The sequence below is a fragment of the Lepisma saccharinum genome, chromosome 25 (genome assembly GCF_977018435.1).
Source record: "Lepisma saccharinum chromosome 25, izLepSacc3.1, whole genome shotgun sequence".
NCBI lineage: Eukaryota > Metazoa > Arthropoda > Insecta > Zygentoma > Lepismatidae > Lepisma > Lepisma saccharinum.
The window spans coordinates 17,701,435-17,773,523 of NC_139253.1; the positions used below are offsets into that span (position 1 = coordinate 17,701,435).

The 72,089-nt window shown below is 38.1% G+C and overlaps 1 protein-coding gene across 4 annotated transcripts; it reads left to right on the forward strand.

Annotated features, from left to right (window-relative positions):
* Positions 1-15,479: 15,479 nt before the first annotated feature.
* On the forward strand, positions 15,480-47,987 carry LOC145978707 (uncharacterized). 4 transcript variants are annotated; one of them, XM_083111511.1, is made up of 4 exons: positions 15,480-15,641; positions 20,697-20,840; positions 39,321-39,811; positions 47,788-47,987. In XM_083111511.1, the coding sequence occupies exons 3-4, from the start codon at positions 39,381-39,383 to the stop codon at positions 47,822-47,824; spliced, it is 468 nt and encodes a 155-aa protein (XP_082967637.1). In that variant the 5' UTR covers positions 15,480-15,641; positions 20,697-20,840; positions 39,321-39,380; the 3' UTR covers positions 47,825-47,987. The 4 variants fall into 4 exon arrangements, with proteins under 4 accessions (XP_082967637.1, XP_082967635.1, XP_082967634.1 ...); XM_083111509.1 differs by lacking the exons at positions 39,321-39,811; positions 47,788-47,987 and adding an exon at positions 26,130-27,455; XM_083111508.1 differs by lacking the exons at positions 39,321-39,811; positions 47,788-47,987 and adding an exon at positions 26,130-27,455 and having other exon boundaries at positions 20,697-20,827.
* Positions 47,988-72,089: the final 24,102 nt, after the last annotated feature.

The window sequence follows — 72,089 nt, forward strand, 5'->3', positions numbered from 1 at the left end:
CAAAGTGGAAATGTCCATTTGCAAGGTAATACTCATGGATCCCACTGTACACGTCATTTTTACCTTAAGTCATTGTTTTTGCATTTCTGGAATAAAAACTAACAATTTCCGATAATTTTCACACTTCATTTTAAAACGACCATTCTGTATTTCTCGACTGATTAGGTTAACGAAAAGTCGGGAAATCATTTCCCGAATTCGGGATCGGGACGGGAGATTTTTTCCCCGATATCCGGGTCCGGGTCCCGGATCCCGCACACAGCATTTACATCATTTGAGGGATGTGTGGGATTCCGAAAAGTCGGGACTGGGATCGCGAAAAAAAATTCCCGTCCCGATCCAGACTTTTCTGGATCCCGAGCAGTCGAGAAATACCGAATGGTCATTTTAAATAGTCGTTCTTTGTGTACGAGAAATGAGAAAACAATCAACTAAGGTGAAAATGATGTGTAAATTTCAAGATTTTCAGATATTCGGGAAGTTTCAAACATTTCCCGTCCTGACCCAGAAAATTCGGTCCCGCACACCCCTAATTATTATATAAGGATTTTTTTAATTGGAATCCTAAAATTTATTGTCTTCCAATTTTGAACTTATAGCCTACATCTACATTTAAACAGCATTACATTATTATACAAACATTAAACAAATGTCACCTGCAGGGCGATTCACGAAAATGTCTACAAAATCGAGGCTACAACGATGTAGTAGTTTTTAGTAGTAAAAGTTGTAGTAAAGTGCGATTCACAAAACCGTCTACTAAGAATCGACTACATCTTTAATTGTCTACAGCGTACGGCTACAAGGAAAGTAGTAAACTTGGCGAAACTAAGCAATATCTTTGGAAAGAATCGATATTTTTATCGATTGTTGTGCTATTTCCTTGACATTATCGATGCATGTCGTCCTTCGAGATTCCGAGAGTTGTTTGTTTACGTAGAATGCATAGAAAACTAGTTTAGTTTGTTTAAACTGCGAAGTAATCGTAATGTACGCGTAACCGTGAAGTAATTTGTATAAAATGAAAGTACTCGTTGAATTAAAGCAACTGTGTGTAAATAAACTTAATTTAATAACAGGTGCTGTGTTTTACCTTACCTTCTACTGTATGTCACTGTTGAAACATATGCGGCAGAACTAGAAATACTATTTTTGTTATGTTGCAATTGAATGATGCAAAATGTAAAGGCAGCAGATTTTTCATGCTTTGCCATTATTATCTATAATGCAGGGAGTAAGAAATCATTAAATTATCCACCCACTGAATATCTCGTGAAAACTTTTTATTTATTATTTTTATTTTTACATATGTCCCATTTTTAGATGTTTGGCTTTACATTTTGTTAAGGTAGGCGTTCGTAGCAGGAACGTCTACGTTTTCTTAACCTGTTCAAACCCCTGAAGATAAGATTAACTTTGCGAGCTTCGTACAAACTGTTTCTCTTTACTCAACTTTATGCACAAATAGCCCTGTTGAAAATTCTGTCTACTGTTTTCAGCAGGTCGATAGGTGGTTTAAAACATCTAATGTGTTCATATTTTCAAACAGACGTAGCTAAATAAAATTTGTTAATAAGAAGGAATGAAATGTTAATACATATTTGCAGCCATCATCTTATGCTAAGCACACTACATACACATTAAATATAATAATAAAGAAATGATTTACACTTTTAGTGTGTCTTCTGTACTGTTTTGAGTACATCAACAGGCGTTTTGAAACATCTACTGTGTTTAGATTTTCAAGCAGATATGAAAACAAATCGTTTATCATGAGGAATGACAATTTATATTTACAACAATATGTTAAAGAAATGGTAGGCGAGTTGTCCATAACAGTTTTCATTTTGGGCCCGTTCCGAAAGTCGCACGAGTTTAACGCGTTAAACGAGTTATGGTAACTGGCCGTTCCATAAGTGCTTCCGTGCGTTTCGTGAGTTTCATTATGCTGTCCCAAAAGTCGCATTCCGTGCGTTTCGTGCAAGAACGAGATTCACCAAACGCACGGGACAGGATGCTGGTTTGTTCCGTGAAAATCGTCTGCTCCTTGCAGACAAAGCGCGTGCTGATGGATTCAAACTGCACTAGTTCGGAAAATGTATTATAATTTTAACAGATAGCGATATGAAGCAACATGCACAAGATAAGTATGATTTGACCGTTCCTTGAATGTGATTAAAATGAGTAACAGTGGCCATAATAGAGTTTATTTTTGCCATAAGGACATTCCTTCCGCTGACGCCATGCGGAAACTTTCTCTAAACAAAACGCTGCGCCTGCGCTTTCGCCTAGAGTGTCCCATAAGTCCGTAAAATAACGGGTTTCACCAGATTCACGAGCCCAGTTATTTTCGTTGAATGCGTTCGTTTCGTTAAGACTTTCGGAACGCACCCTTTGTCTGTTCTACAGAATGTGAAACTTAAATGAAAATGTAAAAAAGTGGAGGATAATATGTGCTTCACTTCAACAGAATTCCATTCTTTAAAGCAACATACGATGTGAAATGAAAAAATGAAAACAGCAATGAACTATTTGCTTACTATTATTTTTGCTCTTGGCTGTACATTATATCTACTGTAGGTGTTTGGTAGAAAACCATTCAGTTTCAGTAATTTCCAAGAAAACAGTAGAGTACAATTGATAACAGTTGTAAAGAGAAATTCCAAGCTAATCGGGCCACTATGTACCTCCACTGAGTATCGAACCTAGCAAAGTAGAATCTGAACCATTGAAATCACTAGCGAAAATTAAATTCAAGGTTCAAGGATTTCAAATGTCAATAATTACTAGAACACACTTTTGTGCTTGAACTTGGCCCAACTTCTAATTAATGAATAAAATTATGTCATGTTACATGCTACATTTGTACATACTGCGGAAACATAAAAGATAGGCCTACATGTTACTTCTTTTTTCTTTAAGGACGATTTTCATGTTGCATGTTATACTATATGGAATTCTCGGCAGACAGTCATGCATTGTCTGTTGCCAAGAAGATGGACTAGTACTGCCACCACCTGGCAAAAAAAAACAACAACATACATTTGCATTATCTATGAGCAGCTAGTTACATCAACTTGCTAAAAGCACCAAACCCTGATGTACCTAACCTACTCATACCTGCATCTGAGAGCAGAAATAAATCAAACTTAACCAGCCTAACCTTTTCAAATGATTATTTTTGCTATCAGATGCATATGTGAGTAGGTTTGGTGTTTTTAGCATGTAACACCAAGCTGATATAGCTGTTGTTAACTGCTCATGTATTATCTATGTATAACCACTCACATCACATTTGCTTACACCTCCAATTTACAGAAATTTCATTCATTCTTAGAAGTTACACACATCACAATTTGATCCTCTCCAGAATATACCTTGCATTCCTGTAGATAACTAAAAAGAAATGTTGACATTTGTAACCAATTTGGATTCGAAATCACAATAATGAAAGAACCAACCATATGGGATTATAGATTTAAAATAAAAATGTTCACATATTTCTTTAACCTATTTATTGATTTATTTATTGCATTGCTCTTCTGCCACTTTTGGCTAATCATGAAGATGGGGATGAGAAATGACATGTTTAAATTGACGAAAGGACACTCACAATAACATCCATGTCCTGGCAAGGATTTGAACCCTTAACTCCTGGCATCATAGCATAGTTTGCTAACCTCGGTAACAGTTTGTTATATCGGAGAGACATTTCTTCATTTTTACAGAAGAAACTAATTACGGAAATGAGTTTCTCTAAGGTTTCCAACGTTCGTCGAGGTATTTTCTTTCATCGTGGAATCTATATGACCGGGAAATCATGTATTTTTCAAGAGAAATATCTCATCGATGCACAAGTGCCATTGCTTTCGCTACGTGAACCGGATGCTGCATACGTTTGATGTGGTAACCCCCTGTCAGTGTTTCCAACCCCCTTTTTTTTAAATATGCTTGCCTAACCTATCCAAACCTAACCTTATTGGAAATGGTTCGTGGGGCTATCCATCAGCTACCCGTGCATAATGTACAATTTGCACACGTGACGAACATGATAGTAGGTATTTTTCGGTGAAGAAGGTTGGAAACACTGCATACCTACAATGGTAGTCAACCTCTGCCTGCTATATTGTTTGATACGGAAGCGAAAAAAGGAATAACAAAAATTACTCTCTATGTGAAAAATTGTGTTTGTTTTCATGTAAAAAGCATAATGGCACCTTGAACTATGTTCCGCAATACACAATTGGTAAGTACGAACCATGCGAAACACAAAATATCCGATTTTAATGTGTCTCCGATATAACGAACTGTTACCCTAACCTCTTTACCTATTTACACTACAATGCTTTGGTGAAACAAATTAATTTTAAAAAAAATCATGTTTTAATGCAATTTCCTCTCATGTATTAACTATTTTGAAAGTTATGTTGTTTTACAATAATTGCTACCACAAATTTTTAACCTTTAAAAAATAAGTAGTGTTACATAATTAAACATGAATATGCTGAGGGGTTGCCAATAGAGGAAATATAGTTCTTCTTGTTTATAATAGTGATATCCCTGATATTTTGCATGCATCGAAAGATGTTTTGTGCTGGCTGATACAGGATTTGAACTGAGAAGTTTTATGTACAATACACTTCCCAAGCACAAATCCCATACCGTGCCTTGCATTAGTTTAGTTTAGTTTAGTTTAGTTTATTTGCGTCCAAGGACTACCGGTGTGTACAAATTACAGTACATGGTAATATAGGACATGTCAATACTTACATTACAATACAGGTACATTAATAGATTTTACAAATACAAAATATATAGCCAAAAATTGTAAAAAATTGGGTCTTACTCTGCTATTATATCAAAATCACAAAAAAAATATAACATGAGAAGATATACTAATTACCCACTTTCATTTGACATTTAATTTTACAAGAATAATATGTGATTATACTACATTATGTACATTTGTCTTATGTAAAAGCCGCTTCCATGTATTCAGCTATAGAATAAAAAACATGCTTCAGAAGCATTGATTTTATCTTGTGCTTGAATATCATCAAGTTTGGTTCTTTCCTCACATCTTGTGGTAGTTTATTGTAGAGATCTATGGAAGAGTTTAAGGGACCTTTCTTACATAAGTTGAGGCGGCAGTGTTTCTTAGTCTGGATCCCAGGGAAGCCAGAATGAACTTGGAACCTGAGAAAAATAAAAAAATATATATATAGCTTGCACATGGTAATGACCAGATAATCGTCGCACAAACTCTAAATGTTTACATGTTTTGTGTCAGTACCGTGTACTGTTTTGTTCTAGCAGATAATACGTGCTCTATCTACACTATGCCCTAAGTATACAATGTGTAAATAAAACCTGCTGTAGAGTACAATTTTTACCCACATCTAATTTTATGTGACATATGTTTCAACAATTTGAATTAATGCATGATCATTATAAAAATTATTTCATAATAAATGCATAATTATTGTGCTGTAAATTTTCTTTATAAATTAAGTAAATGTTTAATAAATTTATGTAAAACTATATTTCACACAAATCTTGAGCACTGCACAAAGAAGAAAAATAGCTCTCATGGGACTTCATTGAAGCCCATGTTAACAATTGAGAAGGTTGATTTGATTTGATTTGATTTGCTTTATTTTACTTCGCTTTTGAGCCACTTTTGGCTAATTTGCGAAGATGGGAATGAGGGATGATATGATGAAATTGATGAATGGACACTCAGAAACATCCATGCCCAGGCCAGGATTTGGACCCGGGACCAAATGTGCTAACCACTTCGCCACAGGGGCTGGCAATTAAGAAGGTGAATGGAATGGCATAGATAAATAACAATAATTAAAAACTTTATCACAACGATTGTACATAACTGGCAAAAATATATAGGCTGCTATGATAAGTGGTGTGTGTACTGTGAACATTTTGGATGCAGGAGTTTGCATGATTTAGCAACCTTAAGTAGCCTATCACGAGTTTTCTTCTCATCAGTCTACCTGCAAGCACGTTCATACAAAACCAAACTGCGTACTGTTGGGGCTTGACTTCTGTATAATTGACGATTTTGGCATGGTTTATGGGATGTACAAGATTCAAAATGAATGTTGGTTATTGTTTATGGTTTGTAGAAGATGAAATTGCTGTTTTTAAATCGCAGGAAATCCTAGGTAACGGTTCTGAATGTTTCATGATTTTTCGCAAATTTTATAGGAGTAATAGCAAGTGTTGACAAAACTGGAAATGATTCTGGGAGTAGGTTCGAAACTTGGAGAAACTAATTAGCACAGTTAAAAGTTGCACAAAGTATTAATTACAAGATAAATTATGTTTTGAAATGTATTGTGCCCGAGCAGGAATGCCTGCAAGGAGGTGCTAACAAATTATGCCTAACTAACTTAATCTGCTCGTGGAAGTGTATTTTCATATAAATCAGTGCAAGATATGGGTAATTATTATTATTACTAACTTGGATTACAGGAGGTTGAGAGAAACAATCCTTTTGTCGGGAAAATGAGGTTCCACAATTTTCATCAATCCTTCGCACCTCATTATTCAGTGCCAAATTACTATGAAGATATTTTCGAAACAGAAAAAGGATTTCCGATATCTCTAAAATGTGTTTTATGTACACGCAAATGCCCACTGTCTTTTCCTTCTGCTTCTCGAAGACGTGAAAACACAGATTATGGGCCATTTTGGAAGCTCTATTTTATTTTTTGAAGTTGGATGTCATACACAAACACAGAATATGACGAATGCAGTTCGCTGTAGCCCGCTGTAGGAGGGTTAAAAAGGGTCCTACAAGAAGTGTCCACAACTGTAGCCCGATATGTAGTCGACTGTAGCCTGTAGACCGCTGTAGACAGTTTCAAGAATCGCAAATTCAGGAAATGACTACAAATTTGACCACAAGCCTGACGTGGCTACATATTAGACTACAAATCGGACTACTAACAGTTCGTGAATCGCGCCGCTGGAATCGTAAAATATATTGTCTTCCAATTTTCAGTTTCACGTTGCTTAATGTTTCTGCGAGGAGAAAATTTGCTTGCATAAATAGAATTTTTGAATAAATATGCATTTATTTTAAATACTAAAAAGAGATATAACAACTTTCCTATACTCGGATTTAGAGCTATTGTTCATGTAAGGAGATGTTTATTATATTTATTTTGTGATTACACGACAACATGTTACAGGTGGACCATTAGTTCCTCTAAGTAATATACGGAATTTTCCTTGCACTTGAATAGCCTACGTTGTGAAATGTAAAATGTGTTTGCACTTTCCCGAATGGAAAGAAATATTGAAACAACAGTGGCGCTTGTCCTCTCGGATGTAAATTTTGCACAAAACAAATAATATTTGAAGTAAAATATGTGTCATTTATATATCGAGAGGAGAGAAAGCTTTACCAACTAAAATGCAACGTGCTCGGTTCATAAAGCTTCGACATATTCACAGACTCACGTAGTGTGCTGAGAAAAAAAAGATAATCACAACAATAAGTTCATAAATTTATGTAAATATTTTCATCTCCTTAAAGAAGTTTCCAAGAACACAGGTCAATGAACTAAATCATAGCAAGCACAATGTAGTAAAATAAGTTTACAATGGTTTGAATTTCTGTGGTAAGGAAGATAATGGTTATAAGTTATAAACAATTTAAACTTCCTTTATTGAGCTAATTGAAAATAGGTTAATTTAACAGTAGCGCCTTGCGTCTTTCAAATTATCTAAGGGACGTACAGGGGGTACAATTAGATTTACGGATTTAGGGGGTACAGTATCCCCCTTGGAAAATTTAGGGGGGTACAATGTACCCATGTACCCCCCGTTCCTGCGCAGCAAGTCTGGACGTGCATAGAACAGAGACGTGTAACACTCATTCCGTGACAGTCAAAGAGAGACATGGAGTGGACCCAAGAACAGTGGCGCGACCACAGGGGGCATTGCTCCTCCCCCAACGTTGGACGGAAGTCAATTCTAGGGGGGCAAACATTTATGGTCAAAGACACCTGCAGAGGGCACAGGTGAGCAATTACCCCCCCCCCCTTCGATTTCAAATTTTATGCAAGTAAAGATAAATTTCGCAACATTTTTCTTGCTCGCTTCGCTCGCAATGTCGTTTCTCAGTTTCGTCAAGTTCAGATCCGTAGCTAAAGGGCGGCGACCATGAACGCCAAATGATCTAATGAAAAAAAATGTTTTTAAAGAGACAATGCCTTGGCGCCCCGTGATATTATGTGCGCCCTAATAAGGGCAAATAGGAAGGGGGCAAATATTGATCGTCAAGGGCACCTGCAGGGGGAGGCACAGAGAAGCAATTGTCCCCTTCGATTTCAAATTTTATGCAAATAAGAATACATTTCGTAAAATTTTCTTGCTCGCTTCGCTGGCAATACTTGTTTTTCTCAGTCTCGTCAAGTTCAGATCCATAGCTAGGGGGCTGCGGAAGTCGGCCAAGGATGCCGAACATAGGCGTGCGCTGACCCCTGATTGGGGGGTGGGGGCAAAAACCTTGAAGCTCCATATTTAGTTATACGTTTGTATAATTGTGTTCCCCACCAACATCTATGTTCTCCTTTCCTTTTCAATGCGTAATGCATGTAAATGTACGCTGCAGCGACTTCCATGTTCGTACACACTCAACTGGTGAAATGCGGAACGGTATTCTGTTACGCCTATGTGGACGCGGCTTAATATCTGCACATTTCAATGATACTGCGAGTAAACAATAAATAAGAAGCTATGCCTCTCTGCGGAGCTTTCGGATGCAACAACAGACGTTGCAAGAACTGTTTTTTTTTTGTTGTTGTTTTTTAAAAAAGAAGGAATTTAGAGGTCCAAGAAGATTACGTTTCCCAGATAAACATGCATACAAAACATATTTACGTTTATTATACACGCATTTCTGTTGTGATGTTTTTAGTGATATTATTATTAACGGTATGTATAAAATTATAAATTAAAAAATTACCACATATTGGAATACCAAAAATCATTCGCAAGTTTCCTAAAGATAACTATTGCGAATGTTTATACATGTTCCGAACTATGTGGAATGTAAATTCATAACCAACAAAGAGACTTCAGACATGAAAAAAGAGACACGTGTCGCTTGGAAACCAGACCTTCCGAACAGAAGTGACACGCCAAACTGCACGTGTTATTCGAACTGGGCCATTTTCTAAATAACCGTCCATCGTGTCGCCTTGGTCTGTTTGTGGCACACGCATGGTCATTTTTTTTATTCAGACCGAAGTGGTCTGTGACGCTTGTCGCCTCCAATAATGGTGTTTTAAGATCGAATGTAGACGCGACGTGGGGACGATCCAGGCAACGTTTACACCAGTGGCGAAGCCTCATAAGAGGCCCGGAGGCCGGGCCTACCCTAGTATAATTGGCTATTACGGATTATTTTATTACTTACAATTTCATTAAACGAATGCTCAAGGTCCCGGGTTCGATCCCCGGTCGGTTCAAATCCGGGAACTTTTCTAACGTAGGAAGCGGCCCCGGCGCCCACCCAGCGTCGAATGACATTGGTACCCTGGGGGGTAAAGGCGGTCAGGGGCGTGATGCTGATCACATCACCCCCACTCATGACCGGATCAAGAAAGTGTGAGGCATTACCCCCACACCCCTTATACGCCTTCATGGCGTATTTTATAAATTTCCATCCCTGTCAGAGACTATATCGTCGCATGTTGAGCCACTTCTCCGAGGGCCACAGCTGGTCCCATAACATTCTATGTGATCCATGAGGGAAAGCATAATTTCAGGGGCGCGTTCGCCCGAAATGGACACAGTGAGTCTGGCCTCACGCAGTGATACTAACCCTAGCATCTCTTCCGTTCATCCTTGCACAAAACGATCCGGAGGTAGTCACTGCCATTGTTTTCTACGGCCCTGTTCCAGCCATACTGGCGACAATCGTCATAAAATTTCTCGCCCAAACAGACCCTTCTTTCATTTGCGACCCTCTTCTTAAAATCCACAGCAGCCTCGAGTGCTGGTTGCAAACTTCAAAGATTTCGCACTAAAAACCTAGGTAAAGGTAAATTGCCAAGTGCATATAACACAGTGCCATGAAGGCACATTTACGGGATGTGGGGGAAAGGTAATTTTGGAGGCGAAGTGATCAGCATCACACTCCGGCCGCTTTTGCCCTCCCGGATTGCCCACATGCACCCACTGATATGAGGCTGTTGAGCCCCGGAGCTACTTTATGCGGGGACAATGCGGAATAATTCCGACCTTTATTCACCCACTCCGGGATTCGAACCCGGGTCTCCCGCCGGCAGTCAGATGCCCTAACAACTACACCACCGCGGCTCTAAAAAGCTAGTGCAATTAGATACTCTGCTTTGACGTAACGAACATAAAATTTGCATGAAGTCATTGGAGTAATAAGCGACATGCGACAGCAACAAGTATCTCTTGGAAATGAACCCTCAGTAATAAATGCAACCTTCCGAACGGAAGCGACTAGACCGGCAAGCGGCACCTGTTGCTTTGTCGCTTGCGTGTCGTTCGGACTGGGAAGTTTTTTAATTGCTTGCATTGTGTCGCCTCTGTCTGTTCGTAGTGAACTCACAGTGAAAGCTTGCTTATAGACTAAGGGAGATTTCACATGGAAGCGACACGCGACCCGTGACACGTATCGCTTCAGGATTTCACCAATCGAACGCAGGTTTGTGCTGGCTGCTATGCTCCTACGCTGTGAAACGTTGCTGTTGATTGGCTCGTTCCAAAGCAACTTGTGTCGCGTGTCGCTTGTCGCTCCGGTCTGAAATCTCCCTAAAGGAGCGTGTCGCTCGTTGCTTTGATGTGGAAACCCTGTGTCGCTTGTCGCCTGTCGCTTCAACCTGAAAGCTATCGTGTGGAAATTTCACACTGAAGCGACAAGCGACACGTATAATTCACACCCAAGCGACAACGGACCGAGGCTACAAGAGACACGTGCAGCTTTTCGTGTGTCTTCTGTTCGAAAGGTTGCATTGACTACTGAAAGTTTGCTTCCAAGCGACTCGTGTCGCTTGTCGCCTGTAACTTTGGTGTGAAGAAATCTTGCTCACAGCAAACTCTTCGAACCGAAGCTGCACGTCTCGCTTGTCGCTTGCTTGTTGTTCTGCTTAGGCCGTTTTCTGGATACCGTATAGACAGTATAGTCGCGAGGGTTGTTATCCGCGCATGCGCGATGAATGCTTGCTTATAAACTGAAGTGTCCCTGTCGTTCGTTGCTTCAGTGTGATACTTCCGTGTCGCTTGTTACATTGAACAAGTCACAGGAGAGAAGCGACAAGCAACACGTAATCTTCCGAACCGAAGCACCACGTGTCTCTTGTCGCTTGCGTGTCGCTCAAATTGGGTCGTTTTCTTAATATCGAGCGTAGAATCGCCCTTATCTGTTGGTACTTGCTCGTGCGATGAATACTTTTATCATAGACGGAACAGAAGGGGATCCTGTCGCTTGTAACTTCAGTGTAAACCCCCGTGTGGCTTGTCGTCTGTTCCTTCTGTCTGAAAGCTCCCTGCATGTACGATGGATAAAGAGTGGATGGAAGCAAGGCAGATTCTATACATTATCTAGCTATTGATAATCAACAAACTTTATTTGATATACTCATGTTCTTATGATTAAGGAATCATTTTTATTCTCACTATAGCTACAGTGAGCAAAGTGATTACAGGTTTAACCAATTTTCGAGAATAATATTTGTGATGCCTCCCAGTTATAACTTTTGTTGGCATAATATCCTGGATTACTTTCACGAGACGAGACAGCATTTTCACGAGACGAGACGGGACAGACCAAAGTCTCGTCTCGTCTCGTGGGCAACACTACATATCTGAGAGGAGTCGGTTGCCGACACATACGACACGTGTCGCCTGTCGCTTCGATCTGAATGGTCCCATTGACTGAACGGGTTCCCGTCTTTTGTCGCCTGTTGAGTGCCGTTTATCGCGTGATGTTTCGGTGTTGACATTCTCCTGAACGTAAGAATTAATATATTAAAGCGCAACGGCAAGGTAGCTGAGACGAACTAAATATAGTATGTTTATAAACAAAGAACACTAAATTTGATGTAATTGGGCCTTGCCTAGCAGCCATGAGTCGAAAATAAAAAAATTAGACTTTTTACACTACGCCTAATGTTTTCTTTTTCTGGTTGCGAATACTAATTCAACAGCGGAAGTAGGAATCTGATATAAACTTCTCAAAATTGAAAAGATAATGTATTAAGTGCGTAAGCGCATGATATTTTTTATTATTATACACTATGACACTGTACCCTATCCGATATTATAATATTAAAGCATGTTTTCTTTCCCTCCAATTTTCGTCCTTTATTTCTTCGGTTACAACAATTTTAAAATTATAGTTCCTGTAAATAAGAAAGCGGTAGAGATTGCAAGACATGAAACAGAGTATACAATATTTTTGGTAATAACTTTTCTCGATAAATGTGCATGTATAAAATAGAAAACCATATTTAGTAGCCATGAGGGAAAAGTATGATATCACGTTAAAAAAAGAGTTAGTTATGATATAACAACTATAAAAATAAAAATACAGTCGCGTGGAATTATTATGTATTATTATTTACCAGATTCACAAGAATGAAGCACTTAAATTGTGAAAAATTTAAGTTTTTTTTTTTTAGTTCCGATGTCTGTTCTGTTGACAATTGTCTCATTAAAATTCTTAGTGTCACAGCACTGATTAATCGTCTATCATGATCTGACATAATTTCTAAAGTTTAGATGAAATTAAACTTGCAATTTAATGTAATAAAAGCACGCTATTCCCTATGTATTTAAATGGGAGAACAATTGGCCATCAAAAGCGTAGGGATTAAACAGGGTGCTGTCAGCATATTTTCGTTTCACACTTACGTCTAGCCATTCACCAAGCTAATGCGTCATTTATGAGCAATTGCACATTCTAATATCTACCCGTTAGCATGCATGGTTGATTGATTAAAGTCCACATTATGCATGGGTGACCGCAGGGGGGGGGGGGCATTTGCCTCCCCTGAGATACAGCGCCTTGAATAACGTAGTGTGGAAAACGACCCAAGAAACTGGTTCCCCGAGACGATGACAACTAGATGGCAGTGCGATCGACTCAGGTGCCAATTTTGTTATGAAAGTAATGCGGCTTAGTTAGTTTATGGAATATATTGTGTAGATTTGTTTCTCTAGAAAGGCGGTAAGTGAATTGATGGAAACAGTTATATTTGTGGAGTGATTTGCAGTCACGAAATGGCATTAATTTGGAAAGAAAAGTAAAATATAATTATTAAATAAATAGCATGCGTAACACAAGAAGAAAAGTCGCAATGTGATTCCGGACGTCAGGCCTTGAACTGTGTATTAGAGTTTATTTTTCTATGTTATTAGAATATAAATAGTATCCTGAGAGATATTTCATACCGAGGCGACAAACCACAAATGTCGCTTGAAAGCGAGCAGTCGGAAATCAATGCAGCCTTTCGAACCGTAGGGACAAAAGCTCTGACTGAACCGTTTCCTCAAGGAGATTTTACACCAAAGCGACACGCGACAAACGATACGAGGATTTCACACAAAAGTGACACGGGTCATTCGGTCAAAGGCAACTTTCATACCGAAGTGTCACATGTTGCTTGGAAAGGAGCCAATCAAGAGCAACATTTCACATCGTAGCGGCATAAAGGGAAGCACAGGCCAGCGTTCGGTTGGTGAAATCCTCAAGCGATAAGTGCCGCGTGCCGCGTGTCGCTTTGGTGGACAATCTCACTAAAGCAAGACACTCATTGCATCGCGTATGCGCGAACAACAAACCACGGCAACATGTTGCAAGCTATTGATCTGTTGTTGTAATGTGCGGTTTATCGTGTCGCCTATCTGTTGTTCGCAAGCAACGCTTGCTAATAGACTGAAGACACTGAAGACACCATGTAGCTTGTCACTTAGTTGGGAACTCCCCCTGTAGCGCGTCGCTTCGGTCTCAGCACCCTTCCTTTAAGGAGCTTTCCTACCGAAGTAACAAGTAGCACGCAAATACGCCATATGAACGTGTCGTTTGCTGTTTGGACCCTCATGTGCAATGAATCTATTTTACAGTCTGGAAGAGTGTGTCACTAGTGTGACAGTGTGAACATCCCGTGTCGCTTGTCCCATTGGTTTGAAAGTTGCCTTACACTCATGTCGATGGCACTAAGAAAGTTTTGTGGGGTTCCCCTTGTCGTTTCATGCAATCATCATTAACATCATCGCCGCGATTAGTTTAAAGCGGAAGAAAAGAGACAGTAAATATCCAAAATACAAATGCTTCAGTGTGTATATCTTTAAAAGACATGATGATGATGAAAATAATAATGAACCTAATTCATACACAAAAATTTAGTTGCCAAGAACATCCCACGCGTATTTTTTCTCCCGTATTATTAACGAAAGTATGACGATAACAGGACGTGGTCGACTGTCTAGAATTTCGTTAATATCTTCGCGACCACTGTACCAAATATCATAGCAATTATCACATTCATAGAAATGCTTCATGTAAAAGAATCAGACGTTGCAACGGAAACTCCATTTACTTCCACTATAAGTAGTCGAACACCAAGCACCGGGGTCAACCCCAGCGCCTCTAGCGGATCATTTTCGAGTGGAACCACCCAGAGAGCGCAGAAGCATGCCGTTTTCCACACTACGTTACTCTAGGCGCTGTACCTGAGATATCTGGAAAGAATTAACGTAATTCGAATAGTGAAACTGTACAGATATTTTATTCGCGATTCCAGTCCCGACACATTCCTCAAATGATGTAAATGCTGTGTACGGGATCCAGAAAAGTTGTGACCCGAATATCGGGGAAAAAATTTCCCGTTCCGATCCCGAATTCGGGAAATGATTTCCCGGCTTTTCGTTATCCTAAGCAGTCGAGAAATGCCGAATGGTCGTTTTAAAATGATGTGTGTGAAAATTATCGGACATTGTTAGCTTTTATTCCAGAAATGCAAAAACAATGACTTAAGGTAAAAATGACGTGTACAATTTGAGATTTATAGAATTTCGGGAAATGTCTACCACTTCCTTTCCGGAAAATTTCCAGACTTGGTCCGGAAATGGCGAATTTTTCACATCCCGAATGCAGGGAATATCGGGATTTCAAAAATTCCCGTTCCGACCCAAAAAAATCTTACCCTCACACCCCTAATGACAGCGAAGATGCCAGAAAGAAGAGAACTGGCAACGTTGTAGATCTTCCACCTCGCAAAAGTCTGCAACAAGAAATACCCACGATACCGGTAGATATTGGAATGTGCAATTGCTCATTAATATGCGCACTGCCACCTACACACCCCTCATGCCAGCGTAAGACGCTGCAAAGAGAACTGGCAACGTTGTAGATCTTCTGCCTCGCGAAATGCATGGATCTCGCGCATGCGTATTAATACAACCCAATTGTACATGATTACAGACATTTTTATAAGCACACAGAAATAGGGGAGGATTACCATAATTTATGTCGGCTTTGCTTGACAAACACTAGTTCGAAACTGAACATCTGCCTAGATTAAGGACAAAGACGAGATATTCAAAGGAAAATATTAAATTGTCTATCCCTCATTGTGAGTATATTTTATTATTTGTAAGCATCACTTTTCATTTATTAGTTTACATGGTAACACTTTACTATACCTGAGACGGATTCCTTCAAATTTACAGGAGAAAGTACTTACGGAATTCATTTTCTGGAGTGTTGTTGATGTTCCGGAATGTAGTCTTGGTCCATTTTAATGCAAATCCATGTGGTTTTATACGAAAATATCTCTCCAACGTGCTATTTCTGCTCCCGCCATTTGCTTTTTATGAGAGCGCGATATTGCTGCTGCTACAAGCCAATGTTGTCCGTATATGCTAAATTGAACGAAAGGAGTGCTAATGGAACCTAACCTAACCTAGTAGGCATACCTCGTAAGTAAAAAAGTCAATTTAAAATTCCTAAAGTGTTTTTAATGTTAAAAAAATTATTTCCGACGCGCTATTGCGATCAACGGTAAGCTACCGCCATGTTGTGTGTGGAAATAAACAAGAACAGTAAGTACTCGTAAATGTAAGAAATATACATTATTTTCGTTACGAATTCCATTATTTCACCTAAATAAGTGTTCCGGAATGCAGAATAGTACGTTAGCAATGTAAAAAAGTGCGAAAGGAATAATTTCCAGGTGTCTCAGGTATAGTAAAGTAGTACCGTTTACATGAGTTTACAATACCGGACCACTCTCCAATTTCTATAAAATTTCGCCTACTTACTAATTTCGATGTCCTGATGACGTATCTGTAGTTCATATTTGGCGGTCACTTGTTAAAACTGTACATTTACGTGTACAACTTGTAAAATAAACTTGCGATTTACCACGGTGATTGTCCATACACAGCAATTCGGAACCATCTTTCTTTCGCAATTAATTACCTAATGGTCTTCCTTTACGCACAACAATCTTGTTGACGACAGACGAGGAATGCCTACGAGGTTAGGTTAGGCCTGTTAGGTTAGGTTCCATTAGCATAAATACAAAGAAAAATTAATATTTTAGCTAAGAGAACTATACCTTATCTTGCCTGTTGATTTCTTCATGTTGGGAAAATGGCGTCTTCCGTGGAGCTATTGTTCTTATGGTAGGGTTACGTTACGTTAAGAAAACATAGTTTATTTCATTTTTTTCTCAATTTCCATACTTGACCGCCAATTATTACATGCAGATTCGTGATTAGGAGTTTACAATTAGTGAGTAGGCGAAATTTCATAGAAATTGGAGAGTGGTCCGGTATTGTAAACTCGTTCCCTGCGCCCTGCCTTTGTGGCACGATGCTAAATGCACGGGGAACATTTCCTTGGTACTAGCTAGTTTACTATCCTTCGGACAGATTTCTTCATTTCTACAGAAGAAACTACTTACCGTAATAAGTTCCTGTAGTATTGTCTAACATCTGGAAGGTGTTTTGTGTGATGTGGGAATGTTTCATAGCGGAAATTCAACCATTGACGCATAGCCCGACGAACCATTTGCGGAAACGTACATTCTTCAGTTACAGAAACACTTTTTTTTTTAAAAAAAAAAAAATTGATCAAAAAAATGTGAATACACATTAAAAAATGATCCGCGAAGCAGATAGGTAAGTACAAATATCAAAAATTGACGAAACTCGGAGGTTATAGGTGTCCAAAGGATAGTAAAAATTTACCGGTTTTTGGGACTAACGTCAATGGTTTGTGAGGCTAACGTCAATGGTTTGTGACGTATTAGCATAATTTCAAATCCAGGCAGGTATTTTCTGGTGAACGAGGTTGCAACACTGCATAAATCGACAAAACACTTCCACAATGTGCCCTGAACCAGTACGCTATCACCCGCCATAATGTGTTACAGAATCGAAATAACAAGTAACAGTAAGTACTTGTAAATCTAAGAAATAGACATTGAGATGCATTATTTCACTTTAGGAAATGTTCCGCATTCCAAAATAGTATGTTAGCAATGTAAAAAAGTCCGAAATATATGTTTCATAGGTGTTTCCCCCATACTATAATGGTACCCTCATTACTTTAAGGAAGGTTCAAATTTCGTGTGACAATGATTTCCAAAATTCTACGATAATTAGTCTTTGTGCTAGGAGAAATCATGGTAAATATCCGATATCGCCCGAACGGATTTCTTCAAATTTACAGGAGAAACTATTTACTGAAATCAGTTTCCGTAGGATTGTCGAAGTTCTTGGAGGTATTTTCGGTAACAGTTTCATAGATCGGAGACATATTAAAATAGCATATTTTGTGTTTCACATGGTTCGTACTTACCAATTGTGTATTGTGGAACATAGTTCGAGGTGCCATTATGCTTTTTACATGAAAACAAACTCAATTTTTCACATTCCGAGTGCTTTTTTTTAAATTCCTTTCTTCGCTTCCGGAACACATAGTATGGTGGGCACATCTTGACTCACGTTGTGGTTATGCAGTGTTTTAACCTTCTTCACCGAAAAATACCTACTATCGTGTTCGTCACCGGTGGAAATTATACATTATGCACAGGTAGCTGACGGATAGCCCCACAAACCATTTCCAAAAAGGTTAGGTTTGGTTTGGTTGGGTTAGGCAAGCATAGTTAAAAAAAGGGGGTTGAAACACTGACAGGGGGTTACCAAATGTACGCAGCATCCGGTTGTTGTAGGGCAAGCAAATGAAAGCAATACCAATTTTGCGTCGCTGTGATATTTCTCTTGAAAAATGAATGATTTCCCGGTTAAATATATTCCAGATGAAAGAAAATACCTTGACGAACATTGTAAACCTTTGAAAACCTCATTTCCGTAAGTAGTTTCTTGTGTAAAATTGAAGAAATGTGTCTCCGATGTATGAAACTGTTACCGTATTTTCTTTCGCGGAAACTGAAAACTTTACCAATGCTGCAGAACAAGAAATAATCGCTTTTTAAGTAAGGAACTTGCATTTTCTGTATCATTATGCCGTTGTTTCCATTATGTGTGTGCAGATGGCATGAGCATCAAAAGTCACACGGTCTCGCCATTGTTTCCAAACGTGCCTTTTTTTACGAGATTTTTTTTAAACTATGCTTACCTAACCCAACCTAACCTAACCTTGCTGGGAATGGTTCGTGGGGCTATCGTGAATGGTTTGTGGGGCTATCGTGAATAATTTTTGGGGCTATCCGTCAATGGTTTGTGGGGCTATCGTGAATGTTTTTTTTTTGGGCTATCCGTCAATGGTTTGTGATTACATAATGAACATGAAAGTAGGTATTTTTTTGGTTAAGAAGGTTGAAACACTGCATACCCACTCTAAATCGACAAAACACAAGCAGATGCCCGATGATCCATGACGAGTGCATGCCATATTGTCTGTTACCCAAGCAGAACAAGGAAGACAAATAATGACTTGTAATATGAAAAGTTGACACTATTTTATAGAAAAAGGCATAACCTCACCTTAAAGAATCTTCCGCAATGCTGAATAGGTAAGTATCAATGCTAAAATTAATTAAATAAATGAGTGAGAGGTGCTCGGGTATTATCGGATAATTTCCGAAATTATAAAACAATCGGAACCGTTACCGGTGCAGACAACAAATACACTACTTGACTCCAAATCAATGAACTAGATGACTCGGTGTTGCACCGTGCAACCAACTAGACGCTAAGGTGCAAACAGAGTCAAATCTAGTCAAAAAGTGCAGCCAACTACATGGGGCTATAGAAATATATGGGTAAAAATTTGGTATTCCCCGGACACCTATAACTTCTTCTGTTGACATTCGTACTTACCTATCTGCTTCGCGGAACATTCTTTACGGTGTATTCAAGTTCTTTTAATAAAAGTAATTGCAATTTTTCACATTACGAGTACTTCTTTCTTGTAGTCTTTTCGCTTGCCTGAGACACAATATGGTGCGTACACCTTCCTAGATAATCGCACGTCGTGCTTGTGTTTTGCTGATTTTCATTCGTTATGCAATGTTTCAACCTTCAGAACCCAAGAAATACTCATGAAAAAAGCTCATCTGATCTAATTTTTTTAAAAAGTTTTTCACATTGTTTTACGAAGAAAATTGTAATGATTCGTGGGGCTATCCATGAATGATTTTTGGGGCTATCCGTCCCGGAATCGGTGGGAAATTTGAACAAAAAAAATTATTTTTGTTTGAAATTTTTGAGTCCAAATTTCCCACAGATTCCGGGCTCCACCCCTGGGGTAATTGACCTACCACTACCGTGGCCCTGCCTCAGCTCTGGCTACCTGACTTTCTCTATAGAGTCCCTGTTAAAAGCATGTTAGAAATTGGCCGGAGTCACCTGCCCCCAAATGGGCCCTAAACTTTTAAATTTGAAAAAATCTGTTTTCTGTTCAAATCTACACGGAACTCTTTTAAACTGTAACTTCTCACGTCCCTGGACTCTCTTTGAACACGCATATACCCACAGCCCATTCCTTCAAATGAGTAGCTTACATTCACTGCCACATTTTGGACATTCCTTTCCTTTCTTCAAGATCCCATGTTCAATTAAAAAATCCACAGGATGTTCCACACCCGGTACAAATTTCACCACAACACGCCATGTTTCTAACTTTTGTTGCTAACACAGACAGTTTGAAACACTGGATACCCAATGAACATGAACAAAACACAGTCACGATGCGTGATAATGTACGAAAGTGTATGCGCCAAAGGCTATTCTCTGTCAGAGAATTAATTTTCAACAAAGAACATGAATTTTCGCTATCACACAAAACACCTTCCAGATGTTAGACAATGCTACAGGAACTTATTACCATAAGTAGTTTCTTCTGTAAAAATGAAGAAATCTGTCCGGGGAATATCAGATTAGTACCCAAAAGGGTCACATTTTTCTTATAGTGAAACCAACATTTTTGACTTGGTGGTTTATTTTCTTATGTATTTTAAGATATCCATTTCCTATAACCCTATCTATAGCACAAGTAATTGGAGTATCGAAGTCTGACATTTAATATGCAATTTGTAATAAATATCTACTTTTGGGGTAGGCAAATAACATTTTCATAAATACCTATTATTTACCTACACAGTTTGTAAATACCCATGCTCCAACCCTACTTATGAATTCAATTTTCTCCATCTCAGGTTACAGAGGATGACAGTTTGCCAAAGTTTGTGTGCTATTCGTGTGTAGACAAGCTAGAAGATTTCCAGGATTTCCACAGACTTTCTCAAGGAATACCTGTCATCTGCAGAAAAGGGGTGCAAGTGTTAAGGTAAAGTGTTAAGGTAAAGATAATTTTATACTTGAACAAATGGTGGCATGTTTAAAAGTAAGTCATACTTCATTTGTTCATGGCGTGGTAATACATAGATGCATTTTTAAAAATTAAAATTTTTACACCTGCTATTACTGAGAATGGAATCATGTATTCTTTTGTGAAGACCCATAGTGAAAGTGGTATGTGGTTTTCTGGGCTCTTGTGTATAAAATTGTTTTTTATTACTCTATTCTCCTCAATGTTTTGAATAGCAATGCATTTTTTGGATGTAGGAGGTGACCCTTTCCAAAGACATCCAAATGACAACCTCGCTTACACATAGCAGACTCTGGTCTGCATTGTTGCAGAATAACGAGGCTCTAGCACTTGAACCTCTAGCCTGTAAGTAGATAGCAAAATGTGGCTTCGAGCACACCTAAATTTAAGGGGCAACTTTTCACCCAAAATCATAAAAAAACAAGAGAAAAATAAAAAAAATATTAAAATTTAATAACAAAACATTAAAAACATCATCCCTTAATTTATTTTTGAGCATTTTTTTCATGTTTTTGTCAAATCAATAATTAAAATTTAAGGGGCAGTTTTTTCTCAAAAACATAAAAAATTTAGAAATTTTAATAACAAAACATCAAAAAATCATCCCTTAATACATTTTTTCTAAAAATATAGCCCCTTAATAATAATTTTATGCATCCATATTTTCCAGCGCAAATCGATTAAGGGGCTACTTTTTACTCCGAAACTAACAAAAATCAATGTTTTAATCACAAATTTTAGCACATTTAACTAAAAATAATACCCCTTAAACTTATAAAAAACATGAGCGCAAATCGTTTAAGGGGTACTTTTTCCTAAAAAAAAAAAAAAACCTAACTACAATGTTTTAAACACAAAATGAAGCACAGTTTTTAGAGAAACACACCCCTTAATTCACCAATTTATTCCTGGCGCATCTGCAGTTAAGGACTAACAAAAATACAGAAGCTTCTTATGAGTCTTACACGAAGTGCGCGTACCATATCCACCAAAATTTAATATATTTTGCTAATAATAATGCAAAAAACAGCATCACTTTAAATTCCTAAAAAAACATTAGCGCCCTTTATGGGGCTAGCACGAAGTGCGCGCAATTAGATGTGACTAAGGAGCACATTTTTAACAATAAAGATATGATTTTTAGGATAAGCTTTTCACACAAGCCTTAAACTATAAAAGAAAAGAAATAAAGTACAAAAACAGAGAGGTTCGCACGCTTGCATCTCTTCAAACATTTGAGTGCATTTTCGATTAGGGGGCACATTTTTAATAAAAAAGATGATTTTTATGGCTATTGTATTTATTTAACGTTATTTTTCGATCTAGTTTCGGCTACGTTTTAAGATTTTGATTATATAGTTACCTTCAGGTCTATCTTTAAAATTTTATAATACGCTTTTTTGTTATATTATATTATACGTACTATGATTTTTGTTTACATTAAGTACCTATCTACTATTTAACGTCCGCGAAAAAAATTACCCCAACACATTCACATCCTCTATTTATCGCCCGAATTAGTATATTGGTGCCATCTGTAAGTATTCGACGGAACTGCACCAATACCAGCGAACAGAATACTGTGCCTGTCATCTTTAGTAGTATATAATCTCCGATGTAGAGGTTATTTTAGTCGAGTTTTAGTGCAACGTGTTTTAGTAAGTTTTATTATTTTTAAATAATTATTGTAAAATTTATAATTAATTTATTGTAAAAAAGTGAAATCGTTAATAGTAGGGTAAATTTAAGCCGCGTTTACAGTATTTAGCAAATGCTTTACAGCTCTGCTACAAATTCAGAATGAAATTCAATATTATGTTATGAATGTATTTCCTTTTAGTTGGAAACATCGAAGAATCTTTAATTTTGCTTAAAGGAAATGAAAGGCAATGAAGTTTGAAAAAAGAGAATGGTAGAAATACTAGGAAATGCGAAATAAAAAAACCGAATTCATTAAAATATGGTTGAGGTTATTTCTGAAAATATAGCTATTTGCATAAAATCCTAACCCAAACAAACGAGAAAGAGTTAGTTTAGAGCACAGAAAAAGAATATCACTTTGTTTAATTGTGAAAACATGAAATAGTAATTTTACTTTGCAATTGCAGTACCTACGTAATGCCTTATTTTATTAAATTATATAAAAAAATATTGTTACACATTAAAATTACAGAAACAGTAAATTACCAATGATAAAAAAATATTATAAAACCATAGATAACTGTCCATTCGAGAAAACTTTAAATATTAATCATGTTGTACCTGTTTTTGCTATAAAAATAGGATATAATAGGATATAGGAGGTATAAAATTAATTAATTAACAAACTCTGAAGAAAACAACACGTTTTACAATCTATTCGCTTCGTTAAACAAATTGATATATGCTAACGAATGATTAGAAGGACAATAGTGACGATTAGAAGAATGATCATAACGATCGTTTTTGTTAACATTTCAGTTTCATTATCGTCTTGTGTAATAAATTAATATTTTTTCAAATATATTTTTTTTCAATACAGCGAAATAAATGTGTAATTCCTCATTAAAGACAATCAGTAATAAATTCTATATGTATTATGATCTTTAAACAAAGCGATCATTATTTGGAAATGTTGTAACTGATTGATTTTGTTGTAACTGATCTGATATTACATTTAATGATTTTTAAATTTATATGTAAACAATGTTGGAGTTTTTGATTATTGATTTTTAACAATTGATTTGACTAAAGAAACAAACAATGGTCTTTACACAAAATAAATTTGAATGTTCATCATGTTAAGTCATGTTCATCATGTTACGTCATGTTCTTCATGTTAAGTCATGTTCTTCATGTTAAGTCATGTTCATCATGTTACGTCATGTTCATCATGTTACGTCATGTTCATCATGTTAAGTCATGTTCATCATGTTACGTCATGTTCTTCATGTTACGTCATGTTCTTCATGTTACGTCATGTTCTTCATGTTACGTCATGTTCATCATGTTAAGTCATGTTCATCATGTTAAGTCATGTTCATCATGTTACGTCATGTTCTTCATGTTCGTTCCTCATGGTTATCATGTTGACTTCACTAAATCCAAAACGATCAAGAGCTGAATGCTCTAACACCAAATAAAAAAGGTGGTACACCAAGAAAAACTATACCGCTATGCCGCTTCAAAATACAATGTAATCTTTTTGGTGGGTGGTACTGCGGTGCACTTGAGTGGTTACTTTTTCATGTACTATGAATAATACGCCTAATCTTATTAACAGGAAACCATGATAATAGGATTAATTAATGATTCATTACTGAACCGGGGGATTCCTTATCTTTCTCAGAAGCCAAATCTACTTGGACTAATCTGGCGCTTATCGCTTATTCCAAAAAATCTTAATAATTACTATTTCATTAATATTTTTTTTTAAATCCATTTAATATTTAGAATAAAAATGGATGTGACCTAAATATCTTAAGTCATAGTTCAAGTATTATGAAGCTGTAGGCAAGCATATCTATAAAAATGCTCTGCTCTTAGCATCTTTAATGTGCTAGTCAGCTAGTACATGACCATGTGCGCAATTACATTGCTAGCGCCCCTACGGGGCAAGAGCCTTCGGTTCGCACGTGTCCGTGCGCGCAATTACATTGCTAGCACGTGTCCGTGCGCTAATGTATCTGTACTTCCAGGAATTAGATGTCTTTTATCATCTTTCCAACTGAGTGACTTCTTATTTAATTCTTCTGTATAAATTTCATGTTTATGACTCCTAATAACATGCTGTTTATGTAAATATTCTTTTTGATTGAGTAAACAGTTTTTATAATCCTCAAATTGAATTTCTTTCTTTAATACAGCCTTTTTAATACCTTTCAGTCGTTTGTCTACCTTATCGTCAGTTCTATATGCATACATTTTGCTCCTTAACCCAATAAATTCCAACATTTGTTCCGTTGAGCTCATTTTTCATTTTTCCGATTACTTTTTTATTTTTATCTGAATACAGGTAGTGATCTTTAGGATAATCTGAAGTATCGAATAAATCAGAATTATTTTTCATAAACTGATTGTAATCATGGTTTTTAATTTCAAAAATAAAGGAATCAGTATCTGTATATAATAATTTTATATCATCTTCAAATTCATTTTTTAAAACATTATAGTAAAAATCATACATTAGAGCTTTAGATAAATCCAATACTGCTTGGCCTATATAAATCGGTTTATCAAATTTAACAGATGTTTTATAATTATGCACAGCCACCAAATATTTACTAAAAATGGTTCTAGATTTAAAATTGGACTTATTTATTGCTTTCTGGACTTTATCATCATCACAGTGTAATTGAATATTTTGTTGTTTTCTAACTGATTGCAGTGGGACTTTCAAAACAGAAGTAAAAAAGAATTTGCTGAAACATATAAAATTAGTGTAAAAACAATTGATAATTATATTAAAAAGCATAATATATCTTATGAAAAACGCATATTTGGTATTATTATTCCAAGAGATAAATTGGGAAGATATTTATTAAATGGTATTTTAAACGAACTTCCGAAGAAAACACAAATTAATAAAGATTGTAATACAACAAAGGAAGAATTAAAATTATTTGGTAGTGTTGTTACTCAAAACCTGAATGGAGTTTCAAAATCCACCAACAAACAAAGGCTAACTTATCCAGAGAAAGTAAAACGGCTTGAAGCAGCTTTGAAATAAAAAAATCTTCAATAATTTACAATACTCTACCATGAAAAAATTAATAATAAATAAAAAAAGCACGACCAAGCCAATTACACCTGACGAATTTATTAAACTTTTAACATCTTTACATCTTATAATTTTTTATCTAACTCTATTAATTCCCTGTTCGAAGAACAGATATAAAGTTAATTCTAAAACTGTAGTAAAATATTTAAAAGCTAATAATATATCCTATAATCAAAAAGGAGTTGTTAATTTACCACCCCGAGATAATTATGGACGATTTACTTTAAATTTACAAACACCCCTTGGGGTGGAAACAAGGTGTGCAGTCAAAAAAGCTGAAATTATTAAAAAAGAAGTTAAATTTCAAGAGCCGCTGAAAAACTGTCGATCATTAAAAGATTTGAATAGTCTTTAATTAGTTTAAATATTCAATTGCATAGTTACGACTTCTCATTGTAATTTCGTTATTATTCTTTGGTGCATTAATTTTTCTATCTTATGAGGAAGATCTGTAGATATTATTTGATATTTGTGAATCAGTAAGAGTTTGTTTCTTTGCAGATTTGTGAATTATGGGGTACTATGATACAGTAAGGAGGTACATTGCAAATTGCAATGGTAATCCTGATGAACTGGTCAACTTAGATGATGCACTGATGACATCTCCCAAAACACCTCTGGAAGAAACAAGGATTGTTAAAATGGGTGAGGTGTTCAATGAAACAGTCTTCAAGGACTGCATCATCTCAAATATCTATCAGCAGCATCAGATTACTCAAGCAGACCTCAAGTTTAGTACATGGTTGAAAATATTGGAATTTCTAGACCAGGACTTCCAAAATGGCTCAGTCACACTTCAAATTTACCTTCAGGTTTTCCTTCATTTCAGTAAAATATCCATAAAGGAAGACATTCTTGACAAGAGCAAGTATTATAATGAATTGTTGAAAATATTCGTAACTCCTACTGTGAAACCCTTAAGCATCCACACTACAATAACAGAAATGTCAGGAGATGATGCTTCATCACTTAAACAGAGACTGTGTTCAAAGCCAGTCATACAGGCAATACTGCAGAATATTACTTCCTTGAAGACCTCAGACACAATGCCGACTGTCAATATTGAGGTGATCGTTCGTATAATCACTTCTGGAACCATATATCAAGTACTATTTTTTGAACCCTTCCAACCTCTGAGAGGTGCGTGTCTTAAAGATGGTATACTCATCTGCTTGAACAATATTGCTGGGATTACCAATACCCCCAATTATTTTGCTGATCTGTTGACCTTAGCGATACATGAATTTTCCCATCATATTGCCCGCATACTTTTCAATGATTTTAATTTTTCAAGTCCTTGGACTTTGAGGACCACCAATGAGGCACGATTTGACTTCAGGCGTTCACAGCCGTTGGAAACTGGAAGGAACACTGAGCTGATATTATTTGACGGCATACAGCCCGATTGGTTCATCTCTTTGGAGGAGGCAGCCTCTACATTTCTGGAACGTATCGATTCGAACGTCTGCTCACTACCAATAATTATGATGAAGGATCACGATAGATTAGGATTGGTTGAGCGAAAACCATCCTCATTTTTTGGGATAGACATTAAGTCAGAATATAATCTTATGTGTTAATTTCATTTGTATTTCTTATGGATACCAGCAAGAAGAATTTACATCACAAATAATAGAACATTTAGGCCTACCATTTTGTCTTTTCTGTATCTTCTATTTCATGCAACCCAGCTTCTTTGTTATTTCTCCCCATTAATTGTTTCTTTTTGTTAAAAATAATGTTAATTATAATTATATCTGTTAGGTAAAACAAGTACTATAAGAAAAATTGTTAAAATACATGTACATTTATTTACTTTGATTATAAATGGAGTAAAATAAAAAAGTAGATTATAATCCTGCTTTTATTTCATGTGTAGTATAGGATACCTACTGCTTTGATTTTATCCATTGAGAAGAAGTGTCGCAATCTTTATTGAAATATCGTTGACTAGGAAGAGAAAACAGCTCAAAATTTTCAGCCCGCAACTTAATTAAATAGTAAAATTATGTAGTTCAATTCGAAAGTAAAGAAAGATACGTGAAACAGTATTTTGTTGAGAACTTGGCGATTTCGGATTTTATTTCGCGTTCCACAATGGAGATGCTGTGATTTAGATACAGCTTGACAGTATTCACAACAACTGATTTTAATAACGAATTTCTCAATGTTTTTAAACAATCGTTTTTACGTTCGATTTAGGTAAAGTCGTTTTTACGTTATTTCATTTTGACAGTTGGCAACTATGCTTGATGAAGATGGCTGCCTCCTTGTTTACGCTGACAGAAAGGTTGCTTTTTTAGGTTAAAAATAAATATTTAAATAATGCGAAGAACAGCATTTTATTTCACAAGGTAAGGAAGGTATAAATTATACAGTTTTATTCACGGGATAGTTACATTTTCCTTGTTTAAAAAAAGATTTGCTCACAGAGGTGAGTCAGTCATTCAGCACTCTTGTTTACATTTATCTTTATCAGCTGGGAGTGGTAGTAATGCATCCTGCTGATAACAACTTTCCTTGTGATTCATAGCGACCACAAAAAGTGGAAAAACATTTTTGAGAAATTATTTTGTACACACCTAATCACCATGCACTACACACAGTATTGACACGGTTTATAAAGTGTGTCGGTATGTTATCGCTTTAAGTATCGCTACGCTTTTTAACTTAGAAAATTTTCATGGATCAGCAACAATCTACCAGCCGAATTAATGAAGAGGCAAACAAGGAGGTTTTAAAATTCCTTTCCTCAACCACCTTTAATTATGATGTATCTGCTAGAGACACTGAAATTGGAAAACGGAAAACCGAAAGTTGGGGATAAAAAATCGAAATTTTTTAAAAAAAATCAAAAACAAAACTGTTGAGTTGAGAGATGTGTTAATAAACTTAAAAGAAAACAAGGCTAAGATATTATCACTGCAGGACATTACTACCGATTCTTCCCAAGAAGTCGTGGATATAAAGTAAATTTTTGGTAAGTATATGATATCAAATAAAAATGAAGCTATATGTGGGACAAAATTAGTTGTGTAACTATTTCATCTTAAAGTTTTTAATATTGATTATTGTGTGCTCATAATACTGGCTAGTGTTACAGGGTGCTATTTTTTATAATAATTGTTTTTTTTTGCTATTTTAATTAATTTTTAAAATTGTTGCACATAATTCTAGAAGTGTCTAACTGTGTCGACGGAGTGCTCGATAGTATGCAAGAACCGCTAGTGTAGAAACTGCTTTGTCCAAAGGACCCACCAGAATAAAATTTGGGTGTTTTTGTTAAAATTTTTATCCTAGCGATTTAAATTAAATTTATGCTGGAAAAATATGATGGTAAAAAGTAGTTTAAGGGGCTTTTTTTTTTATAAAAATTGGGCTATTATATAGGCATTTTATTTAAACAAGAAAATAATACTCTGTATTCTTTGGTATTTTTTGTTGTTTTAGCTTAAAAAGTTAGCCCTTAATCGCAGTGAAGTTGGCCTCTGTTCAAGACCTTCGGTCGTCTGCTCGCTGACCCACTTCGTGCTAGCCCCATAAAGGGCGCTAATGTTTTTTTAGGAATTTAAATTGATGCTGTTTTTTGAATTATTATTAACAAAATATATTAAATTTTGGTGGGTATGGTACGCGCACTTCGTGCTAAGCCTCATAAGCTTCTGTATTTTTGTTAGTCCTTAACTGGAGATGTGCCAGGAATAAATTGGTGAATTAAGGGGTGTGTTTTTCTAAAAACTGTGCTTCATTTTGTGTTTAAAACATTGTAGTTAGGTTGTTTTTTTTTTAGGAAAAAGTACCCCTTAAACGATTTGCGCTCATGTTTTTTATAAGTTTAAGGGGTATCATTTTTAGTTAAATGTGCTAAAATTTGTGATTAAAACATTGATTTTTGTTAGTTTTGGAGTAAAAAGTTGCCCCTTAATCGATTTGCGCTGGAAAATATGGATGCATAAAATTATTATTAAGGGGCTATATTTTTAGAAAAAATGTATTAAGGGATGATTTTTTGATGTTTTGTTATTAAAATTTCTAAATTTTTTATGTTTTTGAGATAAAAAACTGCCCCTTAAATTTTAATTATTGATTTGACAAAAACATGAAAAAAACGCTCAAAAATAAATTAAGGGATGATGTTTTTAATGTTTTGTTATTAAATTTTAATAATTTTTTATTTTTATCTTGTTTTTTTATGATTTTGGGTGAAAAGTTGCCCCTTAAATTTAGGTGCGCTCGAAGCCACATTTTGCTATCTACTCCTGTATAATCCTCTGTATGAATTGTGCAGTGTCGTCCATGTGTATTTGCGATGTTCTTCATCCACTTCATCGTATCACCATTCATCCTCATCTTTGCAATTAACCAAAATTGGCAGAAACCTGAAGTAAAATAAATCAAATCTTTCATTCATTCATTTTTGTACGCAACATGGACATCATTGTAAACTATTTGAAATTACATTCAGAATGAAATATACCTAGTCATATCATAAATTCTTTTACAAAGTTAGTAATGAACTACAGGCACAGTAAGCAAGCTAAAGTATTAATATTTGGATGTTACAAAGGTACAAGTCTTGTCAACACAGAGCACCAATCACTGTTCAAAATGGCCACCTCTGGCCTTCACACAGGCCCGAAGTTTCCGAGGACAGTCATCGATCACAGCATGTATGGTCTCGAGGGTAAAGTCCACCACTGTCTTACAAGAGAACGCTTCAGACTTGCAAGGTTTGGATGCCTCTTCCTACAGACCATGCCCACCAAAACGGACCACAACCTGTAGTCCAATGGGCTGAGGTCGGGGCTGCTGGAGGGCCAATCAGCCGGAGCAATGAAATCAGGCACATTCCTCTGAAGCCACTCCTGTGTGGTCTTTGCCTTGTTGGTCGGTGCGGAGTCCTGCTGGAAGCTCCACAGCTGATTGTTGAACATGGTGTGGGTCAATGATTTCACAAGTGGCTCCAACACTGTGGCTTCGTACATTTTTGCAGATGTTTTCACACCATGTTCACAAAAGTGGAGGTCATTTGTTGTGCCATCATACAAAACCCACTCCCAAACCATCACTGAGGCAGGATGATGGCCTCTGAGGATCCGTGGTGTGTTTTCACGAGCTTCCTGGGATGTCGAGGCATAAACACGGTCGTTTTGACAATTGTAAGACACTTCAATCATGAAGATTTTTTTGTCCGTGAAAAGGATCCTCCTGTGGCCACCATTTGTGTAACGCTGAAGGAGTACACAATGAACCACAGAAGTTATTAACCAATGAATGTGTCAACCAGCCCATGCTCTTTCTTATCCTATTAACACATCTATTATTTGAATAGCTGGCCCCCGTGGCAGAGTGGTTAGAACATCGGCCTAGGCCTAGGCATCGGCATCAATGTCATCATATCATCATTCATCCCCATCTTCGCAATCAGCCACAGGAAAGAAGTAAAATAAATCAGATCAATCACTTATTAAATGGATGTTTTTGAACCTGCAAATGTATTTTCGACTAGCCATTTTTATTGAGATTTCTGCACAGTGCCAGAGAAAGTTGTCTATTGTGAAATATGTGAGGATCATTTTAAAGAAAGTTATTACATGCTCATAACTGACTACTTATATTATTGTGGAGGATGAAATTACTGCATAGTCTTTGGCCAAATGTAGCACATATTGCCAAAAGTTCTGGCAATAATATCATGCTGTCAGCACAAACATTTTTTGTAGGGATGGGACAGATTAATTGGTACACTATTGGTATTGGCCAATATAGGCATATCGGTTTATCGATAAAATTACTGATAATTTTACTGCATCCAATGTATCTATAAATATCTAATAATGTATTGCAATATTCTGCCATTTTGTTACAGTTTTTATGGGATATAAACATACAATCTCCATACTTTTGTTGAAAGTAAATCTCTAAATATGCAGCTTCTTTTGGATTGCAGTCGTGTGGTAACACACACTTATTAACCTTTTGCTGCCCAAGCGTCTCGATCGAGATACCCAAAAGTAACCCTCACGGGACCAAGCATCTCGATCGAGACGCTGTGTCAAGGTCGTAGTTTTTACGTTATAACTTTTCTATTTTTGACTAGAATTTCGATTTTATTTTTTTATATTGTTCCTAACACATGTATTTAACAGAAATGTTTTTTTGCATTTTTTTTGTCTTCATGAAAATGGAGGGGGGAAAGGCGGGAAAAGGGACTTCTCTTCTGGGTCTCTTTTCAAGGTCAATTTTTTGCCGACACAGGAAGATCGGCTTTGTTGTTCTAAAGCAATGCTTTTCACTCCCTCCAGCTAAGTGCATTCGAAGGAAGCTTGTTTATCAGTATCCAATGTCAAAATGAAAGTTTTCCGAGAGGGCGAAGCAATGGGTGGGGGGAGGGGGGAGACTGGTTGTTGAATCTGCATTGTGAGAATGGAATTTCGAAGCGCGCTGAAGGAAACCTTTGTTTTTTTAGCACAAGTGTCCACAAGTGGAAACAGGGGTTACCCAGCATTGTCTAAAAATAGAATTTCAAGCAGCTGCAAGAATTGGCGCTCATTTGTCACTACGTTCTAGCTTTTCGTCCGTGAATGTTGTGTGTAGGTGTCGTTTTGTGCCAAAGTGCGAGGACATTTTTTGGGTGAAGTGACAATTTTTTAAAATAATTTTTGGGGGCTTTCTCCCTTCCCCCTCCATATATACACACCAAATTTGCATAAATTTTGCATTTTGTGCATTTTGGCATTTTTTTCGGGGCGGGGCGGGGGAAACACCATTTTTTTTAAGAAAAGTATTTTTCAGGGGATTCCCCCCTTTCCCCCTCCATATGTACGCCGAATGTGCATAAATTATATATCGTCTGAATCTGTGATTCATTCTGCGTACAACGGTATATCTTTCATATCTCTAGGGCATTTAGTTTCTGATCTAGTCATTTCAAGGTACCGCTGCATTTTGAAGCTTGAATCAGTGGCGTCCCGACCATTCCTTTTGGGGGTACAACTCAAGTTACATTGGTCATAACGACAATGATGCAAATATTTTTCTGTTTGTTACATGCCAGCGATAATTTCTATGTTCATTTTGAAATTTTCATATCCTTTTTTTCGGGGGGCGGGGGAGCGAAACTCCATTTTTTTTTAAAAAAAAAGTATTTTCAGGGGATTTCCCCCCTTTCCCCCTCCATATATACCCCGAATGTGCATAAATTATATATCGTCTAAATCTGTTATTCATTCTGCGTACAACGGTATATCTTTCATCTCTCTAGGGCATTTAGTTTCTGAGCTATAGTCATTTCAAGGTACCGCTGCATTTTGAAGCTTGAATCAGTGGCGTCCCGACCATTCCTTTTGGGGTTACAACTCAAGTTACATTGGTCATACGACAATGATGCAAATATTTTTCTGTTCCTTACATGCCAGCGATAATTTCTATGTGCATTTTGAACTTTTCATATCCTTTTTTTCGGGGGCAGGGGGGCGAAACCCCATTTTTTAAAGAAAAAGTATTTTCAGGGGATTTCCCCCCTTTCCCCCTCCATATATACGCCGACTGTGTATAAATTATATATCGTCTAAATCTGTGATTCATTCTGCGTACAACGGTATATCTTTCATATCTCCAGGGCATTTAGTTTCTGAGCTATAGTCATTTCAAGGTACCGCTGCATTTTGAAGCTTGAATCAGTGGCGCCGACAATTCCTTTTGGGGGTATAACTCAAGTTACATTGGTCACATGATAATAATGCAAATATTTTTGTGTTCGTTACATGTTAGCGATCATTTCCATGTGCATGTCGACACTGTCATGTACTTTTTGCTTGAGGGGAGAGAGGGGGGAACAACATTTTTTTCCCGAAATTTTGGAATTTTGAGAGTTAGCCCCCTCCCCCCGCCACACATACGCCGAATTTGCAAAAAATTCATATAGTCTGAATCTCTGGTTCATTCCGCGTACAACGGTATATCACTCATCTCTCTAGGGCAATTAGCTTCCGATGTACACTCATTTAATTGAAACTCTGCATTTTGCTCAAAATCGGCTTGGGCAACCGAGGCTTACTTCTGAAAAAGGCCTTGGGCAGCAAAAGGTTAAGGAGATCAATGAAGTAGTTAGATTCTTCAAGGATCATTTAGAATTTTATATGGGATCAGTCGAACATTGGTTATCGGTATTGGTAAATTTCATATCGACTCATCCCTAATTTTTCTATATATGACTGAAGTACCAGCCTATGATGTGCACTATGTCATTGATGTCACTGTAGTGGATCTTCTAGCACTTCCGAACCTCATTACTCAACCAGTGGGCCCACTAAATTTGCACCATGACACCTTGGGCTATGGTGCAGCACAATCGGATGTCTACCAAGAAGTTTTGTCATTTCTGACATATCCAGAAAGTTACTGTAATACCCACTGTTCACAGTGACAAAGGAGAATGACCTTGTAGTTGTAGGCAACAAGATGCACCACCTAAATGTTGCTGGGTGCTTGTCAGAACTTTCACAGTGTTGGCAAATTAGTGTGGCGAACCAATGTTGGATATCGAAGTGCTTCATCCCCACAAGCCTGCACAAGTCCTTTGTGACACTTTGCAGCATTTCTTCCACATACAATTTGAATTTTGATGTACAGATTTAGTTCTTTTCATTTGAACATTATTTAAGATTATAACTCCATTAAGCCTTGTTTCCATGATTATGAAAAACTAAATATGCTGACCAAGGCAGTAATTTATTTTATTAAAAACATAAACTAACGTAACGTTTCAACCTTCTAGCAAGGTCTTCTTCAGACTCTGTATCAAGTACAAAAGTAACCAGATACAACTAGAAGGGTAATATATATACACAAACATTACTCCCTCCAGACTATTTAGAAAGTTGTTTGGAACTTTCTAGCAGATGACTTTCACTTTCCCACTTTACTTTCACCTAAAAGGCTAAACACAATTACTTCCATAGAGAATGTGGTTGGACTTTTTAATCTCACGCTCTTTTCCCTTCATTTTTCTTCCTTCTCCTCTCCTCTTTTTCTCTTGTCCTTTCCACTCTTTCCAACATCTTCTTCCATTCTTTGTTTAACTTCAGTCCCCCATTCCAGTTCATTGTGTCTTCTTCGCCTATCTTCTCTATTTCCTTGGCTTCCTTCCATTTTCTCACTAGCATTCTCTTCTCCCTTCCTATCTGCTTAGCCTCATCCCACTCTATGTCATGTCCTGTTTCTCTCGTGTGTTTAAATATTGCATTCCTCTCTCTCTTAAGTCGTACATCATCCATATGTTGTTTCAACCTGTCTTTCAGCCTTTTTTTCGTTTCTCCTATGTACACACTCTGACATTCTTTACATTTTACTTCGTAGATAATCCCTTCTTCTTCCTCTTCTCTGTTTTCCTTTTTCTTGTTAGCATTCCTCGCTATTCCTAAGATGCTTCTCCCTCCCTTCCTGTAAGTTTTAATTCCTGCTTTCCTAAGCACTTTGCATATCTTTTCTGTGGTCTTCCCCATACTCCTTATTCCAAACCTTCTCTCATCTTTTTCTTTCTCTTCCAAATCTCCCCTGCCCGTTTTCTTACTTCTTCTGTTTATGTCCAGTCTATCCTGCTTCTCATAGCCATTCTTTTCCAGCTGTTTCCATAGGCTATTTATTTTGCCTTCTTTTTCACATTCTTTCATGCATATTTTCTTGATTCTGTCCTCCATATTCTTTATAAAATTTATTTTTGTCATTACACTTACATCACTTCTTTTGTGGCAGAATACCCCTGCTGCACACTTCTTCTGATGCCAAGCGGTTTCAATTTCTTGTCCTCTTTTCCTTTTCATCAATATGCCTTGGTCAGCATATTTAGTTTTTCATTATTTAAGAGTGCACTACTCAGTAAGGCTACAGTCAGCATATTGCTGTCACCACATGTCACTCTGAGGAAATTTGACATGTCATGTGTAGAGGCAGGTATAAAGTCATTTTCAGATTCCGTGATTCATTGTTGCTACCAGTGGTAAGTTGTGGGCATTTTGTTAGTCACTTTTTTAAGTGCTCTCTTGTTTTTTGTTACGTTAAGGCTTGATTCACATCTACGCTCAAGCAACACTCAGGTCACTCTCCCGTAATGCTCTGCTCACAGCCATGGGTGGTCCCTCTGATAAAACATCAATATTCACAAAATTATTCGAACGGACTGTGTAAAACATTGTAATACTCCAAAAACTGAACCTGCTTTGCAACACAAGGAAAATGCCTCATTAAGCAATCAATGTGCCGTTCTTAAGTTGATAAGTTCAGCATGGGACTATATTTTCAATAATGCTGATGGAATAATTCAACAATGTTCGTTAAATGACAATGGCTCCTTACCACAAGATTATAATTATTCTTTCGTTGCTTGTGTAACCACACATGTATGTTTCCCAGTGACTTATTGCAAGGGTTGGTAGGGCCCCCTTGATGGCGCAGTTGTAGAGTCCTCGCATTGTAATCAAGGGGTGGAGGCACATAGTGGTTCGGATTCCACTTTAAACTGTGGGTCCAGTCCTGATTAGCTTTACTGTGCATAAAGTGGATTTAAAACAACAAATCAAAATTAAAAAATAAAATTATTGCAATGGTTGGCTATTGTACTTGACCCAATAAAATAAACTTATTGTGTGAGGCAGATTCACGTGAACCAAAAATAGCCCCCCAAAATTAATTTACCTCAAAATGACAAAACGGTATTTACTTGTGTAAGTTTTTGATTTATCGAAAAGTTTGATAAGGAGTTAAATAGTATAAAGGTAAAAGTTATTTGTTGCAAATAACACTACTTGCCCGGAGATCTAATAATCTACATAGGCATCACGCCAGCATTATACTTATTTTAGCATGTGTTGGGCTCTGATTCGGGACTGGTTGTAACTGTTTGCATATATGCAGTTTACTGCCACACAAGCGGTCATTCGTCAATCTGGTCACAAACTACACAAGCTGGAAACATTGTTAGGATGCAATGGCGACACCAACCCTGCCTGTTTATGACCTGCGAGGGGTGGAAATGCCACTCCCTCAAAATTTCTAGAAACATCGAAGTGCTCGGTTCCTACACTGACATCCACTATAGGCAACATCTGCTGCCTAATAGGTATAACTTGACAAGTTTAAAAACAAGATACTGCAATCCATTGTTTGCGCACCTCACATCACATTTCCCCACTCCATTGTCTGCAGCGACGTTCATTTGCAGTGTTGCAAACTGGAGGGAGCTGAAACCTCTGAGAATTTTCAACAAAATTTGAATGTGAAAGGCATGAATTAGTATCCCGTCACCTACGCTACCTATTGATTGCGCTAAATTCTAAATACATTTTGATATTTTCCCTTTAAACCTTAAATGAATGAAGTTATATTAGGGATATTTCTTACCAGCATAAGAAATGTATGAAATAAAACGATAGAAAAATGAAAAATATATAAACGATAGAACTGAGCTCACCTTCTAAATGTTTTCCAGTTCTCCTTATTCAGTTTCACTCTCCCACTCATCCGAGTCTGTGTCTACCAATGAATCTGTGTCCGTGTCTGAATCGGCTTCACCAAGTCTAATTATCAGTTCATCTACACGCTCGTCCATAAGTCCATCTCTTTCAAAGTAAGAATCTTGCAGCCAAGAGTAAAGAGCATGAACATTTCAATGCTTTAGAAAAGAACACAGGCAAGCGTGTTATCAGATTGCGTTCTCGTAGTGATTGTTGTACGATAAACAAACAAACCACCACCCCACTAGTTAAAAAAAAAAAAAAAAAAACTGGCCACTGCTCGTTGTCGCATTCAGAAAATGAAGTCATTCGCCCTGTAGTTTCTCTTCGTTATAAACCTTAGTTTAGTTTAGTTTAGTTTGTTTGCGTCCAAGGACTACCGGTGTGTACAAATTACAGTACATGGTAATATAGGACATGTCAATACTTACATTACAATACAATATTACATTAATAGATTTTACAAATACAAAATATATAGCCAAAAATTGTAAAAAAAATTGAGTCTTACTCTGGTATTATCAAAATCACAAAAAAATATAACATGAGAAGATATAGAACATTGCAGCCTAATTCTAGGTGATACTAATTATCCATTTTCATTTGACATTTAATTTTACAAGAATAATATGTGATTATACTACATTATGTACATTTGTCTTATGTAAAAGTCGCTTCCATGTATTCAGCTATAGAATAAAAAACATGCTTCAGAAGCATTGATTTTATCTTGTGCGTAATACTACAGTTTACGATCGGCGCACCGCACGCATTTTCAAAGGCCGGATTAAATAAAACGAACCACTGATATTATAGAAGCCTGCATGCACCGTCACGCTAAACAGTGAAAATTGTTTGTTATGTTTGTTTTAGCTTAATTTTGCTGAGTTGGTACCACTGGTACTCTCAACGCCAGACCAGTGAGTAGAAGAGTGGTGGGGAGATGATGTAATAGGAAGTGCTCCGCAGCGATCTGCGCATATCGGGACTTAACTTGTCAGGCTATAGCCATAGTCAAGGTGAAGTGATCAGCATGAGACTCCAGCCAGTACTCGTTCCCCCAGATTCACCAGAGCCTCTTTGATTAGAGGTTTGGTGATAATTGGAGCTGGGATGTTGCCTGAAAACTCCACCTGAGATCACTCACTCCGTGAATCAACTACACGTTCTGTAAAAACAACCCATGCAGCCTTGTAACTCAGTCCCATAATTGCTGTAGAGAATGGGTTCCCAGAGTACATTGTGCTGCATGATGGTGTACTCTAGCAGACAAAATATCAACTTCTACATCAGTGTGTGTGTTCATTGTAACATCTGGTGTAGAAAAAAATATTACTGAGGAGTCATGGTACTGACTAATAGCCTTCATACCAAGCAAATGCAAAGAAATAAACAGTGCAGATGCAATCTTATGTCATGGAGGATAAATGTTATCCTTCATTCGCCGTTGAGGTGTGCCTGGGAACACTGAAGCAGCCTTTCTTTGTTGGTGGCTTCTATACGCCATGAGGCCTTAAAAAGATCGCTTCGCGGGCTTGCAGCAGACGACAATATCGGGGTGTGTCTGCGAGAACCAATCAGATCCGCGAATGAGTGAGCCTGGTTGCCACAGCTAGCTGGCTGCACCCTTCTGGAAGGGTGAGTGACCTCTGCCTGTTGCTACCTCGGCCTGTTTGTTCGGCTGAGGAGCAGACGACATGAGAGTATTGGCAACAGTGTGCGAGCGATGTCTGCTGTTAGCCTGCGAAGCGGCCTTTCTAAGACCTCCTGCAGTATAAGCTGCACAATTAGGATAGTGATTTCTGTAGGAAGAGGGAAGGGTTGTTTTATACAGGGTGATTTCGAACTCCCATTACAAACTTAGGGGGGTGAATCTAGAAGGAAAAACAAGCCGAAAGTGCCATGTGGCAAAATTACGAAAACGGCACCGTGTGGCTGCCAGAGCCGTGAGAAAATCGGTTCACACCTCTTCCAAAGAGCAATAACGTCTGAACCACGAAAGATACGAAGATCGGCTCTGGCAGCCACACGGTGCCTTTTCGTAATTTTGCCACATGGCACTTTCGGCTTGTTTTTCCTTCTAGATTCACCCCCCTAAGTTTGTAATGGGAGTTCGAAATCACCCTGTATATGAAAAGGCAATATCATAAAATTTATGTACCTTACGGTTGTATTTCAGAAGCATTCTGCATCCTTGTCTCGTGGTAGTGAAGAAACTGTGCCTGCTCCAGTATCTGATATGGGTTTCCCTCTTCCAGAAGTGACAACAATAAAGTCTGAAATGGAAAGCGCTGATTCATTAGTTTGTGAACAATCATCTCTGGAGAATGTTTGGCTTCCAGACGAATCATGTGTCAAGACTGAAACCAAATCATTCGAAGATCCTCCTAATGTTGACATCAATTTATCCAGTCAGTACATTGATGAAACTTTAGTTGATAAAGTTGAAAGTGAGAGTGATGAAAAATTGATGCATTTTGAAGGCACAAGTGAGGAAGCTCCTAGTGAAAGTGAAGGATTTTATCCGTATGACTGTAAACAATTTGTGGAGAAAGTGCCAGCTGAGGATAGTGACAATGATGCGTTAGTATTAAGTGATGACGAGGACAGGAAGAAGAATGCAGTGATCACCGAAGAAGTGGAAGGCCAAGGGACAGATCCTGGAGAAAGGTAGGTGCAGGAAATTTTAGTACAAGGATTGAAAGCGAACATGACAGTACTAAAATTCAAAATTGGACCTTATTACGTACGAGTTACAATGCAATTAATTTATTGAATATTGCCACCAATGCTGCAGTGGTAGTGGGTTATTCCATACAAGATCATCCAGGTATCCACCCCACCATCTCAGATTTGGATGACATTTGGTGCGTGATATCTGTGGATAAATATAATAAGCAATTTTTTTCATTTTAGGAATATCAACTCTAGTTTGAAATTTATAGTTCTTTAAAATTTTTCTGCCATTTGATGGAATTTTTTGTGAATTTACATGCTCTACTTCACATTGCTTAAAAGTTTCAGACCCAATTATTAACATGAAAGTTTGTAATTTATCATAATACTTAATCAAAATTTTATATGGCGTTTAATATGCACATATTTGCTTTTGTAACTTTTCTATTAATTTTTACAAACTTGGACTTATTCCCATCAGTGTTGGCTATTTTGCCTGTTTTTTGTATAAACAAAATACAACTGTGTGGTTTGCTGTTTATGCAGATATTCAAGTTTGTAAAATATAGACCATTATGAACCATACAATGAAATGCATGGTTTTTACTAAGCACAAGTAGAAGCACCTGTTCAACCATATTCTGGAAGTATGTATGTGGGTCATTCCACGTCAAATCAACGGAAATAAATGCACCTTTCAGATTCATGTCAAGAGTGAGGCAGTCAGAAATGATGACAAGAGATGTATGCATCAATGTTTTTATTGTTGGATCTTGGAAATAGATTGTGAAGGGGTGAACTGTTGCCTAGGCATTGTTCCAGTGGAAACCTTGGGCTGCATCCTGGAGAATGAATGAATAGTTGTCAGCGAAGCCGCAGATTACAAGATAACCACCTTCTTTCAGAGATTGCTTCAGATGGGTGAGGTAACTGGACTGTTGACTAGCAAGAAATGAGTGTTGAAGAAGTTTCGGAAGTTTTTCAAAAGTATACTGATGAATTCTTCAGTAGGTTTGACTAATGTCTACTAATACACAAAAAATAATTTGTAAACTAAATGTGAGGAATACTGCAATCTCTGAGGTCAGTAATACACTGACAAGATGGCATACAACTTTCCGTGCGATGAAATGCACAAAAAGAATATGGAAACTAAATTTGAAACAATCCTCTGTTGCAGTTTTACCTGGTGCCGGAATCAGCAAATAGACTTCTCCATTTCTCCACACATCTTTCATATGACGTACTGAAAATATGCTTCCAACATGTGATTCGCTCTGTGTGCGTAAAGCTTAATGCCCACTGAGACGTGGAGAGACACGGAAGCAGAACCCAACTGATGCATTTCCGACGTCTCAGTGGGCGATAACCTTCAAGATAACCTGCAGACTTCTGGGACGGAAATTTTGTGCTTCTGTTCCCCACGTTTCCCTGTAGTGGGCATTACACCATTCGATTTCAGTGGAAGCAGACAACAGAAGTCCTGTTGCCACATTACTCAGTGTTTCTCCGCATCTCAGTCACTGGGTGGTGTGCTTAAAAGGCATTGTTGACAAACTGTGATTGTACGTCTCACACCGAGGACTGTAGCAGCGGCACTGCTCTAAGCATAACATGAACTCGTTCTTCAAGGTCATACCAATCACTACTGGCAGACTTGACAACTAATTCAGATGAATGCCTTAGAAGCTTTTTTTTAAAAAGTATGAGTGTGGGGACTTTTCAAACGCACTGTATGAATGCTAGAGCGCCAAATTATACCATGTGTTCTTCAGTACTGACTAGGCTATAAGCCTATGGTCGAAAAAACCCACTACCATAAATTGTTCCTTGCACCAGTCTTTCCAATGATTCATGAGTTTGTTTTTTACTCAAGGTAATAAATCTGTGTACCATAATCTGTTGAAACTTATGTGTTGTAAATCTCTGGCTATATTAGCATATATGTCCACTCGTTCATTTCCCAAATTAATATATAATTATATGCTTTAACATAACTAAATTGTATATCAATGTTCCTTTTACGAGCCAATTGAACTTGTTGAATTATTAGAATATTGAATATAAACTCATGGCATAATTTAGGATAAGATGTAGATAAAGCTTGTAATACATTCAAAGCATCTGTAAGATAAGATTTTTTTAATAACCATCGGATATTCTACTTTGTACAGCTCAGTATAATGCTTAACTTTCCACAGTGAAAATTGATGAATCTATAGGTAATCTAAACTGCTTGTACTTTCTTTTCTCTGGGATGTAATAGGCGCATCCTACCCCTTGGTTATCCTTTGAACCATCAGTGTATATAATTACGTGTGTTGGCCATTTTCCTCTGTACAATGCATGTAGTCCTAGATCTCTGAAGTGTATTGTACATTGTGTTTTTAATGGTCAGACGAAGCAAAGTAATACAAATTTTGCATTGTAAATATTTTAGAGAAAAAGTAAAAATGAGTCAGAATATTTGCATCTTTGTGCGAAATTAGTCAAATGATGCCATGATACAGATAGAAATATGCAAGAGATTCGCTAAGTTTAGCACATCAAAATGGGAGCCCAGTTCTACCACCCGTGCCCAACCTTTCCACTATGTTTCCTGTTGACTACAATGGTGTCAGGCAGCCCAAGTCATCACAGCAGGTCTGCGAATCCAAAGTCCTTCGACCGCTGGTTTCTACCGCTCTTGAAGGTCTGGTCATAAAATACCTTTTTCAGTCCCCATGTTTACAACCACAGTAGGCTTTCTGTGACCGGATTTTGGAGGCAATACGAAATTCGGGGAGAGAGGTTTAACAATTTTTCCATTTTTCAGGTTATCTGAAATTTTGTATTTTGTATAGGATTTGCTCTCCCAATTTTTCGTAACTTCTCATCTGACGAAAATATATGGTAAACAGACTCAAAAATTTTTCGTTTTCTTCAGATAATCTACACATGCTAATTACTGTCAGATATTATCATCACTCAGATACTAGAATATGAATCATACAACATAACGCATGACCTTTGTGTTTATCCTGGAGAAATATCCCCCCCTCCCCCCTCCTCCTGACATTTGGCAAGTCTTGCGATGACTACGTAAAAATGTCACGCTTTGCCACTGTTAATGATATATCAAGTTGATAAATCAAAGGATGTAGGAGAGTGAAAGGCTTGGACCGAAGTTCTGGGTCTAAGTAATGGCAGTATACAAAGAAATATGAGGTTGTTTGTGGATTTATAACATCGGCTTCAGTCCATTGTTTTTGTATTTCAAACAGTTTATTAAATGGATGAGGATGATTTTCCCAAGATTTAAGGAGGAATTTTATTGTTAATTGAATCCACCTGTGTCTCAAGCATGTTTCTTTGTTCTCCATATAAACACTTACATTGGGGCTTGATTGCATGAGACCTAAAGAAATTCGCAATGCTTTTCTTTGTAATATGTCTATTTTGTCGAGTAGACTGGATCTTGCTTCCCGGTAACTAAAAGCTGCATAATCCAGAAATGAACGAAAAGCATTTTTATAAAAGAGAAGTAAAATTTTTGGGTGCCTACACCATTTAGTTGTTGTCATACTACAGAGTATATTTAAAAATAACTAAATATTTGTAAATTGCATAATGAGTGTATTCCATGTAAAGCATTTATCAAAATACACACCTAAATATTTGTGAGTATCTGTCACCGGGATGTCGGAAATTTGTAGAATATTATTGGGATATGTGCCGGAATTTTGGATTTGCTTTCACTAAGGGTCGATCCTGCATTGTAGAACCATTCTTGTAGGTTGATGATTAATTTCTGCATTTTTATTACGTCTTGGGTTGCATCATCTGTAGTACTATAAAAACAAAAATCATGTGCATATTGTACTATCTGGAATGGATAAAGAGCTAAGGTATGCATTTCATTAGTGTAAATATTAAATAATAAAGGACTCTATGGTGCACCTTGAGGAATTCCATTTGAAGTAAAGCGAGGGTCACTAAGTTTTTCTGAGAACCATCCATGCATCTTTCTGTTGGAATATACGTAGGTTCCATATAATTAACAATAGTTGGGGTGAATATGAAGGTTTTCTAATTTATTGAAGAGCATATATAAATTCATTGAACCATATGCTTTTTCTAAATGTATAAAAAGACTAACAGTATGATCGATTAAATTTACTATTTTGAATTGGAGCACTAAGTATGGCTATTCCATCTTGACTGCCATAATTAATTCTAAAACCAAGTTCAGTAGGATAAAAAAACGATAATGTTCTAGTGTCCAGGTAATTCTGAAATAGATTGTTTGCTCGAATATTTTTTTCTAAGACTGAAATTAGCACTATGGTTCTGTATGATGTTGCGCAATGAGGTTGTTTGTGCACTTTAAGAACTGGGAGAACTACGTAATTTTTACGTTCCCTTGGTACTACAGCAGTACAGAATATGTTGCAAGTATATCTAAACCTGCTTCCGGTAAATATCTTATAGCTTCATAAGGTATTCCATCCAAGCCTGGTGCTGTGAGTTTAGCATCATTCATTATATTTTTTAGTTCCTCTGTAGTAACAGGAGGGAATTCTTGTGTAAAATTTGAATTATTGTCCTCCATTTTATCATATTGAAGATGTACCGATGGCGGAATCAATTGCATTAAAAATTGGTATTGCCAGCTATTATCTATTGGCTGTTGACGAGGTGAATGTGGTTTATGTGAGGAATTAAATTTATGCCACACGTTTCGGGATAATTCCTGCATGTGTACTGAATTGCAATATTTAATCCACGCTTGACGTTTGGCTTGCAGAAATATTTTCTTTGCTTGTGCTATTGACTTTTTCCATAATATACAATTTTCAAGGGCGGGGTATGATACAAATTGAAACACACTCTTTTTTCGGTTGGTTTTTGCCGTCTCGCACTCTGTGGTCCACCAATGTATTTTTCGAAATATTGTTTGCGAAAAATTGATTCTGTGAACTAAGAATGTCTAACACTTCTGTGATGATTTGGAGTAATGTATTGTATGTAATCGGTTGAGAGGATTTTATTCGATTTTTTTAGTATATGAGAATCTATTAGTACTTTATGAGAGAAATTTATTCGTTTTTTTAGTGTATGAGAATCTATCAGTACTGTATATGATCCATGATAGATTATTAATTTTAAAGAGAATTACTGGAAATATGATGTGTGGGATTGGTTGTGATGATAAAAATTAGGCATTATCATAAATGGGAAAATGATCACTGCCATGAAGTTCCTCCGCTGTGGTCCACTGTAATTTGGGGAATAATGACACTGATATTATTGTAAGGTCCATTGATGTGGAGTTTTTTCCATTGCATGGAATATGTGTGGGCGATCCATCATTTATGACAATAAATAGTTGTTTTCTATCTAGTCAGCAATGCTGGACCCAAGTCTATCTGATGTGTGTGTCCCCCAAATGACATGATGATTATTAAAGTCAACAGCAATAATGTATGGACTAGGGGTATCAATGCTTCTAACTCTGAAGGTTTTTATATTCTGAGAGTTGTAATTTGATGTAATATAAATATTGATTATTGTTATTTTTTGTCCTTCTATGGAGATTTGGATAGTCTGTGCTTCTATTTTGTAATCGCGGAAGAGTTTATGATGTTTGGATAATTGTACTTCCTGATATGGTATTGATTCATGGACATATATGCTAATACCTCGTTCAGGGTGGGCCTAAACAATAGTGAACAATTCTGTATGTTTCATATTGTCTGCCTTTAGTTTCCTGTAAGCATAGTATTAAAGGATGATATAACTACAACCTTGGTGACAATGAAGTTCGACCAGAAAGGAATACGTGATTAAATGCACAGAGGCATAGGCGGTGGAATGGGTGACCCGCAGAAGTGACGCATGTGTGTAAGAGGAGGCGTGTGAGCAGGCAAGAATCGTAATCCCAGCATGTTGCACCCAAGGTCACGTAAAGAACGAAAACGGGGAACTATATGCGTGACATTGAACTTCGACCAGGCACCAGACCCATACGGAAAATCCAGATAGTGGCGCATTCAATGGAAGCATGACGTCACGGACATGATAAGGGAGTCTGCCGTATATAAGCGCGTGCTGTGCACCGAGGAACCGCAGTGCATCATCACCATGGCCAGGGGCAAACCTATTGACAACACCGTGAGGAGAAGAGAGGTGGAGTTGCAACGGGATGGACTCAGTGAACGGGAAATAAGGCACCAACTGAACTTACCCAAGTCAACCATCCACTGCATCATCAAACACCATCAAAATACGGGTACTACAGAGCCAGGTAAGGTCCCCGGTCGAAAATGCCTGCTGAGCGTGCGTGACCTACGAATATTTAGGTGCTATATCCAGACCAACAATCATGTTTCTGTGGCCGAATTACGACTGTGGACTCGAGAACGCTTTCACATTGAAGTGTCAACCAGAACCATTCGCCGTTACCTGCAGCGATGCGGTTACCGAGTGTACAAGGCGAAACGTAAACCCTTCCTTTCCATGTTGAACAAAGGCAATCGACTACGGTGGGCACGAATGTACCGGGGATGGACATTTCGGCAGTGGAACAGGGTTTTGTGGCCGGATGAATCCATTTTCAATGTTGTGTACGGGAAAATACGGAAAACAGTCATTTGTCGGAAGGAGGAACAGAATGAAGCAAAATGTTATGCACGTCGGGTACAGAAACCTGCGTCAGTGATGGTATGGGGATGCATGATGGCATCTGGGGTTGGCCCACTACACGTCTGCGAGGGCATTGTGAATGCACACGCCTATACACGCATACTGGAGCGGCATCTTCCCACAGTGCGAAGGCACCTGTTCCACAGCCGGCGTCTCATCTTTCAACACGACAATGCCAGGCCTCATACAGCGCGGCTGACAAGAGAATGGTTGACTCGCCATCACGTGCGAACTCTGCCATGGCCACCATCGAGTCCCGACCTCTCGCCCATTGAGAATGTGTGGCGTGTTCTTAAGCGACGTGTGCAACAGAGGGGACCCACGACAGTGGCTGCTCTTATCGCCTGCCTGCAGGAGGAATGGCACCGCATCGATGTGGAATACCTTGAACGACTCGTCCGCAGCATGCCCCGACGCATTGCCACAGTTATTCGCCGACGAGGCGGCGTCACACCATGGTAAACAGGATCCCCTCTAACAGTGGTCGAACTTCAATGTCACGTGTAGATGGACGAAAATGTTTTATTTTGTGTGGACATCATACATTGCTGCGTTGCAGGGGAAATTTATGTTTTCCTTTGTTCCATGTAGCCTGCTGAATAAAATATATTCAGCATATGCATGTGTTCTCCTTCTTTCACAACGCACTCCTATATTTGTGACTGGTCGAACTTCATTGTCACTAAGGTTGTAACTAACTCTCTAGCCTTCTCAAACCCTAAGGTTCATGTTTGCAGCAACACAGGCCTTCCATCTGTCCCTATCCTGAGCAAGTTCTATTTACTCTTTTCCATCCATAATTCCATTTTTTTTTCCTGTAGATAGTTAATTAAATTACAAGGGACTCTACACCGATATCATTATTAACAAACCCGTCTAAAAATTTCCATTTAAGCGATTTAGATATGTATAAGCACACGCCACCTCTAGATTTGTTTAATCTACATCGAAGTAATGTGTAATTTTCAATGTCTACTATATTATTACTAACATTCGGTTTTAACACTAACAAATATAATCGTTCAGAATATTTATAATTACCGAAATATATGTTTTCTGTTGGAACTATAGTATATCGATGTAGTAGAGTGCCACTTTATTTCTTTTGTACCTAGATCTATACCTCTATTTTTTTCCATTGCCCAGCTGGTACATATTTTTACCTTTTGGAATTTTCTTTGACTCAGATAATGTTCAGAGATATATGCTTTTATTGCTACAAGAACTTTAAAATATATCATTAGTATTAATGAATACTAATTTTATGATGACTATATTGTTTCCAGGGCACAGGAGGTGTCAAATTGGGAGGAAGAAGAATAAACTGCATAAGATTTGCTGATGACATGGCATTATTCGCTGAGGATGAAATAACCATAAATAGTATGTTAGAAGAGTTAAACAGCAGATGTGAGCAGTATGGAATGAAGATTAATGTAAAGAAGACAAAGGCAATGGTTATAGGACGGAAACCAAGGAATATTAATGTGAGAGCAAACAGTGAAAGAATCCAGCAAGTGGATAGCTTCAAGTACCTCGGATGCACTATAAGCAGTGACATGAGCTGCAACCAAGAAGTGAAAATGAGAATCGCAATAGCAAAAGAAGCTTTTAATAGAAGAAAAAATGTTTTTTGTGGACCCATGGACATAGGTCTAAGGAAGAGATTAGTGAAATGTTTTGTGTGGAGTGTAGCACTATATGGTGCAGAAACCTGGACGTTGAGAAGAAATTAAGAGAAACGACTCGAAGCTTTTGAAATGTGGACATGGCGAAAAATGGAGCGTGTAAAATGGACAGACAAGGTAAGAAACGAAGCCGTACTGAAAAGAGTTGGTGAAAAAAGATCTATACTGGAGACCATCAAGAAGAGGAAAAGAAACTAGTTAGGACACTGTCTAAGAAGAAACTGCCTGCTAAGAGATGCCTTGGAGGGAATGGTTGAAGGAAGAAAAGTCCGTGGAAGAAAGAGATATCAGCTTATGGATATTAAATTAACTGGGTCGTATGCTATTACGAAGCATAAGGCAGAGAACAGGGAAAGCTGGAGATTGCAGTGAAAACCTGCCAATTAGGCAGAAAACAATGAATGAATGAATATTGGAAAAGGGGGAGTGGTCATAATTAGATTCATTCTTTCCTTCTAATGTATTTTCAGAATCAATTCTGTAGCCTAAACATGAGTTTTGCCAAGGCAAAGTGACGTGTTCTTGTATGTAGACAAATGCAGTGAGTTTCCATTTTCAAAACAGAAAGGTGCTGTTGTAGTGGAGGAAGGGGAATGAGTTGTGTTTCGGTCATTGCAATAGAGTGTTCAAGAGAGCAGTGTGTTTTCACAGTCACAGCTTGACGGCCTGTCAACCAAGGAGTGTGAGTACATGGGCACTCTTGTTCTTTTGTGATGCCTTGAACTAAGAGGGTACACTTGTTCCAGCACTCAAGACCTGGCATTATGTGATTACATACTCAAATTTTGATGGTGATCCTTACCTGTCTGTTCGAAACATATGATTGATTTGTTGTTTTCTGAATCTTTTATTTCTTGATTTAAGCAGTAACAACTGATTAACATAAAGTTGTTGTCTGATAAAAGGTTCCCAATTTATATTTGACATCATCTCTTTCTCTGCTTTTACTGAGCAATTTACCATTGACCACCGTTCAGCATATTAAGAAGAAGTTTTACAGAATACTGAGGCAATGAACCCCACCAAGCAACTCATATTTCTTCCTAGTCCAAAGATGAGTTTTCCCTCACCAGAAGGTGGCAAGATGCCCTGCATCACATTATTACATTATTAGATTGAGAGTCATCATTTGATATACTTTGATAGCAGTGTTACCATCTGTGACTTCTTTTTGCTAGTTTTTGAGATGTCGACAAATAAATGATTCTTAACCAGAGGCAAACCCTGTTAGTAATGTTAAACATATGTTTGAAGTTACTAAATATGTTGGTAAAAAATTTCCGAATTTAATAAATGTTACCATTTTTTGTTAAAAACATAACCAAACACATTAAGGCCGTACTAAATGTGATTTTGCAGTAATTTTTCGATAACAGATTGCAGTACTGTTTGTCATGGCAACTGAGTGCCATGTTGCCAGATCTATGTGCATAATCAAGATAAGTAGAGTCAGGTTGGGCGATCAGGTTATTTACTGATGGAAGATAACATCAGATTAATTAGTGTAATTTATACAAAATTCGTAGGGGTGCAGCAATGTTATTGATTTTTATGTGATCAGTTAGAAACTCTTTATCAGAACGAGTGTATCAGCAATGAAAAGTAGTAAAAGTCCAAAATATTCCAAAATATTAACAAAAAAATAAAAACATCTGTGTAGTTAGTTCATGCACCGAACAGAGCAAGTAAGTATAATGCAATTTTGTTTGAAGCAACTGCTGCCTTGCCTACAAGATAATAGGTGTGTTTCACCTATGTCACAAACTGTTGAATTATGACTTCGAGCAGCCATGATTGAGACCAGTTCTTGTAAGCATACAGAATTGGAGCAGGCAGGCGGAAGATAGTAACACAGATATTTGTGCTTTAAAACAAACGTGCAGTTCATAGAGATGTAACAAACGTTACGTGGTGGATATTTCCTTGCAAACGACAAATAAAATTGACCGCAAACATGGCTGCTGTGTGCATCCTGACATCACATAAAACCCACCTATTGAAGATACTTACAGATAACCCATTTTATATAACACTACTTGATGACATTTCTCGCTTTTGTCAGAAATCTTTACCATATTTTCTTCATAACTTTGCAGGAGGAAGTTTCGTCTTCAGTATATCAATATTTCTCATAGTTACTCTCTAGTCATTCTCCAGTCCTTTGCTTATAAGTGACTAAAGATTGAGTTCTTTGGACTTACTATTTCTGGAGTTATGTTTCATTTTTAAAATATTTTACAGAAATACAACAATTTTGGGAAAAAAAATAAAACGCAAGAGTCCTGGGTCCACAATTGAAGTCAGTAAAACGTGTTTGTTCTAGGAATTTTTTGCTTGCATGTGATGGTGATTGTTAGTATTACCTCAAAATTTTCTTGGGTAGACATTTCAGGTTTAGATGATTTCCAAAATAGATAACATTTTCCAAGAGAAAGACAAAAGAGAGTTGAGTATTTTAGAAACCACGTAACGTATTCGTTTTAGTTTCATAATATATGTTTTGAGAGTTTTTAAATTAGAAAATGGAGTCACAGACACAATATATTTTCTAGAGATGTTACTTTTTAAAGAAATTGATTGATTTGCTTTATCTTACTTCGCTTCTTGTGCAACTTTTGGCTAATTTGCAAAGATGTGGATGAGTGATGATATGATGAAATTGATGAATGGACACTCACAAACATCCATGCCCAGGCCAGGATCCGAACCCCCGACGGCTGGTGTTGTGGCACGATGTGCTAACCACACTGCGATGGAGGCCGGCTTTTTAAAGAAATAAAAACATTATGAATAAATGCTTAAAATTCACTCTTAATGCTAATTTTCTTCAGCTGCAAATTGGCAATATTTTCAAGCAAATGACAGACTGAAAGAAGGATGATTATTAAAATTGTAATAATAATAATAATAATAATAATAATAATAATATATTTTTATATAATTAATATTTAAATAATTATATAGATTATTAAATATTTTATAAATTAATATAATTTTTTTTTTTAAATTTTTTTTTTAAACCACTTTATGCACAGAAAGGATAATTGGTAACTATATCTACAACCTATTTCCATCACCAAAAATCAACAACTGCACGTGTCCCTACCTTATTTATATTAGTACACCTACGACATGAGTACAAACACATGCAATCTTCGACAATTATCTTGGGAATACACAACTTCTTGGTTAATCAGCATTCCTTCAAAAATATAATTTTCCAAACAAAAATAAAAGTCTGATCTTCATTTTTAAGTAACAGAGATTTAGTTTAAACGTTATTGCACATATATTTTTAAGTATAAACATATATTAACTAAATTTTAATTTTATGTGACTTAAGGTGGTCATCGGTGAAAAGTGTTATCATTGTTATGAAACATATTTAACTAGTTTTATCAAATACAATGCAATAGTCCTTAGTTCAAAAAGTCAAAAGTACGTACAACAAATTCTGCTTACAGAGACTACTAAAATTAGATACTTAGGGTATCATCAAAATTTACGTTAATATTTTGTTTCAATGTATTTTGGTACTTTTTCTCCTCGTAACCTGTAAATCATTATCTGGTTCTCTGAGAGGTATGCTTCTTGCTGTGCGACACTCATCATGTAGTTCAGGACAAACTTAATGTCCTACGTTTTGGGGAAAAAAATATCCCTTAAAATTGCAACTAACAAATATCTCAATGAGTTTGTTTGAGTTCGTGTTTTAAGTCCACTTTATACCTACAGTTTAAAGTGGGATCCGAACCACTGTGCCATGTGCCTCCACCGGGTATCGATCAAACCCGGGGCCCAAAATATCTCTGATTATTTGCCATTCATTAATACACAAGACAAACAAATCACACCACATGCACTGTTCCTTTTTAGTAGCTCTAGAATATAATTCACAATTTCTGTATACATCATACTGCCTACATCATAATTTCTTGAGCAGATTATGGACTCTTGATGTCTAGTAAATCATCTCCATTGCACCAAGTTGTCTAGAGAAACGAAACACAATGAAGGCCTATGCACTCCAAATAGCATATATTACTCTGTTATGTAAATTACACACAATCCTCATTTATGATTTGTACAAGGTTTGTCCGGAAAGTAAAGATACAAACACATTTGCACGGTAGGGGAAAAATGTGTACCAAAGTTGGCAACACTGGCAATAACCGTGATCCATACGACGAGGATTGGGAGTGAGTCGTTAGTGCTGCGCTGAGTCTTGTGCGAGGAACACTCGTTGGAAATGGCAGCGGTGATACCGAATCCCGCCAAGTGCAAAGTGCATGCTGTGATCAGGTTTTTGCAGGCACAAGGAAACCGTTCATCGGAGATCCACCGAGAAATTGTGACTGTGTACGGAAACGTAATGAATCATCAAAATGTGGAGAAATCGTGCCGTGCCTTCGTAGAAGGTCGACGTGATGTTCATGATGAAGAGAGAAGTGGGAGGCCGTCCGTGATCACGGACGACCTTCGCAATCGTATTGTGTATATGAAGCAGAGGTGCATGCGAATAGGCAGGTGACAATTCGAGAATTGTATGTGATGTTTCCTGACAGTTCGAAAACCACTATTCATGAAGTTGTGAGTGGGTTAGGGTACAGAAAGTTGTGTGCACGCTGGGTCCCAAAACATTTGACTGACGAACACAAAACAATACGACTGGGATATGCACTGGACTTTCTTACTCGCTAACGCAGAAGAGGGAGATGCATTCCTGGACTCCATTGTGACAGGTGATGAAACATGGGTGTTCCACCATTAGCTTGAATCCAAGCAGCAGTCACTGCAGTGGTGCCATACTCATTCTCCAAAAGAAAAAAAATCAAAACGTCAATTTCAACCCGCAAGCTGATGGCAACCGTTTTCTGGGATCGCCACGGCATCCTCCTGGTGGAATTCATGCCACCTGGAAGAACGATTAATGCTGAAACCTACTGCCAGACTTTAAAAACATCTTCGACGTGCAATTCATGACAAACTGAGAAGCATGTTGTCAAGTGGAATCCGCTTTCTTCATGACAATGCCTGCCCCCATGCAGCGAATGTCACCAAGGATCTGCTTGCACAGTTTCAATGGGAGGTCCTTCACCATCCGCTATACAGCCCTGACCTTGCACCCAGCGTACCACCTGTTCCTGTACCTCAAGAAAAATCTTGGTTGAAAACACTTTGCCGATTATGATGAAGTCGGGGAAGAAGTCACAACTTGGTTCCAGATGCAGGCGGCGGATTTCTACGATTCAGGGATACAAAAACTTGTTCCGCGTCTGAACAAATGTTTGGACAATGGTGGCACTTATGTGGAGAAATAACCTCTGTATCAGTGCATCAAGTGTAACTTTAGTTGCGAGCAATACATTTCTTTTATATCTTATTTTTTGTTTGTATCTTTACTTTCCGGACAAACCTCGTATTTCACAGCATCTTATCTGCAAACTGTGATGGTGGACAGCTGCCATTGTCAATCAATTTTGTTGTCCTCTTTTACAAAAGTTACTCTCAAATGCTTCTCTGAAAAAGAAGAATAAAAATAAAGTTAATATCGTGTATGAGTCAACTTATAATGCATTTTAAAAATATTTACATTTTCTTGTTACAACCTTAGATAAGTTAAATATTAATAATGAAATACAAAACTTACGTATCTTCTGTAAATGGACGTGAAAATAATAGATCTAAATAGTACTACAGCAGTTGACGATATCGTCTTGTAACTAAAGGGTTACTGGTTTGCTACACGGTAGGCGATCACTTCAGTGCATCAGTTCCAACTTTATAATGTTTGTTAAACATTAATTTGTACCTAACAGGAACGTGCATAATAAATAATAGCAGCACTTATTGTTACATTCATAGATTGATTGATTTGGTGTTTAAAGTCCATTTTATGCACAGTAAGGCTAATCGGGACTGGACCTACAGTTTTAAGTGGAATCTGAACCAGGTATCGAAACCTCCACCAGGTATCGAACCCAGGACCTCTTGATTACAAGTGACGACGCTGCCACTGTGCCATTCATTGAAAAATACAAAATAATCGTTGGATATGTTTTCATATAATGTGGCAAGTACAATGCTTTATGGAGTCAGGTTCGTCCAGGTTCGAACCCTGGTTTCATTGTATTTATCCTCATCATTCATAATCCTCATAATGGCATCACACACCAAATAGAAATTTTAATGTACATTGACAAAATCTTCAAAAATGATTTAATTTATGCTACTTATAGTTTTATATAAAAAATTGTCAATAAATTGCAGCGAATAAAAAAGTTGATCATATCGTTAGAAATCACAGAGTGAAATTTTGGCAACAGTGTATGCTAAAATTAGCACCACGATGATACGGCACTTCAAAAACCATGAACATAACCACTACTTTCTTAAGATATAAAAGATGTTCGCCTTTTCACATAGTATTTCAGGTACTTTCGGCTACATACTGGATTTGTTGTTTCACAACAAAATCTTCCTTACTAGTCATGGGAGACAAAAATGCACCAGTCTTGACAAGAACTACCACTTCAACACCATCTGCATGCAGCAGTTTGAACCTGATGGAGACATTATATTTTCTCTTATTTACTTAAATGCCTTTAATTGTAACAAAATTCTAGATATTCCAGATTCTAGTGAATAAAACAATCTTTCATATCAGAAAATTTCTTCCTTACCGAATCTATATTAGTGCTACAGTTGTGTCTGGGAATTTGGGCCTATAATTTAACATAACATAAAATAGATCATTTTTTGTGTAATGGCAACACACACCAAATAGAAATTTTAATGTACATTGACAAAATCTTCACAAATGATTTAATTTTGGCTACTTGTAGTTTTATATATAAAAATTGTCAATCAATTGCAGTGAATAAAAAAGTAAAAAGGTAAAGTGCTCCCCTGTGCTTTGCACCATGCCATGAAGGCATATAGGGGGTGTGGAGTTAGGGCCCACACTTTCTTGATCACAGCCGAAGGTGTGGGTGATGTGATAAGCACCATGCCCCTGACCACCTTTACCCCCCAGAGTTTCCTCCAGGTACCCACTTTGTACGCTGCTGGTTGGGTGCCAGAGCCGCTTGAACAGGTGTAAAGAATCCCGGTTCTCCCCCGCCAGGGATCGAACCTGGGTGTCTCACATGGTAGAAAGATGCCCTAACGACTGAGCTACCACGGCACATACAATTGCAGTGAATACACTTGCTTTTTATTTCAACCCATGGTGCAACAGCCTGTGAAGTCGAGGGCCTACTTACTGACTGCTGGCCTCACTCCACATGCCTCAGCAGAGGTGGGCCATCATCCAACCAGTTACAGGATGATGTGTTGAGGGCACAACGAGTCATTCTTGATTGTCTTCATGACTGGGTTATGCTACTCATTCCTAGCTTCCAAATATTCTCACAATTGTGGGTGGCCAACGGTCCCATGGACTGGTTGAAATCTCATGATAAAAGTTGTTACAATTCCCCCAGGAGACTTGAACCAGCATACGTCCCATAGCCCGAGCCCAAATCCTGATGCCTTTCACAGCCATTTGTAAGGAAACATATGTGTTAATTGTGGATTGAAAAATAAATTAAGTTAAATATGAATTTTAATAAGAAGGAAGTGTCATGCTTACATTTTAAATATCAGTATACTTTATGCAGGTGGAGAGTGGTGAGCAAAAATTAAGGAGCACTTTACTGTGATCACTTATAAGCATATTGAAAACTCATAAACCCTGAAATGTGGAGCTCCCATTTTCCATTTGTCCAATGTTACCTTCTAGAATGACTTTCTGTAATTTTACATGTAAATATGTTGAGAATATTTACAAAAGCATTTTGTAATTTCTATAGCATTCATGCTTACAAGGAATTACAGTCTTATGTATTTGTGCCTAATAAATTTTATTGGAATGTACATAGTGTGTATCTGAAAATATCATGCAAATACGGCACCTAAATCATTTTTTGAATATTAGGCATCCCCCCTTTCCGACGCCTGTGAATGAATTTCTCACACAAATGTTAAGCCTCCAGAGACTGATACTGAGCCTACAAGAGACTTATGAGTGTGAGACCATGTATGACCAGAGGTCGACCTTGAGTTCTGAGTCTGAGGCAGAGGCCATGTGAAGCTAGAAGCTGGCCTTGATCTCAGAGTCTGACCTGGAGCTTTGACACTGGCAGGGTGGCGACAGACCTGTAAAACTGGGAAAAGTCAGGGAATTTGATGTGTCAAAAAAAGTCAGGGAATTTTGTCTTGATTGACTTTTTTAAAAAAATTATTATTAAGATAAGTTGTGTTTATGAATGTGCAGTGAGTTCTGGACACATTTTTCGCCTGTTCAAAATATCGAAATAACGCAAATTTGGCATAAAATGCGATTTTTTTGCGTTTTTAGCTATTTTTTTAAAAAAATGTCCTAAAACAGTGAAAAATTCCATGAAATCCAAGATTCTTGTCTTTTCTAGGCTTAAAGAAACAAAATGTGCCATATTTTTTGTACATAAAATGTGCAAATTTTCCAACATTTTATTCAAGAGTAAACTATAGTGCTTGTTATGCATGGAATGCTTCCGAGAGCCACATTAAATCATGTATTTCCCACGATTTTTTCAACTTCTATGAAAACAATTTGCATCACAGGGCAAAGTGGCAGGGTTCTAACAGAAGATCAAGTGCATATCTACCATCACACGGGAGCCGCATCTTCAGTATTTGTCGCGTGAGATGTGTTTTGAATTACCAAGCTAAGTGCGCACCATTGGCATTTGTCGAGTGAGAAATACTGACTACTATGCGAGAGACCCGGGGTCGATCCCCTGCGGGGGAGAAGCAGAATCTTTTCCACCTGTTCAAACTGCTCCGGCACCCACCTAGCGTCGTATCAAGCCGGTACCTGGAGGAAACTGGGGCGAGGAGGTAAAGGTAGCCAGGAGCGTGGTGCTGATCACATCACCCCCAATTTCTGCCATGATCAAGAAAGTTTGTTGCCCTAACTCCACACCCCCTAGATGCCTTCAAAGCTAGGTGCTAAGCAAAGGGGAGCACTTTACTTTTACTTACTCAAAAATCTGTTCCAACATATCAAACTGTCACGAAAATACGTAGACCATGTGACCTACAATTTAAAATAATAGTTTAAAAGCACAATGGAAGCATTAGGTTTTGGTATATTTGGAAGAAAAATGTTCTAAACAAAAATGCGAATTTTGAGAAACTTAACACTAACAAGTCAAAAAAAGATAATGCCACCTGAGATTGATTGGTTTAAAATTTTTGGGTGCATCGCCACTTATGGTCATTATGCACCCTTCAGTATGTACGGGGAAAATTCCATTTACGGGGAAAATTCCATTATCTAAAACCCTTACAAAATTAAAAAGGTGGTATGGAACATAAGTTTCCTGAAATAACTTCCAAGATATCAAACTCTCACGAAGAGGGGTAGGCCATGTGACTTACAATTTGAAACAGTAGTTTAAAAACACCATGAAGGTATAATTTCAGGTATTTGCCAGAAAATGCACTAAAACAAAAATGTGAATTTCGGGTAAAATAACACCGAATAGTAAAAAAATAAAAAATTACACGAATTTGAAAAAAAACAACACAAAAATCAAGGTCCCTACCTATTAGGCATAAAAAAAACAAGAATATCAGTTGTAATTTATTGCATTAGTAACAGGGAGTCCTAATTTAATTTTCGGCATAATCACCACCTTTGTTCTGGCATTTGTCGTCACATGGCACTAAATTTTGTATGCTCATGGCATGTGTGTCTGACAGCATAGACTGGAACAGTCTCTACCACAGTGTAGCTGTCAAATCCTTGTCTGCCAGAAACCTCTTCAATTGAACAAGGAGATGAAAGTCGATACATGGAAGGCCAGGGCTGTACACGGAGTGGTCAAAGATCTCTCACCTGAAGTGATGCAAAGGGCCCACGTGTACTCAGCTCACCATTGTCTGACCATACCATCACTCACGACGTTCGGTCTGCACACCTCACACAATTGCTGGTGGCTCTGTGCCAAATTCTGAGCATGAAACAATCTGATTACTACACGTAGGCTACATCACAGTCGATGGGAGACTATATGAGAGCTGCAATCTTTAACCTAGAACTGTCCTAAAACTGCTGAATTGAGACTGTACCAGATTACAGCTATATGCCACTTCTTCCTGCCCGCCCTCCAGCCACTAGTGCTGCATACAGTCACCATTGGAGCCTTTTTTCAGGATGCCCCTCATATATGAACTTTCAGATGCTGTTATTAACAGAGTGGTCCTGTTTAATATTTGGTTAGGTAAATTAGGTACCTATACAATGCAATTCTATAAATTGGTTGCATTAAATATCTAATACCTACCTAAGGAGGGCGAGGGTGCAAACATTGATGGCCAAGGGCACCTCAGACGGCACAGAGATGCAATTATTGCACTCGATTTCAATTTTATGCAAATAAAAATACATTTCATAAAATTTTCTCATTCGCATGCCTGCTTTTCTTAGTCTTCTCAAGTTCAGAGCCATAGCTAGGGAGCGGCGGGAGTCAATCTAAATGATAAAAGTTGTAAAAGAGAGAATGCAATGGCCCCTTAAGAAATTATTTGTGCTCTATTAAATCAATATTGTTTTCAGTTTGCAAGAAAATGGATTAAAATTGTTCTTGTTCGCTTCACTCGCAATATGATTGTTTTCTGTAATGCATTGTAAATTACCAAAGAGAGAAATAAGACTTCTCTTAATTGATTTTGTCTTAAATGCATGAACAATTGTTAGTAGGAAAAGGAGCGTGCACATTTGAGAGACAATTGATATAATTTTTGCTGTTGGTTTGTTATGAGGTGGATGAATTGATTATGTAATGAATATAAATAATAGTCCTATATGCTGTGTGTGTGTATATATATATATATGTATTAAAGTAATGTTGAATACATACACAATTTAGTGTTGGCATATATTTTCTTATTTTACATCACACCATTTTGAATATGTGTAAAACATATGTTGTACATGAAAGTTTTACATCTTATATATACAAAAAAAAGAAAAAGGTGAAGTGCTCCCCTGTGCTTTGCACCACACCATGAAGGCATATAAGGGGTGTAGAGCTAGGGCCCCACACTTTATTGATCATGGCCGAAGATGGGGTGATGTGATAAGCACCATGCCCCTGGCTGCCTTTACCCCACAGAGTTTCCTGCAGGTACCCACTTTATATGATGCTCGGTGGGTGCCGGAACCTCTTGAACAGGTGGAAAAAATGTCGGTTCTCCCCTGCCGGGGATTGAACCCTTGTCTCTCCCATGGTAGTCAGATACCCTAACAACTGAGCTACCACGGCTCTTATCTTGTATATCGTATATATACAAAAATAATAATATTAGGACTGCATTCATCGTGCATTTTCTGTCATTCAAAATTACACTTTGTGTACTTGTTTTCTATTATTAATGAATGTGAAATTGAACGTTTTTTTTAAAAAAAAATGTTTAAAATTGTTTGTTCCAGCACAAATGCTTTAACACCGACTTCTACCCCTCTTTTTGTGTAATTTATGAGGATGATAATGTCTCTGACACTACCACAACTACTACTAATAATAATAATAACAGTTGGGCTGAAAAGTTCGTAGGATAACATAGTAAAAAATATTTTTTTGACAAAATTCGATTATATTATTCAATATAGTTGCCTTTGAGGGCGATACAACGATTATAGCGGTCATACAATTTTTCGATGCCATTTTTATAGTACGATTTCTCTTTAGCCTCAAAATAGTCCTCAGTTTCGCCGATTACCTCTTCATCAGTGCTAAATTTCTTTCCAGGGAGCATTCTTTTAAGGTCTGCAAACAGGAAAAAGTCACTGGGGGCCAGATCTGGAGAATATGGTGGATGGGGAAGCAATTCGTAGTCTAATTCATATAATTTTGCCATCGTTTTCCTTGATTTGTGACACGGTGCATTGTCTTGATGAAACAGCACTTTTTTCTTCTTCAAATTGGGCCGTTTTTTCATGATTTCATCCTTTAAACGCTCCAACAACGCTATGTAATAATCGCTGTTGATGGTCTGGCCCTTTTTGAGGTAATCGATGAATATAATACCATGCGCATCCCAGAATACTGATGCCATAACCTTGCCAGCCGACTGTTGCGTCTTTCCATGCTTTGGATTCGGTTCATCACGTGCAGTCCACTCGGCTGATTGTCGATTGGACTCTGGAGTGTAGTTATGGAGCCATGTTTCATCCATTGTAATATATCGACGGAAAAATTCGTGTTTATTACGGTTGAATATCGCTAAACATTGCTCCGAATCATCAAAACGTTGTTGCTTTTGATCGATTGTGAGCACGCGCGGCACCCATTTTGCACACAGCTTTTGCATGTTCAAATATTCATGCACAATATGTCCAACACTTTCCTTTGATATTTTTAAAGTCTCAGCTATCTTGATCAACTTCACTTTACGATCATTTAAAATAATTTTGTGGACTTTTTTGATGTTTTCGTCAGTAACAGCCTCTTTGGGGCGTCCACTGCGTGCATCGTCTTCGATGCTCATTTCGCCTCGTTTAAATTTAGCAAACCACTTCTCAATGGTTGATTTTCCTGGTGCAGAGTCCGAATAATGTTTATCAAGCCAAGCCTTGGCTTCAACAGTATTTTTTTTTCGCCAAAAAGCAATGCTTTATTAACACACGAAATTCTTTTTTATCCATTTTTTCACAATAACAAAAGCTGCTTCAATCACAATGCTATATCTCACGAACTAATTATCCGGCAGCTGTGAAATTTATACACGTATCTTTTGAAGGTTAGTACTAAGTAAAAATCACATGGATATAATTCTACACTCATGCTCATAAATTAAGGATAATAGAGGTTTTGGTGCCCCACGATACAGCACTGAAACAAACTAGTTGTGGGAGCACAGACACATGTTGAACACACAAGAAAGACATCCACATACCCTGTTTAACCCTGTTTATTGCAGAAAACGTGAGAAAAACCAAAGAGCGCACATATGATACAAAGCAAGGGAGATTGTAAATTGTTGTTTCACAGTTCTTTGAGCATGTGCATAGGTTTCAGTATGGAATGTGATGCCCATGCACATTGACACATGCAGTACAACGACTTGGCATACTCCGGAGGAGGTTGTCGAGCAGCTGCTGGGGTATGACCTCCCATTCTTGCACCAGTGCCTGTCGGAGCTCCTGAAGAGTCCGAGGAGGTGGAAGACGTGCGGCGACACGTCGGCCTAGAACATCCCAAGCATTTTCGATTGGTTGAGGTCGGGGGAATAGGCAGGCCACTCCATTCGTATGATGTCTTCTGTTTGAAGGTACTCCTCCAGAATAGCAGCTCGGTGTGGCCTGGCATTGTCATCCATCAGGAGGAACGTAGGACCGACTGCACCTCTGAAAAGACGAACGTAATCTTGCAGAATAACATCCCGGTACACCTGACCTGTTACAGTACCTCTGTCGAAGATATGCAAGGGTGTACGTGAACCCAGGATAATGCCACCCCACACCATGACACCACCACCTCCATACTGGTCCCTTTCGACAATGTTACCGGGTCGGTATCTGGTTCCTGGTTCACGCCAGATGGTTACACGACGAGAATCAGTGTTGAGACTATACCTGGACTCGTCAGTGAAGAGTACCTGAGACCATTCTTCCATTGACCATGTCCTGTGTTCTCTACACCAGTTGTTACGGGCTACTCTGTGACCATGTGACAGTGGAATGAAAATTGCAGGCCTCCGGGCGAATAAACCGTGCCTGTTGAGTCGTCTGTACACAGTGTGTCTGGAAACAACTGTTCCAGTGGCAGCTGCAATGTCTCGAGCAAGGCCTCCGGCAGTACTCCGTCTGTGTCTCCGGGCACTTACGGTCAGATACCTGTCTTCTCGTGGTGTTGTACACTGTGGACGTCCACTGCTGTAGCACCGAGACACGTTTCCAGTCTGTTGGAATCGTTGCCATAATCGTGAGATGACACTTTGTGGCACATGGAGCACCTGTGACACAACCTGCTGTCTTTGGCCCGCCTCTAGCCGCCCAAGTATCCTTCCCCTCATTACATCATCAATATGTGTTCGTAGAGCCATTTCACACACGCACTCACCATCAGCATAACGGAACACAACTGCACACTTCCTATAGGCACTGTACTCTGGTCAGCAGTTTCGCTCCTGTGAGTCATTGGTCTGCTTACAGCGCCACCACACACTGGATCAACGTCATAGTCAACACAGGTTCTTTGGTACAGTACCCGGACATCATTTCAAGCTGCAACGTGCACACCAAATATTTATTTGTACAAGATTCAGCATTATCCTTAATTTATGAGCATGAGTGTAGTAATGCCATCTATGAGTCAGCCTATGAACTTTTCAGCCCAACTGTTAGTCGTCATGATAATGACATTATTATTGGTACATTTTTCCTAATACTTGCCCCCCCCAGAAAAAAGTTCATGGCTGCACCTCTGGCGCATGTGTGTGGGTGTTAAGAGGCGGTAATACACAATATTGAAATAGAGAAAACATCTGCTTGTGGCCTTGAATTTTTTTGAAATTTTGCCTTGAAAACCAGGAATTATACTTGAATTTTATCAAGCTGCATGTACTGTCTCCTATGTACTCATTGTCATAGTTCTTATGTGACACAAGATTCATAGAGCTGATTACATAATACAGCATGTTAAAATGGTGTTTTGAAAACCACTGATGTAGCTCCTGGAAACTATATTTCTCTCACCACATAGAACTCAAGTTGTGCTCCTTTGTCTACTGATGCACTGAGATAAATTAATATTATATAATTTAATTTGAATTTAGAATCGATAATCTTAAATTTTGTCTTTTGCCCTTTTCCTGAAGTGTGCCTATAAATAGCAACAAAATCAGCATTGCTATAGAACTTTGTAGATAATTTATGTTGCGAGAGATACAAATCAAATTTTAAGTCTGTATACTTGGGAAATTTTCTTGTTACATTATAAATGTTCATGGACAGAAATTTTTCAGTGGTTTTTTTTACGTTTTTCTATGTGTTTTAAAATTTAATAAGCTGATGTAGATACTTGAACCTTGTTTTTAAATAGTGTCCATGTTCATAGTTTGCTCTAATGTAGTACAGTAAAATTAGACTTTTTAACAAAATATTAAGTCCAATGGTGGAGTATCTATCACCTTTCCAACATTCTAAGCTCAGCATCAGTGATTTAACCACACATTCCCTAAATTTTTTTTACTGAGGCCTAATTCATGGTCATTTTGGCTCTAAATTTACCATTTTACCCCTACCCCCAAATTCAAACTTTTACCCCATCAGATGGAACATTTTGGATAATCCTTTGTACTGGCTGCTGTACTGATTTCTGCATTTTTGGACAGGAGTGGTCAGCGATTTATCCCCATACTTCCGACCCCTTCCCTCCTCCATTTTTTTGTACAAATGTTCAATTTTTTTAAACTACATTTACCCTTACGCCACTTTTGAAAATGTTTAGTACATTAGTATTATTATAACCAATATTACTGTTATATCTAACACTAATTAGTATTTCCGATTTACTTGCTCATTTTTATGCGTTTCATCTTTTTCCCCTTTTTGTAATTTTTAGGCTTCAATATTCCCTGTTTCTGGAATAGATCCTCCAGCAAACAACACTGGCTCAAACCAAAGAGAATTAACTGATTTGACATCCTAGTCTTTTTGGCTCAAACCCTTTGTGGTTTTAGTGGGGGGGTACATGACCCGTTCGTGTGATTTTCAAATGGGAAGGGTATGTTTGGAATTCAGATTCGGAAAGGCAGGGAAAAAATATGATTGTCATATGAAACATTTGTCTGTACCACCTACCGTTTTCCGTGTAGAAAATGGTTTTGCAAAAAAAGGAAGGTGAGCTAAATCGAGTATAGCAAGCTTAACAATTAACCCTTCAAGCCGGGAGTTAAATACCCATCAGCCGCTGCGAGAGGCGGTAATTTTAAATCACTAAAACAGCAATTTTTGCATAATATCACAAAATTGAACATATCTTAAAAACCATTTGCTCAATTACAATGAAATTTTCAGGACTTTTAAACGAAACTTCACACTACACAAATATATATAAATGGTGACATTTATACTATAATAACAAAAATAATAATAAAAATAAGAACTTACATGTTGCGCTTACAAAGTACTCCTTCTGTCTTGTGTTCTTGTTAGTTTAGAAGTTCAACCAGTGGCGGCTGCTTAATACATGCTACCGTGCTATAGCACGTTATTCAATTTACTAAAATGAAAAGAAAGAAAGGGACACATTTCATAGATTCAAGAAGTTTAATAAAACACTGCAGTGAAATGAAACTTCTCACGTTAAGAGGCTCAAAAATTTGCAGCGCACTATAATATTTTCCGCACGCTGTTAAGCTACAACGAATACCGTGCTATTGGCTTCATAGCACGTTTTCACCACCTCGCCGCACGCCGAATCTGGCCGAATGCCCCTCGGTTCTACGGGGGAGGTATGGTCGGAGCCAATCAGCTCGCAAAATCAGTCTGCTAGCATGCTACACAGATCCACAGCACGGCAAGTGTTGTCATCTCAGTATAAGAAGAAAGTTTGCGGATAGCTACATCCCATCTCCAAATTTTGAGTTTTGGATGAAAGCAGCAAAGAACTTGGAAACAAAAAAAATAGTGTTAAATGCAAACACCCCTTAAAATGATCTCCGATTACCATTTTTGTCTTTGAATAACTTAAGATGATGGTTTAAATCGGTGATTGCAAAATATTTTATACTTTATTCCGGCCATACGTAGAAAGCAGCTAAATAATACAGACATTTATAATTCCAGACCCCTCGGGAAAAAAAACCCTGCGTACACTAGCAGTTCCAAGTGAGTGTGTAAATTTGTATGTGTTTGGCGGGGGGGGGGGGGATAATTGTAAATGCAAGAAACAACATCTACCTGTAGCACGCATCTGTGAAAAGTCACGAGCCGCCGCTGAGTTCAACGTTGTGTGTTGTGTCAAAAAACAACAAAAAGGGATCAAGAACATTATTGACTGCTTTTTGGGGACCGCACAATCCACAAAAGTCAAGTTTATTTGCTTTGAAAGAGTCATCAACTTCTTTCCAGTTGCAGGTTACATTCGACGACGCAACAGGTGAGGATGTAATGTCATCCAATTCGCTTTCGCTATCACTGACATTATCTACTTCCTGTTCTGCATAGTTTACTTCACTTTCACTTGTAGATAGAAATGAAGAAATTGAACCTTCACTGTAACTTTCCTCTAAAAACGTACAAATTTCGTCCGCTTCGATGCCCTTTACCTGCCCATGCCATGCCATTTCTCAGTTTATTTTTTTACGTAATAAAGTGATGCAATCGCACACGATTTCATGGAATTGGAAGGAAAACCAACAGATGGCAGCACATTGTAGTCTACTCTTGAGTTACATGCATTTTCGTTCATGTCGGAAAACAACAGATGGCAGAATATGCATCATTTCGTCACTACTACACGGACGTATATGTGTACGTCGAACCGCTTCTAGAAGAACTATGAGGGTCCGTACACGTGTACGTCGAACCGGCTTGAAGGGTTAAGATAAGTGCAGCACCATAACAGTTTCGGAAATTGCAGGACTCAAGCTTTCCAACGATATGCCACATGATGACTGCGGGACTAAAAAAGGATGAAACAGCGTGACCCATAAAAGGGTGTCTAAAGTTAGGGAACAACTCGAAAATTTCAAATGGCAAGGGGTTTCGAGTAATACCTCGTTTTAAAGGTCACAGAAAACGTGAAAAGGATGCGAACATGATTTTGTAATCCACTGACCGGTTTCAAAATGGCGACCAAAACAATTCCGACCCCTGAAGTTAGTGTTCCAAAGTGAGGAATTACATACATAAAAAGCAAAACACAAACACTGGACAGAGTACATAAGATCCTGTACAAACAATTATGGTAATGGGTTCGCTATTGAAACACCATACTACTGTAAGCTTTGTTTGAGCTGCAACTTTGACCGCCCGTCACACTTTCCCCAAGCTTAGTGACCGGCAACGAATGGTTTAACGGCTGCTTAGCCAACGAAAAAGGTCCTTTTCTCACAATTGATTGCCAAACCATTGTTTGACAAGAGAAATAGGCCTAACTGAAATGGTTGATAAGAAAAACGAAAGAACAATCAGAAACCAATGAACAACGAAAACGAGAAGAAAAGGTAAAGCACCCAGTGTGATGCACATTTACCAACTTACAGTAGATGTTCGAAATGTCTTCCCTCGGTCTCAATTCATTTCTGCACACAGACACTGAAATCTTTCTGTGCTGCAATAACTTCTGCCTCACTAATCTGCCTGCATGCAGCAACTTTGCTCTCGATCATGTCATCCCTCGTTGTAGGGCGATTTTGGTAAACAATTTATTTCAGTCGTCCCCAGAGGTAATAATCTAAACATGTTAAGTCTGGTGACCTAGGAGGCCAGGGCACAGGCCCACCTCTACCTACCCAGCGACCACGAAACATTGCATTCACCTGATTCCTCGCTGTCAGCTCAAAATGTGTTGGGCAGCCATCTTGGTGTAGCCACATGTGTGTTCTGATGTGTAAGGGGACGTCTTCGAGAGGACTGGACAATTGTTCTTGAAGAAATGTGCGGTACACAACACCCGTAAGTCTCGCTTGAAAAAAAATGAGGTCCAATTATTTGTCCGCCGATGATTCCACACCACACATTCACAGACCATCTACGTTGATGATCAACCTCTTGCATCCACCTTGGGTTTTCAGCGGCCCAGTAATGCATGTTGTGCCAATTTACCTGACCATCACTTTTAAATGTAGCCTCGTCAGACCACAACATTTCGTCAACGAATCGAACATTTGCATTCACTTGAGCTTGAGACCACATGCAAAAGTCTAGCCTGCTTTGAAAATCAGTTCCGTGTAGCTCTTGATGCAAGGACACGTGGTACAGATGAAATCTGTGATCCTTTAAAATCCTTCTCACTGTACTTGCGTTGACACTAGAATAACGAGCAACTTCCTGATACTCATGTGAGGATTGAGATGGAAGACTGCAAGTACACCAGCAGACCTCTCATCTCGAACAGGCAGAGCAATGCGTTCATGTTTGTGAATGCTAGAAGGCTGAACATTGCCCCTTTTGCATACACGATCAGCAAGGGTGCGAAAAACATGTATTGAACGATGTTCCTGATCGGGATACCTTGCAGCATACACACGAACAGCAGCAGAACTATTTCGTTGGCACTCACCCAACACCATGAGCATATCAAATGCTTCTTCGTTTTTAGAAAGGCATTATTAGTTCACATTCAACAATTTGCCACTGCGAATTAAGTATAGGAATGCACACTACCTACAAGGAATGCACTGTAGAACGTCCTGAGGTACCACACAATGCCTTCGACGATGCAACCACTTGTAACAGACAACGGTGAATGAGACCAAGATTGGAGGGGCGTATTTGCATTATCAGTGGAAGCATATGGGAACCGACTGCTATGCAGGAGAGCTCATCACACCTTGACCCGTGTTACTTTCCGATTGCCTTTGTTGAACCGGTCAGTGGGAACTGCGTACGTGCAGTCAAATGGAACTGGATGCACCGGCAATTGGCGTACTTTGTAATTTGTCGACTGGGCCAGCATGCTGTGTTGTGTACTTCAGCCTACCCAACGTGCTTATGCTTATTCCTACTCGTACACAATGGACCTGAAGTTCTACTCACTTCATGTTGTACACTCACAGAGGCATGTACTAATACGAAACCGCAAACCTCTCACCTGGACGTTCAGTACACTGACGTTACATGTGACGGGTGGCATGGTCTGACAATGGTAGCGAACCAGTAACCATTTAGAAACCTTGTCACGAATAATCAGCTGTTCTGCTGGCATTCTTTGTACAGGATCTGGTGTCCTCTGTCCAGTGTTTGTGTTTTGCTATTTACATACGTAATTCCTCACTTTGGAACACCAACTTCAGGGGTCGGAATTGTTTTGGTCGCCATTTTGAAACCGGTCAGTGGATTACAAAATCATGTTCGCATCCTTTTCACGTTTTCTGTGACCTTTAAAACGAGGTATTACTCGAAACCCCTTGCCATTTGAAATTTTCGAGTTCTTCCCTAACTTTAGACACCCTTTTTTGGGTCACGTGGTTTCATCCTTTTTTAGTTCCGCAGTCATCATGTGGCATATCGTTGGAAAGCTTGTGTCCTGCATTTTCCGAAACTGTTATGGTGCTGCACTTATCTTAATTGTTAAGCTCGGCATACTCAATTTGGCTCACCTTCCTTTTTTTGCAAAACCATTTTCTACACGGAAAACGGAAGGTGGTACAGACAAATGTTTCATATGACAATCATATTTTTCCCCACCTTTCCGAATCTGCATTCCAAACATACCTTCCCATTTGAAAATCGCACGAATGGGGCATGTGCCCCCCACTAAAACCACAAAGGGTGGCTTTCGGCTTTTGTTAGTTTTTCACAAGCATTTCCAAGCAGTGCTTGCTGCATTGTAGTGACCACACACACACACTCCCCCTTTGCTTCAATTTCTGGATGAGTGCCACCACTGTGCTATGAGCAATTGGCCGGTCATCTCTCAGGATGTGTGAGGTTGAGGTCTGCAACTATCCTTGCACTCTGTCCACCACAATGTAAGCTAATGTTAATGTTCTCCACTTTGATCGATGACATCTTGTTTCACTACATAACAAGGAACTAACATTGATGAATAGCGTGAACGTAACAATGGCACTGTTTACTCTTAACATTGAATAACTTGAAAATGATTGTAAAATGAATTTCACTATTCTATTTGGCAGAAAATTTCACTTGATTTTAACCTGGTACTACTTGTGGTCAGATCTGCCATGCTGTTACTCGCAGGTGAGTATGGCACTCAACCGAAGTAGTTCCGTATTTGTAATGATTTTGGTTGCTAAATTTGAGTCAGATCAGGAAGTTTATGCAATATATATACAGGGTGGTGCAAAATTCTGTTTACAACGCGAAGGAGGTGAATCGCCAAGTGAAATGAAGACGAAAATTTAAATGGAATTTTGTCGAATGACGCACCGTGTCGGAGCTAGAGGATGCCGAAATCGTGTGAAAATTGACTTCACACCTCCATATGCCGACAAATAGTACTCATAAAGAAGGTGTGGCACGATATCCCCGAAGAAAACACAACTGGGCTAGCGAATGATGCACAAATCACGTGTCGAAAATGAATGTGGCAGGGATTCCCCACAGGAAGTGATGGATTCCCGGGAATATGTTGCGCAGGTATCGAATGGGGGTACAAAGGGAAATGATGGAGATCACAGCACATGAAGAACATTTTGCCAGTAAGTGTCCGAAAAGCAGGCTGCAGAAGGGGATTCCCCAGAGAAGAGGGGACACAGACAACATGTGCAAGAGGTGTATGATGACACACACGTACACAAGTAGTATTCTTTATTGGCTGTGGAAATGACATACGATACATATCACAGATGTTGTTGAAAATGTCCGCCAGCCACATCTACACACAGACGGCATCGGTGTAGCAGGGACGCTCTGATATGCTCAAATACGTTGGGCATGTCAGTGATCATCCCAGCAGCGACGGTAACTCGAGCAACGAGGTCTTTCACACTTTCCACTGGGGTTTCGTAGACCAGCTTCTTCATTTCGCCCCACAAGACGAAATCTAGCATTGTGAGGTCGGGTGACCGAGGTGGCCACAGAACAGGTCCACGCCTACCAATCCATCTATCACCGTATGTATTGTTGAGTACAGCTCTGGTTTGGCGGTCAAATGTGCAGGGTCACTGTCATGTTGATACCATACAGCTTGCCTAATTGCAAGGGGTACATTTTCCAACAGTTCAGGTAGAACTTCCCGTAGGAACACACAATAGTTCCCACCGGACAAAGTATTGGGCAACACGTACGGACCTATCAGGTTGTCCCTGACAATGCCACACCACACATTCACTGCAAAGCGTCGCTGAAAATGACGCTCAATGATTGCATGCGGGTTTTGCACATCACACACTGTAACGTTCAAGTTTGCAAGATGCTTTTTATTTTCAAAGTCGTGACTGGGCTTGATCTTATATGCTACCTCAAAGGCCGTGGTATGGTTTTAAGCACCTTGGTACGAACTTACAAAATCAATTGGGGGGTGGGTGGGTGGGGGGTGGAGGTTATTGCTACGTTGTTCGCGGCACCTCAAAGTTGACTACGAACTTCACAATTCCTAATTTCAATTTAAAATAAAAAAAAGGACGGGGAACAAGAATGTTGCCGTTTACGAATTTATTCTGGAAATTAAGAAAGACGTACTGCAAGAACTTCCAAAATGCATTATACGCTACACTAACCTTATTGCAATCTAGAATTATTCACCTCCACCAAAAACTACAATTACATGCAACTACAAATGCCTATTGTACTCTTCTTTTGGTATTTTCGACCACGGAGTGATAAAGGGAAAATTAAGTTTACACGAAGTCAAAAACAGATGCCCAATTTTCAACAATTCAATGACGCATTTTATTCAACAATTAAATCTTCACAACAAAACGAATGTAGTCTTTGTTACAATTACCATAACAAGATTTCGTTAAGTAAATCATTAACAAGGTTCTCCTTAACATTAAGATAATATTGGCTAACCCCAATCAAGCAACAAGTTACGCCCCTTTCGACGTTGACTAGAAACAATTTGTTTGAACCATTTTTTTGTACCACATTTATCACTATGCTTATATTTGTACTTCAAAAATGTTAATCAACTATTCAACAAAAAAAAAGAAATGTTCAAAATTTGGAAATAAGCAAAATTTGTGAAATCTACAATTTTGTTGTCTTACTTTAGCATCTATGCTTCAATCATTTTCTGAGACGATGATTAAATCCAATGATTTCGACATTTTAAAACACAGTCATCATTATCATAGGCGTATAAACTGCAAAAAAGCCATACCAAGAAATTGCGACAATTTCACATCAATTCTGTACAAGGTACCCTCCTAGATGCTCATTCAAAAACCCAAGTAATTTAACTACTTTGCCATATTCGCCAGTAATTGACGGAATCCCAAAAAAAGGAGTGAAGGGAGGAACTGCGTTGTTTAACGACGCAGTCGCGATTAGTTAAGATAACTATTTGCGACGTGTTAAAAAAAATGCTACAAGTCTTTTTCGCAAAATAACGAACACACGCTAAAGAACGGTAATTATCAAGCAGATTAGCATGCGCATATTAAGGTCGCCATTTTAAACTTTCATCCATTTGTTCAGACTGTACTAGGTTCCTAACAAACACGTGACACACCAATTAATTTTCCTACGTGCTGCACTAAAGTTACGTCTTTGGTATCAATTACAGGATTCAATCCAGTCGTTTCTCTGGCAATCGCATATACATATATGCACAAAGTAAAACAGAACTTGTCCGGTAACAAAATAGTTATTTTTAGCACTTTGAAGCAAACGTTACGAAAAATCGAGTAGTTTTTTGTCGAGTAAAAATCGGCATTTTTTGACTTACACTCTAATTCACCAAAAACTGCAATTTCACTTTCCTACCTTCGTTTTATGTGTCGCAACTTATAGGTTCTGACAGGCGACGATTTCCTTCACTCTTGGGTGTACGTGCCTCGTGGTAAGAAAACCGAAGTACCTCACTCTCCCATTTTCCATATCACTGGCTGCATACAAATCGTCAAATGCCGCGTTCCTTCCTATGCTTCAATTCTGCAACTGGCATCATTTTCCAAACATAGCTACGTCTATTTTTACATTGAAGACTCTTGATTAATGTTCAATAAAT

Bases quoted from the DNA above. Each gene is read 5' to 3' on its own strand.
- LOC145978707 (XM_083111509.1), top strand. From the start codon at position 26,141: ATGGGGTACTATGATACAGTAAGGAGGTACATTGCAAATTGCAATGGT.